This window comes from Pholcus phalangioides, unplaced genomic scaffold (assembly GCF_987345545.1).
Source record: "Pholcus phalangioides strain wild (caught in Gottingen) unplaced genomic scaffold, Ppha-v1.0 ptg000003l_1, whole genome shotgun sequence".
Taxonomy (NCBI): Eukaryota; Metazoa; Arthropoda; class Arachnida; order Araneae; family Pholcidae; genus Pholcus; species Pholcus phalangioides.
Genome location: NW_028301596.1, coordinates 14353780 through 14425868, shown reverse-complemented (window position 1 = coordinate 14425868; position 72089 = coordinate 14353780). Strand labels below are relative to the sequence as shown.

Below are 72089 nucleotides of genomic sequence, written 5' to 3'. Positions count from 1 at the left end.
TCTCACCCACCTTTTCCCTACGTTATAGTAATGAACCATAGATCTCACAAGTGAGTAAATGTTATCATTTCATGTTGATGTATGACGTCTCTTATTAACCAATCCAGCTATTCGTAATTTTCGAATTTACAACCAACTTCAATGCTTGGAAATGAACGTCTGTGTTTTTCGCTTTCTAGCATTTGCGATCTTAGTCACTGAAGGCATCCTTCAACACTATACTTCAGTCACCTGTCTTTTTTTAAGTATGATACAGATGGCAGTACCAGTACAATACGAGACATGCGTAACTGTACAAGACTGACAACATAAACACGTTGCGGCCACTCATACAAACACTTTCCTGTATGTAAACAACTCCTTAGAAATTTCCCAGAGAAATATTTACGAAGTGCATGTGAGAATCCGTAGTAGTGGTAGGCATTGAATGCATAGGAATAGTCTGGAAACTTTTCAGTCAAATATTTATTATTTCGCTCGAACATTACATACAAGATTCAAAAATAAAATTATTTTGAATGTTTACAAGTCTTGGGAAACTTTCGTATAAATAAATATGGGAAACTATAATTATATAAATTTATATAGAAGGCTTTCGAGATGAATTACGATCGGTTACATCCAGACTGAAAGCCAGACACTGGCGAGGAAGTAGCACATAATGCTCTCCGTATGTTTTTATAGTTTATAATATCGATTTTGCGGTAATTTATCGATTTCATCAATCTTCTCTACTTAAACAACTTTCTCTTCGAAGACGTCATTAGCGAAGAAATATTACTCCTGCATTTTCTCTGGATTTCGAAAGAGAATTTGATAATTGCGCGTTTGTATGTTTTATGAATCAGTGAAAAATATTTTGAAATTAAACAGGATGTACATGAAGTTTGGTTTGGTGTCATAATAGAGAGTGCAGAGTTTAAATATGTACATAGTAATTATTCAAACATTTAATTTCTCATTTAATTACTAAATTGTTAACATTTAATTTAAATTAATTTTTTAGAAAATTAAATTTCTCATTTCAAAACACTCTCATCATGGGATAAACTTATTTTGAAAAAAAAATCTTCGGACTAGTTGTACACCAGTAAGAAGAAACTTGCATATTACTCTGAACATAACAAATTTCTGAAATGGCTCGGAAAATGCTATACAGGGTGGATACTATCGACCGCCAAATAATTACACACGTTACTCCTTATAAAAAACTAGTATATGGAGATAGTTGTAGACTAGTATATGAGTTTTTTGATTTGACCAATAACTATGGAGCTATAATGCTTTAAAAACTGATTACGTCACTTTATAATCCTGCCTTCATAATCCTGCGTTTTTTAAGCTGACAATAACCTATTTACCCCTAAGAAAAACATTAAAACACCCTGTTTTTCCCCCTTCTGAGCACTTTCAATTTTTTACACGGTTGTTATACCCAAAATTAAAAATATTTTTGCTTTGATAAAATTGTGGAATCCACGTTGGGAATCTCTGGTATAACGTATAGTCCGGCCATTATAGTATTAACCCACTGTGTCACAGCACGTGAAAATACCCTCCTATTTTCATTGATCCGCAGGTGAAAAAAATTAGATAATACTGGCACAACTCACTCCAAAAAGGTGAGTTTATTTTTCCGTTTACTTTCATTTGGCAACGAATTACCAAATCCCAAAAGGGAATGCCAAAGTACATCTGAATACAGAATTCTTCGCGAACCTTATCAGGCATCCATATTGTATAACTCAGTTCTTTCTACTATATACTAAGAATTCCTTTAAACTCCTAGAAGTTGTTTTCTGTTATTCTCTTTTATTTTCTGAGCAACGATGTGAGAAATGCTGAGTTTCCAAGAATTTACAATGCTTCGGATTACCAGCATAAACTCTCTCTCGTTTAGTTTTACATCAGTGGAATTCACTCCTCAGCTGTTTGCTGGTGTGTTTTTTTGTTGTTGGCGGTGTTCTTCTTTTGGAAGTCTGAAGCTAAAAGTAATCATTTCCTCCTGATTTACTTCTCATAAAGGAATGATACTTGGCTGCCGTAAATCGATAGGCCATTCCGCTTCGTTCGAGCAACGATACAGCAGATGTCGCAGATTAGTTGCCGAGCAAAAGAGAGAAACGCTTTTACTCGTGATCCCAGAGGGATCATAAACAAGCACTTTCCAGAAGAATAGGATTCATCACCAATCTCTGCATCTGCACTAGAAATCCCTCCCTAACAAGCGAACTAAACTAATTATTTCGGTTCAGTTGATCAGAATTGTGTTTTTTTTATTGTTGTTTTTGTGCTATTCCTTCTTAGCACTCTGCTTGGTGTTACCGATCTGACGCTGATGTTTCTGAAACTTCACAAATATTCTGTTCAGGATTCTTTTTTCTGCTTTACTTTCTCTTTTTTTCCTTTGAATTATTTATTTTCTTTCCTATGGCAATGACTGAGAGTATTTTCATCGTAAGTTAACAAGCAGTTGGCAAAACCATTCAAATGATAGTAATGGACTTTAATTAAGTGAGACTGCTTTGTATTAATCCATGAGCTAACATTCCAGTGATTCATCTATTCTGATAAACAATTCCTTCTTCGGCCCATGTATTGCAAAATGCAGGGGGTGTCCTATAAATTCTTTAATAGTTTAAAGCTTAGGATGGATGTCGGGGAAATGATTCTCTGAAAACAGCAGCGGTGGAAACAATAAAACCTCTTTCTTCAGTTGTCTTTTGTGAAAGATAGATGCAATTCAAACCCATACGTTGCAAATACAGCTATCTAAGTCCGACACTGTATGAGACGAAAACCTGTCTTCGACAAATCAAAAAAAAAGTACCTTCATAGATTAATGCTTTTATGTGAGCCTTTATAAAACGAAAACCTGTCTAAACCGAAATATTATTTCAGTCTTTTGACGATCCATTTCATAGATTTGCCACTGTAAAATACATACAATCGAAAAAAAAGGTGTGATAAAACAGAGTAGCTGCGTTCGAACCCACAATCACCGTCAAAATCGCTATTGTTGGTTTATAGGCACTCTCTCGCTTCTCAACAACGTGCACGCATCCAAAATATTACATTCAAATCTGTTTTAAAACGAAGAAATAATGAAAAAAAAAATACATGTATATATAAAAATCACTAGAAAATATATATAGGCACATACGCCATCAATACGCCTTTTTAAGAATTTCATGTTTAAAAAAATCAGAACATCACAAGAGGATTGAACAAGCTACTACGCTGATCGTCAGAAAATGATGAGAGCATTATGAGGGTTAAAGTTTCATGAAAATTTGAGAGAAATGTGCAAAAAAGTTATTCTCACGAAGGATTTTATATTTTTTGGGGCAGAAAGAAAAATTAATCAAATTTTCATTCATGGCAGGTGCTGTACGAAAGTAAATCACTGGAAACATGTGAACGGCTGATTAAAGGCTTATTTTGAGTTTTCATGTTTCTGACCATTGGCTGATGAAACAATACTGGTCAAGTTGTTTTACCTCCTCCACGAATCGCCGGCTAAAGCTTTACGAGCATTTCAGATGCGGAAGAGATTGAACGTTCATAATTCTGTGAGTTTATCGGTGCAGCGTCCTCTATCGACCAAAGTTTGAACTATTTTGCTGTACCAAAACTTTTCCCACCACCCTTCGTGTGAAAAACTTTTCGCAAGAACCGAATTCAAACAAACCAACTCCTTCAATGTTTATGGATTTTCAAACTATTTACGAAATTATAGGACGACGCTGTATATCCTTGATTTATGGTGATATGCGAAGTAATTTATTCTACAAATGTTTAACTTTCAATGTGTGTTGGCTAGTGTTAAGAGTAATTTACATAGTGGATTGACCCTCTTAATGATTATATACAAACAGTCATAACAAACCGTGCTCATGAATCGGCAGAGGAATTACGTTTACGCTGTTCACCGTTTAGGCTGTTCTTTCCCAACTTTCCTCCGAATTTTAAATTCAAGTAGGCTATTTCAGTGAATATTGCACTTGAAAACGTGGGACTTTCTATGTTGGCCTCAGGAGAGACAGGGAAACATCTTTCTTACTGGGTTTCTGAGGACAGGGTGTCCATATAAAAAGTTATTTTTGTATTTTAATAACTAAACAACACCTTCAACATGAATGACGTATCTGAGTTCTATACGTTATTTGGATACTTTTTCAAACTGGAAGTATGCTTCTAGGTAGGATGTACGGTTCGCCAGTAAAATGTGGTAAGGGGAATTATGGAGGCACTCTGTACATATTCTATAACATTTTATACTGTTTTAAACTCTAAAATGACTCCGCAAAATATACGGAGATAATAACTATTGAAATCACCATTCCGTTGTCAATCGTGAGCAGTGTTCATTGGAAAATGTTAAAAGGTAATTACATTCAATGTGTATTTTCAACAAATTATATTTCTTCCAGCTTTATTTTGAATCTAAACGTGAAAAATAAAAAAAATATTTTCTAGAACATTCGATACAAATTCATAAACAAAACTAAAGGAAAACTCTAAACTCGAATATTTAAGCTTTAATTGCATTCCCCTGTAAATCCACTTAAAGCGAATTTTAAAATACGTTCTACCCGCCTCATCGATCAAGAAATAAGCTGATTATCATTTTTTTTTAAAAATTTCTCGTGATTAAAAGCATATCTATCTATGAATTTTCTAAAAAAATATTATAATTAATAAATAGGTGAATGGTATTCTATTATATACGCTGGAGCTCCAATTAATTTTTTTTTTCAAAAGAAATAGATTAAAAAAACCCCATCGGTTAGTTATGGAAGTTTTTGAAACCATAAGAGAAACTAAAATTTTATAATTGCGTTTCAGATTTATGGAAAACACGTCACGCAAGAGATGTAATTATAAATATTCATTTTTAAGAAATCCATTGAACTCATGAATTATTCATTGCCTGGCTTCAAACCACTTTTCCTGTACTAATTTTATTTTCGTTCCGATTTAAATTAGGTTTCAACAAAGCAACGAATGAATAATAACCTGGGAATATTAACAACGAAATGATTGGAGATCGCTATTTTCTGTATTTTTTTTTTTAAAAACGGAAAGAAAATAAGTCTTTTTTTGTATTAATTTTCGTCATTCTTATAGCATATAGAATATTTGTATTATTCCTCATATTTTGAAATATTATTATAATATGCGGCGAATCTACGCTAATCGTGTTGTGCATGACACTCTTCAGGTTAACACTTATGATTTTTTACTCTAATTGAATACCAATTTACTCTAATTGAGTACAAGGTATCCGTATAAAATATTAACATTTTCTTTTTAATAACTATACAGCACGCCTTGCAATATATGAATGACGTATCTTGCACGTTATTTGGATAACTTTCCTAATTTGGAAGTATGTTTTTTAGAATCAACGGTTTGCCAATAAAATGCGGCAAGGGGAATTATGGAACCTCACTATATATGTGCCTTAGTTCGGGAGGATCCTTACATCAAACGCCAATCATTAAAAAAAAAAGTAATATGGTCAACTTATATGGTACTTCACCGTCCACATGACTGGTGGATTGACGCATACTGACAGTTGGATGTAGCAGAATTCTTGATGGTTAACAGTTTGTTGAACGGAATAAGAATATTTGCTAAGCACAAATATTTTTTAATGCAACATCACTGAAGAAGTTCATCACTTCTGAAATATAAAACCCTGGGACATATGGACTTTGTCGGAATCGAAAGCCAACGAAACATGCCATGCTGCTGCAGTTGCTCAATAAACCCTTCGCGCTATTGTTTGTTGAACATGTCTGCAATGCGCTTTGCCCATGTTATTGTCGCAATTGGAATGTACATTAAACAAACACTGCGATTAAATGGAGCTTTATGTTTTCAATTTTGTGTTTCCTGTTCTCTTCACACCAGTTCTTCACCTGGTGTTCGAAATTTTAACTGATATCGTTATTAAATTTTTCTGTTCCCCATATGGGTCACATAACATACAGGTTGGGTCACAAAATAACCATCGATATATGAGGCCCTAGCGGCTGCAAAAATCCACTAATACTAATAATATATAATACTCGAGATATAGGTGTTTCTCAGATTATGTGCTCCAGACGGATATTAAAAACAAAAACCTGACTCCTACCAGTTACGTTGACAGCACAGAAATTACAAAAAATTAAAATTTCAGTACTCACTTATATGCATTGCAAAATGATGGGCACAGTAAAAAAAACACTAATCGGTTAGTAGATCGGTGTTAAATCGGCACATATGTCATCATAATGCTTGTTACCATTTTAAATTTTCAAAATTGTATTTCTGTAACCATAACCACGAGAGCTAGATTTTATTTCCTCGTCTCATTTTCGAGCGAAATACTCTAAAATATCTACATCTCGAATTCCTCTAGCATTAGTTGAATTTTGCGACCGCTAGGGGCTCGTATGTTTTGACCACCATGTGTATAAGAGAGCAAAACTATCCACGTCCTTATTTCCAAGATGCTCTTCGAATTGCTCGATTTAAAAGAAAAATAAACTAACAGAGTTATCTTGTATCTCTCTCTCCATTATTTGATGAAGTATAATTCATAAACCATGAATGCTGTCGCAAGCTCTGCTGACTGTTTGACTGAAACTGATGCTCTTCGACTGATTTGCGCTCGAATAAAGCCTTAGCAGTTATTGATTTCTTTCTGTAAACCCAGCTGTTCGTCGTTTAGGAAGGTATGACAAACGTCAACTCAAGCTTCGAAATCCTTGAAGGCTCTCTCTCTGAATATATTTCATTAATATTTCCCATTTTCGGTTCGAATCGCACGTTTGATTGTCTGAAATAACGTGTTAATCACCACCTGTCAGGTATGAATTTCCAATCTAGTTTCAGCAAACTGAAATGCTCATTGGACATTTGCTAAAACATTTCCCACCCTCATGTATAACGAATTCTCTACTAGAATCATATAAATATCACTAGTATCTTAAAACCTCAATAACGTTTGTTATAACAATATTATATCAGAGACCTCGTTTGTTGGACGAGTGCTCTCACTACTAAGTACAGAAGAGATTATATCAGAGACCATTGGAGGTTGTAACCGATTGCATAGACACTAAATATATTGCAGAACTATACTTAAAATATCATTTGGCTGTATTGTTTGAATGCATTGTTAGTTATTGTTTGACTCTGTATTGTTAACACTTCTAATGACATTTGTTTGATTATTATTGACTCTATCGATGACGCCTGTTGGACTATAGATGACTATTTATAACGATTGTTTGACTTATTAGACTATAGATGACGATCGTTGGACTATAGATGACGATTGTTTGAATATTGTTGTTGTTACAGTAAAATTCGTATAATAGCAAACAATACTACTGTATCGCTGTCTATTGTTCGACTTATATTATTAACTGTTGTTCATTCTATTGATGACTAATATTTGAGTGCATTTGAGTCTATTGATGGAGACTGTTGACTCTATTGATGAGAAGTATTTGGCTGAATTGTTGCACATTGTTAGGCTGAATTGTTTACTCTATTTATAATGATTGTTTGACTATATTGATGACTTCTTTTGATGAAGATTGTTCTGCTAATATCGTTGTTACAGTCAAAGCCGTACTGCCGGCTGAATCCATACACACACACAAAATGGTTGAGCTGCATACTGCAGAGGGAGAGCTCCAAGAGACAACTTACTGACCTCGTACACTACCTGCAAGCACATGTTGTCCGATAGAACATGGACAGTGTTCTGTTTCAAGAAAGAAAGTCAATGCCGTATACACACACACAACTGCCAATAATAATACTGTATTGCCAACTATTGTTTGACTATTGTGGACTATATTGATGGTGATTGTGTTTAGCAATATTGTTGGCTGTTATTGGTGACGATTGTTGCACTGCATTGTTGGCTCTATTGACGATTGTTGCACTGCATTGTTGGCTCTATTGACGATTGTTTCACTCTATTGTTGACAATTGTTTGACTCTCATGATAAAGATTATTTGGCCGTATTGTTGATGTAGATTATTTGTCTGTATTGATGAATATTGTTTGGTTATATTGTCGACTGGTGCTCGACTACATGTAAACTATTTTTAATGCAATTACACTATTTCTGTGTGACTGCATGCATATTATTTTTAAGGGAATGTATACTACTTGCCTACATAGCATAGTTTGACGATGTAGGCCCCATGACTTAGATTATGGTTTGATCGTTTGTACACTATCGTTTAGTTAGTGTTTTTACTGTATGAAGACTATTTTAGAAAATGTTTTGAATGTTTTGACGGTATTTAGACTGTATCGTAGCAAAGATTTCGACTACTACTAATCCATGCATGCAACTGGTCCAAATTTCTCTACGGAATTTCTAACGAATTGGTACATGTTGGAATGCGCGTGTGCGTGTCGTGAACCTAACGAGAAGTTTGTTACTGTACAATACTTATGTGTAGTGCTGTCTCATCTGCCATCAATATTTTTAACTATAAGTGAAGCGCAATGATTGAATACTGTACCGTTGTATTCCTGTTGTTCTCTGTTGCGAGATTTTTTAAAGGTGAGATCGGCTCGCATTCACGCCTTGAAGTCGGTAACCAATATATCTGGACATAGAATATTGTCTGCCCATATGTAGGAAGACGATTTTTTGTAGACCGTTGTTCAACTTTCTGTTAACTATTGAGTGCATCGTAATTTGAGCGAGTTTGTCTATCTACGACATATTTCAGACAACAATTATTGTTCCCCCGTACAACATCGACGGTACAAGCAAAATTAACTGATTAACCGGCATAGTATCGCGTTGGATCCCATCTCTCAATAACAGCCAATCGGCCGATCATATAGCAACGGCCCATTAATCATACCGCATTTCGTTACTATTTAGTACAGCCCCAGAGTTCTTTTGTTACGGCTTTATGTGATGGCGCGGAATCGGGAAAGATGATGGTGGATTGCACTCCGAAGGATCAGGATAGAAGAGCTATATCTAATCATCTGTGACATCTGTTGTTAGGTTTGTGCCGAGTTGGGCGGAATGACCTTCTCCGATCGATTTCTGGTCAGTGGAGTAGAAGTTCAAAAAATAAATAAATAAAATATATAGGGAAGAGTTACTCTCACGAGGAAATGATTCGTCTCCTCCTCCAGGGAGAAAAGATGTTCTTTGTTACTTTTTTTTTGGGGGTAGAAAGAATCGCAACTATAGGATATAGATAGGATAGATAAAGATATATACGCGCACATACACACTCACTCACTCACATAACAACATGATCCATGGTGCCGAGGCCCCTTCATCTTTCGATCCCTTTTGTGTAAGCTATAAAATCCAATTCCTTGTATAAAACAACAAAAGAGGGATGAATCGCATTCATCCTTATGATTTATTCGTTGGAAATTCTTTTTAGCAGTGCCTCGTTTTTTAATGTGGTTCTATTCTTTCTTTAGATGATCCATCGGATTAGTTGGCGAGGACGTGCTTTGTTTTCCGCTGGATGCACGAAGATCGATATCGAATCGGTCACTTTCATTCATAGTATAACATGAACAGTGTGATTCTTTGTCGAATGAGTTAACAATTGTATTTACTAAGATAATTATTTCATAAAAGATGTACGTACAACATGCGTGCACATTAAGCTTATCTTTTTCTAAACCCTTTATTTGGTCATTTGTTCCCATGTGCGCGACATCAGTTTCTTATATTTTTCAAGTACTTTTTGCCGGTTAGCAAATTTTTCTTTTTTTTAATTATATGTTCAGATGGCAAAATGTTATTTTTTCCAAGAGATTGAGTTTCTTGCATTTCGGAGTCTCGTTCATTGAAATTGTGGAATGTGGCAAAATTCCCTCTTTCTCTTTCAGTTTATGAGGAAACAACGGAGGCAAATTGTAATAAGTCCAAAAGCCACAGTATCACATATTGGCAAAATATCATTTACAAATTCAACATCGTGAAATTCTGAGTACATGTCGATTCAATGAAAATCGATGATACAGAAATTTGAGTTTCAAATTGAGTTTGATGGGCGTATCAAAATACAAGACCAAAATTTATTGTTGTGAACAACATTTTTCGTATTCCGTATAAAGTTTTATTTGACATCCATATTTTTATGGGAATTTTTTTTTCGGTCACTTCATTGGGCAGTTTTCCTGTTGTGGCCTTTTCATTTGCACTTGAGCATCAGCTTTATCCCCAACAAATATTATCCGGCAAGAGTTTCTAGGAAAACAAGCAACGGTATGAAAATCGGAAGTAGCTTCAAAATCAATGGCTAATCTAAAATAACTAATTGAAATGACAAGCAAGATCCAAGCGAAGAAACTTCACGATATGGCAAATAATGCTCAGCATCTTAAATTACTTCATGCGGGCAATTTGAATTTCCCGATTATTCCTTTATTTGTTCACATAATCACGAACAGGCGTATGACACGGTGAAACATATTTTTATAGCCTCAGTTAAAATTTACAGTTGCGACAAATATTCGATTAAATTCGATTAATCGATCGAAAAATTTAATTAATCATTTTACAAAATTTTAATCTATTCTAATTGTAACGTGTTTTCCAACCAAAAACCAACATTTGCCTGGCTGCTGACTAGAGATGTTTTCATTTTTATTTCTGAATAGGATCATGTTCCGGAACATGGCGCCTATTTTTTTTTTGTCGGAATTTCAAGAGCATGAAATGGCCACAAGCACACAAAAAGAAATCTTACCGGATCGATAAAGATTAGAAAAATATATATATCCTAAGAAATCTTGCCTCGTGTGGAAAATGGTTCTTTTTCCCGGAAGAGTGCATGGCGCCTAGAAAATGTAAGGGGAACAAAAAAGGATAAAAAAAAAGGTAGAGGAAAAAAATGTTAGATCCACTTCAAGAGCCGGGACCGGGATTTTAGATATTTCCTTTTTTTTATTTTTTAGATTCTTTTGTCGGAGTGATAAAATCGAATTTGTGGCCAAAGACGGATCTCATCCATCTTCTTGACAAGTTCACTTGATATTGAAGGTTTGAGAAATTCCTTTTTATCTTATTCATTCATTTTTAAAGGTACGTGTCATTATCCATATGCAGCTTCATGTGCGTCATTGGGCACTTTTGTGTTCATAGTGTAAAAAAATTTATGTTTTTGTAAATAAAAGTGTCGAAACACATGGTATTTTCAACATGTGATGTGGTCGAACTTGTTTATACAGTGGAGCCTCCCTTAACGGACACTCCCCGTTAGCAGATACCGCCGGTTAACGGACACTTTTCTGATTCCCCGGTCCGGGATAGGGGTTTAATGTATTTTGCTCCCCCGTTAGCGGACCCTCTCGATAACGGACAGTAAAATCAGGCCAACTCTAATTTTTTTCCAAACCCTAATTTGAGAATTTTTTGATCATATTTTTTTTTCTTGATATTCAACGGTGATTATGCATAATCCCAAGCTTATAGTGATAAATATGATATTCCGTCAATTAATTACTTGATTAACTATAACTATGATCCAGGATGCTGATTCCGAATGTCAATGTTGGTTTTGGGAGCACATGTTGATACGTGTGAAGAAAGCCAACATAACTGATAATAAGAGATGATATTTTTTTGGCCCGAAATATGCTGAGAAAATGAATTTTCTGGATGTTATGCCGAAACTAATATTTGGAAAGGAAACTGATTTGTGTACTCTATGAATCGAACCCGGATCCCTTTGCATACCGCGCAGTTGCGCTAACCAATACACCATTTCATAATACAGAAACGCCACCTAGGGGCGAATATTGCTCTCGTTAAGGGAGGCTGCTGTGTCCACTCAGCGCTTCACGCTACTAATGCGTGTTATAAGGAACTGCAGAGTGTGTCTGGTGTATTGGTTGGCGCACCAGCCCGGTATGCAAGGGGACCCGAGTTTGATTCCCGGAGTAGACAAATCACCTTTTCTTTCCAAATATCAGTTTCGGCATATCATCCAGAAAATTTAATTTCTCAGTATAACTGATAATATTGTTATGAGCATTTATTTCTTCTTCACACTTATTTTAATTTAATTTTCATTGCAAAATATGTGTAGTGCACGTATCATGTACGGGGAAAAAATTAATTGGTTAAATGAAGAGAATAATATAAATAAAAATATAAAATAATAAAAGATGAAAAAGAGGTTATAAATTTTTCTGGACTTTTTCAACTTCATTTGGGAATTGTGTGCAATCACCGGTAAAGTGATAAATGCAGTGAAAAACTTTCTTTATCACGACGATTGAGATGATAACACATGGCGTATCATTTTTACACACAGTTAACATATAGGAACGAACGATGCGACCGAAGCTAAACGTCGTATAAATTCAAAAGAAAGTAGTATAAACGAAGTTCAACTGTGCATTGTACCTCCCCAATAGCGGACTCTCCCCGTTAGCAGACAAAAGATTTTTGATTCCATGGGTGTCCGTTATTGAGAGGTTCTACTGTAACGGCATCCGCGGGAGATCCTGAATAGGTGTCGTTATTGCCAGGGTTGATGTGCTCAAGATATTATTACATCGAGCGTCATGTCCAATTAATGCAGGAACCAAGCGGAGTCATCTAGGTCCGATCTCATTTACCTCGTGCACTTTTGATATCATTCACAGGCTGTGTAACCCATCCCTCTCTTGCAATTTGCTGATGACGTGCAGTCTATTCTCTCCAATGGAAATTACTAGATGCCTGAAAATTACTGCATGCCAACAACTTTTCCAGTGGAGCTGTCAGTACAAATTTCCCATTATTTCAAAATCAAAAAGTTGATCAATTAATTTGGGAAGACGAACCGATTCTGAATGTTATCAACTAGGTGATGAAACGTTTTCAGCAATAAGATACATGCGTGTATTTAGATATTGCAATGAGTCATATGCTGGATTTTACTGAACATTAATTACCATGACATAGTTTGCAAACCTAATAGAATTTCATACATGTTATGCACGGCATACCGCAAATGTGATACACATACTTTGTCATATGCTGTGTGTGTACGTTCGCCCGAATCTGGAGTCGTCAATTCATGAGCATGGCGCCCTTACAAAATTAAGTGCAAAAATGTCCTCTAATGCCCACAGAGGTCCTTTACCAATGGCCATACCATGCACGAGTGGCCGGCGACAGAATCGACAGTGAGCAAACCTACATATGCATCACTTCCAAATAAGAATACCAACGGCCAAAAGAGATTGTTTTTTCCGTGGGTACAGATGCCGTTTTGCGGGAATATTGAACAGCCTGCCATCAGAACTTGTATTTGCTTCTTCTATTGAAGATTTCGACCTGGCTCCGTATATATGCGAAGTATTTTCCATTCTATTTTTTATTCCTTATTATTATCTAATATTATTTTAATCAAATTTATTTACTACTTTACCAGTGTGAGAGCATTTCTTGCCTTCTTGGGTTGTAAATAAAAATAAAATAAAACATAAAAACTACTCAACTGTACATTCACCTCGTACACATTCCTCTATGGAATTTCTAATGAATTGGTAGTACATACAGGAACGTGTTGTATGAGGTCCATATGTGTGTGGCCTTGCATATCCGGCCCTCGCCGACGAATCAGCTTGGACAGTTCAGTGCTATCACACGTCCAGTTATTAAAAAAATAATAATAATGAAGATGTACAGGGGAAACAAAAATAATATCATTGATATTCAGGGGTGGTCAACTTCTTCCTGTATGGTTATATTATGTCGGTTACTTATCGGTTACATTCCAGCGAATATGACCAGTATGATTATTGGTTGTTTTTTCTTCCAAAGTTTGTAAAAAATCTTTTATCAAACTTTCATAGCGTAATCCCGACCTTACAGCAGTTTTCCATTTTGCTCTAAACGAAGAATTTAACCCTTCACAGCATAACGCAGGTTCCGTTGAACGCTTGATGATAATAATGCTGTTCTATGGAACTCATCAAAATTTTGAGAAGCAAAAAAAAGGGCAAAATTAAAGAAGGCTTAGGCACCAACTCTTAATTTACATATTTATTGTGATAAATCATTGTGCCAGGCCTTATCGTGGAAGCACCTATGCAATTGAAGTCCCTGTGCCCGGCCGGGTGGGACTGATATGTTGAGATGGCCCTAGGTGTCCCGAAAGATACACGTCAATTCTGCAATTTAAACAATACCACTTGTGGATAAAGAAGTTTTTTTTTTTTTAATCGTTTTTATAAAACTTCTAATTCCTTATATAAACGGAAAAAGATATTAATAAACTGGCTTCAGGTTTGAAAATTCGAATTTTTCAAACGTGCAATTTTTTTCTTAATTGGGCATTTGCGTTTGAGTACGTGAAAAGTAAACATCGTTTAAAAAATTTTAAATAAATAAACAGTATATTTATCGGGGTTTTTCTCAAATTAAGATTAGGAGTGAGAAATGTTCACATATACTGTATTATAAATTTTTTCTACTCATTGTGCTGAAGAGAGATGAAAAGAATTTTACAGGGTTTGTGTGCTAGTGTTCTCCCTGCATAGGAATTTATATGAACTATTCTAAGATATGTTTTCTCAATTTTTTATAACGGGAAATTTTCGACATTTTTTAGTGATAAGCGAAGACTATCTGTGCGTTTTTTAACGTATGAGCCCCACCCAGGAGCTTCGGATTCATAGGAGGGGCTCATGATTATTTCAGATCTAGCAATATTATTTTCGAGAGAAAGTATGTAAACTGATGGGCCGTGAATTTCAACATTTCTTATATATTGAGAAAATAAATGCTCCCTCTGGGGAAGCATAAATAATCATGATGCGAATCGGTGAATCACCAGGGTGTTCAACTGAAATGCCGGTGAATATCTCCTGCGTATGAAATCAAGCATTCATTCTCAATGGTTTAAGTGACCAGCATGGGCCCCCGCAAAAGTAGTGTTGGCCGAGCTCCAGCACAAGAGAATGGAATAAATGTTATTACTGGAATAAAATATATAATAATATGATATTATCATTTCAGTTTTTTACACTATAAATTCACTATAGAGGAGTTTTACCAAAAATATCAATCTAAGGGGTCATTCAAATGTTACGTCAGCATCAATGGGGGTGGGGGGGGGGAGTTTCCGATTCACTGACTGTTGGTGACAAGGGGGTTTGGATGATGCTTACGTCATCAACCACCCTTTATGAAGATATGAGATATTCTTAATGACATCTTATTCGGTGCACCAAAAACGGGAAAAACCTTTCGATAGTTATTGGGCACCTGAACTGCCATTCCCCCTATTGATAAGTCCCCTACAGAGTCACTTTAGTGATCTCTAAATGTTTTACGGATCCTTCAAGTGCTCTGGAAATGTATCCGGCCGCTTAAGTGCTCTGGAACTGTGCCACGCATTATTCAAGTCATCCATAATGTGGATCCATGGTGAGCACTGTGATGCTGACATGGAAAGAAAAATGTTATTCCAACTGGGGAAAAAAAAAATTTGCCGTCCAACTTTATTCTTCCAGATAGGTAGGGTACATTATCTTTCTTATCATCTGTTGTTTTTCACTGTGCACAGAAACTCGATATCTGTGTGGAATCCCAAAATTGTATTCTTCCTTATGCAATATAGGAAATATTTTTCTGGACAGGAAAAACTATGTATTCACGGAGGCATTCATTCTCAGACTCTAATCGTCCTTTTTTCTAAAATGAAAAAAAAAGTGACTTTTCCAGATACTTTTGCTCATAAATAATAAACGAGTTAAAGTAAAATTTTATCAGCAATAAATATGCCTTTTAAATATTGAAAATAACTAGTCTTTCATTACAAGGAACATCATTGAACTGGAACTTTTGCTGCCGCTTATCAAATGAAAATACAACTGCTATAATTCTTGGATTGAAATCGACGACTGGTTTTTGATTAAAATGTGTATGTTGTACGCTATCATAATTATCTATTCATCACCTCAAAATTTTAACATTTATCTTCGTGTAGTAAAATTAGGAATGTCCGCTAACGATACTCAACAATCTGTTAGCGATTGAGACAGAGAAAATAATTTTGTAGTATAGTAATTTTTATTTGTTGGCGTTACTCATATTGTTCTACTGTATGAAACTAATAACTTTTAAAATTTCCAGTGAAATTGAAAAATTTAATATTATTATTTATAAAATATTTCAATATTATGATGTTGTTTTGTTTATGCAACACATTAATTGGAAAACAATTTTCAAAATTAAAACGCTGTATTTTTATTTGGTAGTTGGCAGCACAAATGTTACACTTCAATGATGTTTCTTGAATGTAACAGAATAATGTATTGACTAGTTCAACTTTTTTTCGGGCATTACAGGCCAAATTCGGGCATTAAGCCCCACGGCCCGCTAGCAGGCCCGTAACTAGCCTGAGGCAACCCAGTAAAAGTTCGGTTCCAGAGCCAAATGCTCCCCCCCCCCCCACAAAAATGCACCAGAAATTCCCAAACTTTGATATGAGGATGTATGCGCAAGCATCCTCGGGGGCTATGTTCCTAACCTTATGTTTACAACAGATGGCACCAATATTCTAACGATGAACAAAAATGCTTTTCGAACCGAAACAGAACCACAGACTTTTCTCCATTTTTTGAATTCAAATATCACAGTGAATATTATATTTAGGATGATTTTTTTTCCGGCTTATAAGAGACAGTGCTACAACTTTCTAGTTGGGTTTTTTGGAAAGTGTATAAAAATTTATATTTTAATAATTATTCAATCCTTCATAACATGAATGGCATATTACGAGTATTACACATTATTTGGATAATTTTCTGATTCGAATTAGGCGTCTAGCATCAACGGTTCGCCTGTAAAATTTGGCCTAGGGACATTCTTCACTACCCTGTGCATTGAATAAAAAATTGTTAAACAAGATAGAACTTAAATGTGTTCTATTGTGTTTATGTCGGTGGTACTTTCTCAGAAAATCCAAACGGTGCTTTGGATTTGTCAGCCGATATTTGGGAAATAATCGAGGTCAGTCATAGTAACATTTCTTGAACACCAAGTCTGGATCGGCTCATGCTAATATATTAAAGGTCGATCTCTATTAAGTTAAATCGCTGCCTTCGGACCCTTGACGATATCATCAGGAAATGTTCAGCTGATGCAATGCTTTTGTACTGATTAAGATCCTGTAATCGTCGTTCGTATGTAGTTCATTTAATCGACAGATTGCGCGGTCATTTGGCTGATAGAGTAGGAATTCATATGTTTGTATCAGCGCTTTACTAGGGAGGGATTCCGTTGAACAAAAAAAAAAAAAAAAAAAAAAAAATTAACGAGAGAACATACACAACACTCTGTTTTTCCCCTTTGGGAACTGTTAATCTGATTAATCCGATAATTTGACATCGGGGGAAAAGAAGGATAATCATACTTGAGTACTCGGGTAAAGAGGAACTAGGATCAACAAAGATTGATTATCCGGATTTCAAGTCAATTTATTCATTAGCGCAGTCAGAGATTTAGCTTGGGATATAAAAGTTTCGGATTACACGATTAACAATCCGTCATTATATAAGCCACAGACCCATATGTATGGGTCCATTGGATAGATTATCATGATTATATAGGTATTCTAATACACACTTTTGCAAAAACAAAAGAAACCCCATGGAGAAATTGACTGTTAGACAGATAATGAAATGATTTAAAGTTGAAAGCCGTAGGACCCATCAATGGCTAGCAATTGCACATTGAATGCTCAAATCAGTAATTGGGGAAACCCCCTCCCCGGCAGTGATGCATGCTTGTATACTTGTAAGGAGTAATAAACATTCCTGATCTCATCTTGCGATACATTCTGCCAGGTATTCATCAACTGTTGCTCCAGATCTGCGACATTTTGGCGTGCCAGAATCATCCGGCTGCCTACAATGTCCTATATATGTTTGATTGGTGAAAGGTCCGGTGAACACGCTTGCCAAGCAAGAGTATCAACAGTACGGAGACAGTCTAGAGATATGCGAACCGTATTTGGCCTGGTATTACCTTCATGGAAATTTGCCCCAGGATGGCATGCCATGAAGAGTAACTGCAGGATGCCATCATCATATCGTTGAACTATTAAAGTTGTACGCAGGATGACTAGAGGCGACTTGCTGTCGTAATAGATAGCAACACGCACCATCACAACAGGGTTAATGGCTGTATGTCTCTGTAAAAAAAAAAGGCTGATTTGGACAGCTGACCCCGGCTCCTCCTCATACGGGTCCGATGGTCATCTGCTCCAAGAGTGAAGCGAGATTCATCGCTGAACACTGTGGGATGCCAGTCTGCTGGCAGCCATGATAATCGGCAACGACACCACCCTAGACGACTCTGGTGGTGATGTGGGATTAAAGGCAGACGTCTTAAAGGCCGCTGTGAGCGTTAAGCCCGCCTCAGCCAAGCGCAGTGAGATGGTGGAAGGTACCACGAGTGGTATGGAAGAGGCTGTAGCACGTTGGATAGCCGACAATGATATCGTTGGGGAAGTTCAGGCCTATGGCTATCGCACAATCATCCGATTTTGCCTTGAATTCGTGCACTTTGGCCTTCCAGAACCTTCATTTCGCCGATGAGTTCCCTTGCAGCAACCATTGCTACTAGCACCTTCGCACAGCCATGTATGTACGGTGCAGGTGGCGATCTGTTGCTCGGTATGACTAGTAAGCTTCGCGCATCCTGACTATACGACCACGTTAAAAGTCTTAGAATTGGCTATAAGGTCTTCGACAACGTCGTAACGGCATTATTGGTTGTGTCTGCAGGGAACTGCAACGCCGACGACGAAAAAAGATAAACCGTCCGCGATTGTCACCTGCTTTATACAGTGCTAGTTTCGCAGAAGAAAGGCGCGCTAGGACTCAATTTAACATTCATTGGCGTTGAAAATTTACTCACTTGCATATTGGTGTAAAGAAATTCGCATGCGAAATTTCGAGATCATCGGATTATTTTTAGGGGTGCTTCGTGTGTGTGTGTGTGTGTGTGTGTGTGTGTGTGTGTGTGTGTGTGTGTGTGTGTGTGTGTGTGTGTGTGTGTGTGTGTGTGTGTGCGTGCGCGCGTGCGTGCGTGCGTGCGTGCGTGCGTGTTTTGTGCGAAAGAGTGCACTTCAATCAGAATATTCGAAATCATTATCGTTATGCAAGAAACGCTATCTCAATTTTTCCAACAGCTTAAATACACACATACAGGGTGTCCCATAAATTGTAAATAGTTTGAAAATTCATAAAAAATTGAAGGGATTGATATACAGTGAAATCTCGCTACAACGATACTCAAAATAACTTTAAAACCCATCTAAAACGATATTTTGGAAAATAAAAATACAAAGGCCACAAAAGGCAAATCGCCAAACGTGGTGGCTGAAAATGTATACCCAGAAAAAAATACGGATGTCAAATTTAAGCAAAATACCCAATGTAAAAGCATATATAAAGACAAAATCAATAATATATACTTCAGTGCCCATAAAAAAGGTTATGGTACGATATCCTTTACCGCAATAAATCGGTAATATCTATCTATCGCTATAGAGATATAGCGATAGTATTTTTAGGGATTTCGAAACCGCTGAAAGGTTGTTTTCACATTAAACTTAAAATCACGTTCTACTTTTTGGTGCAGAAAAAAAAAATTTAGTTCAAATTTTGTCGTTCGAGAGTGCTGCACGAAAAGCAAATCATTGGAATATTCAAAGCAGAGTCTTATAAAATGAGGGGTGTACTGCCCGGAATTTTCTTGTTACTGACACTTATATAAGGATTTAACTGTGATGTTAATATTGGTGGATAAAGCATCCCTGATAGAGTTGGTTTTTTCCCTCTGATCCAAGAATCGCCAGGTGAAGTTTTACGAATGTGTCGAATTCTGAAGAGATTGAAGAACGTTCAGGTCAAGAACTTAATTTTTTTTCTGTACCAAAGCAAAAAAATCTCCCATCCCAAACTTTTCCGCAAATCGCATTCATACATATACCATTTCCTTCAATCTTTATGAATTTTCAAACTATTTACTAATTTACGAGCCATCCTGTGCATATTCTTACGAACCAGAATACGGTGTGAAGAATAAGACTAAGTGTAAGTGTAAATAATTTTTCAAGAATTATCTGCAATTGCTTATTTGTTGAAAGTAAATTAATCATAGAAAGCATGAGAAAATTCAGAATTTATATATAATTATTATAGTAATATTCACTGATAAAACCGCGATAGACACAGAATATGCAAAGCCATAAACTACTTCTTGTCTTTTTTCCAGTTTTAAAACTTCTGCATATTTATTTTTCCAATAAATTTTTAAGAATAAATAAAATACTAGTTACGAATAAAATAAGATTATCTAAATGTGATATTTAAGTAAAATTAAAGTAAACATTACACATTAAAAACATGTTGAAACCTAATTATCAATAAGTTCAGATTAAGTAGCTTATTAATCACTAGACCTCAGGAATTAATCATAGACATATACACTCTCAAAATGCAAATTAGGAATTCTCTTAAGAACAACATAATCGTAGAAAAGATTACAGCCCATGGCAGTTCAAGGCACCGTATTTCATAGAAATAGGATTTTCCTTTAATGAAATAATAAATATATTTCTAAAGTCTGTCAATGCATTCAACGTATAAATGAATATGCCTTCGAGAGAAAAGTCTTTTAAAACGGCTCATTATGATTTACAAATCCATTCATTAGTGAATACAACGGGACTTGAATATTTGATTAGTGGACTTTGACGCACACAATGTCGAAATTTCTTTACTCTCTCGTTACTTTAGAAGTTCTCTTCAAAGACTCGAGGCGATGGAAATGTCAAAGAAGATCAGACGCGTATTTCGAAATTACTTGAATAATTATGTGCCAAACATTTCAGATGTTATTATCATAGTTGCTAAGATTTTGTTTCATAACAAGTTTTTGGCTAATAATGAAGGTTTAAGGTTTCAAACGAGAGCTTCTTGTTGCCTGCGCATGTGTTTAACACAGGCTGTCGAAAATTGTTTGTACATAATAAATAAAATAACCTCTGCGAACCGTTGACTTACAGTGAAAAGAATACTTTCAATTACAAAAAGGTTTTCAGATACACAAAGACGTACTATTACACAAAATGGTTTAAATTTTCTAAAGAGTCGAATATGCTTAAAAAAATAGGAAAATTAAGTTTCTGTGTCGACACTGTGTGCTGAAACTTCCAGTTAGTGAAATTCAAACGCGGCTGTAAGAAGTCATTTACAATAAAAAAAAAATCATATTTTTATGTGCAATATGTTAACGGACATTTGACTTTCAGCATTTTTTGCCAATCATTGAGATTACTCTTCACCAATACCCATCTATATGACTGATTCACGCATCAAAATTGAATTTCACTCCTCCGGAGTATCGTCGAGATGTGACAATACTCATTAAAATTTCACAGGTACTCGATTTTTATATAATTGTGATTTGTTTTTCTCCACATTTTATATTTAAAAAATGTATGTCCTTCTTTTTTTTGGAAAACGACGCCTATTTGAATAAATAAGAGAGATATATTTTTTGACTTTATAAAACAAGCGCGCTAAATAGAAAGGCATACTAAACGAAATCTTTAACCCTCTGCGGTGCAGAGGTTTTTCCGGCACATCGTTGGTACAGCTCGTATGTTGTAATGCCTTCCCCGCAATGAAGATAAATAATAATAACGTTATCATCACGTATTCCCAAAGGATCAGCATGATCCGTCCAAGGAATTTTTAGTGTTAGTAAACATCCATGCTGGAACGGGCATTCGAACCCAGACCCGCACAGTGAGAGGCTAGCTTCCTAATCACTCGACTGCCAGGCGGCATGTTGACCTCTGGATCACCCCTGGATGTTCGTCACTTTGTGGGTGGTTTTTTTTTTTTTGTATAGCTGATGAATTTCGCGGAGAAGCCGAGTTCACAAGGGCCTATCTATTATCATAAAGGGCAAATGCAACGATGAAATGCCGTAATTTTCTGATGCGATAGGTCGTATATCGATTCTACCTCGACATAGGACCACGAACGGCTCTCCTGTAAAATTTCCCTTACTTGATAAGGTATCCTGTACCTTTGGCCATACAGATGTACTGGGTGTTTCAAACTTTTTTTCCTTAGGACTATCTCTGCAGCCGTTGACTTTAGGAGTATGCTTCCAATTTGAAATAACATACGGTTTCTTAAAATGTCCTAATTTATTTAAGGGGTCTCGTCACATAAAAATAAAAACATAACTTTTTATTTAATCACCCTGCATTGAAACCCCAATTAGGAAACTGTCTTATCTCTCTTGAGGCAAACAAAAGCAAATCCATGTTTCTAAGTGCAATACTCACTGAGATATTCAAATTAAGAAAAACGGGGGATAAAATGAGGGGAAAAATACTATAATTAATAGATAAGTTAATCATGCTGTTCGGACGGATTATGCTGCAGACGGACATCAACTCTCTAATTGGGCTTTTCAGGACAGGGTGAATAATTATTTTTTATGTGTACGAATTAAGACATTTTAATAAAGTGAATGTTTGAAAACATTTGTAATTGGAAGTACATTTCTTACGTCAACTGCTGCAGAGATAATCCTGGGGACAAACAATTTGAAACAGCACGTGGGGCGCATAATTTTTTTTGTATGCAGTTTCTGAGTTTTAATCTAAATCGAGAGTACGGGTAGTCCAAAATAACAGGGTTGTAAATACATGGAATAGCTTACCAATTTTTTTTTTCTTTTTTACGTGTGAGTGCATGAAATGAAGTATGATTTGCAGTTGAGCCAGGATTGTATAAAAAATCAAACATCCTTTTCAAATCAAACAAAATTTTTCTAAAATGATTTTTTTCTTTTAATTAAACAGCTTCTAGGACGATGTGTGAGACAATTTAAAACACTTGAGTAATTGGAAGTGCCATTTTTAAGACAAATGTTATAGAACTTATATTTTAGACAATTTTCGTACCACCCGGTGCATAGCTACGGAAAAATAGTTATGGAGAATAGTGCTTTCTTGAATTTTTTCGGAAGACAAGTTTATGTGAAAATTCATACGGCCATCAAAATATACACTTGGAAGTATGCTCGTATCTGATTTGATGAATGTCGTTGGCTAGTAGCAATAAGATACATTTATCTTCATGTTAAGCCGAAATTCACAGCATTCGAAGAAAAGCTGCTAGAGCCGAGGCAACGCTCTATGGCAAGCCTGGCCCAATACGTTCTAAAGCGGGTCATGGGCGAGTAGTGTTTCATCTCTACCATTGGTTTTGATCGTGAAATATTGGAGGCTAGAAGGTGTTGGAAGGTTTATCCAATAGAAACACCAGGACAGGAACCTCCAGTTCCCAGCCAAACGAGAGAGAGGGAGAGATAGAGAGAGAGCCGTCGTCCTTCCCGATTTCCCAATCATTCTGGCCACACATTGGTCAAAGAACGCCAACAGTCACAACACGCGTGGGGTAAGAGTATCCATGGAGAGTGTTCAAACATTCTCCAAGGTACATAGGGCCAGTGTATATCCAGCCTATGTCGCTGGTGCTTCGTTGCAGCAGGGGATGCAAACATTGGAAGCAGATATTTGCGAATGACTATTAGACCAGACTGGACACCCCCAATAGACTCAACTCGTTAATGGCAGTAAATTGCAGTATAGTTATATGGCCGGAGTTGGTGTGTGGTGAAGTAGGCTGGATATGAGTGTGACCAGATAATGATGTGTCGGAGTATATGCTTCTTTATCGATATTTCACTTAAGTGAAATGTTTCGGTACATCTAGTGGGAAAAAAAAAACCACACTTTTTGGTGATAAATTGTAAACCTCAAAGCTGGAAGAATAATTTATTGCATATTTTGTTGATGGTGTTTAACTGCTTCATTCTCTTAGCACAAGCATAGCGGCTAAGAGTATATCCCCCTCGGCTACATAGCGTACTTTATACACTCATTACCAATGCGACCTATTATATTTCGCCGACGCAAGAGATATTCTCTCAGATCTCGTATCTCTTCACGGTTCCTGTATATCCTGCGATATTCTGGGGGCAAGCTGAAGCAATCGGCGACATAGAGAAACCTGAGTTTCTTATTTTTCGAGATGAACGAATTCAGTTCGTACAGATCCAGCTGATAGAAGTGAAGGATTGCACTTTCTATCTGAGAGTTATCGTTATTGCACAGTAAGTTCCGAATGGACTTTTCCAACAGCGAATGACCGATCCCTTGTATGATGATTTTTTTCAATGTCTGCATCCACTTCGGCGTAATCGTATGACTAATGTCAGTTTGCAGCATCAAGGCTTTGGGATAGGCGTATTGAAGGAACTCCAGCACTTCAGATGGTATCTGCAAAATTCTGCTCCAAGATACAGAACATTCGGTGAGACTCAAAGAATTGAGATTTGGTGACTTTGCAACAATCCTTTCGAATTCTGGATCTGTTAATTTCCCCCAGCTTGTGAAAGATTCTAGAAGTGGGAAACCCCTGACCCTCGATAAGGAGTTGTTGATCACGCCACGGCAGTTCACCAAATGCAGTTCTCGAATCAATGGACAACCATCTTGTAACTTACATATGGGTAACACCATAGTCGAGTTTTGTAGACAAACGAATATTTCAAGCTTCTGTAGAAGATGCAGATGATCAGCAATGCTCGATAAGTCGTAATTTTCCTCGCCCAATGTCAAATTCAGTTCTCTTAAACTTTGGCATCCACCTACGGTTACTTTCAATGCTCGATTGTTGTCCAATTGGCAAACATGCGGTTCCTTGTATGTCAGGATTTTCGTATGTGACAACAGGCCCATTTTACTGTACTTCATCAAGTCTTTGATGCAGAGCTTTTGGTCATTTATGTTCCTCCACAACGATGGGGTGAATGCTATATCCCTCCATTTTCTATTTACTAACGCTAAGTTATCCAATAAATGTCTATGGTCATTAGAACTTACATAATGTGAAAATATTAAAACAATTACTTCTGGTGGAAGAGTGTCGAAAGACATTGGAATTTTTCCCCACTAATATTTCCTGACCAGCTGACTGAATGAAAACTTTCTCATCGATGCTATTTACGTTGGAATGCCTGCATAACTACTCATGTAAACAAACATCAAGCCTTTATAACGGATGCGATAAAAATACGAACTGATTATAGAAAATGAAAAAAAAATTACAGGAAATTGCTCTTTTGAATGTCTTCATCAACTTACAGTTGTTCTCATATGTTGAATGTTTACGAATGCGAAAGATGCCTGCATTTTTTATCCATACCACAGGAGTCTTCCACGCATTACCCGCGGGCAACATGTGGCCCTGGAAGGTTTTTGTAGTGGCACATGGACAAAAATGGACACATAGTTGTAGAATTTATAGAAACGCAGAAAAAAAAACAGAAGAAAGACATATATTCCAGAATTGATGAAGGAAGTATTTCGAAAATTAGAGTTAGAACGCGTTTCAAAACTAATGAGAGAAATAGTTTAAAATTAATGGGAAAGATTATTTTAAAACTAATGAAAGAAATGGTGTCAGAATTTTAGAAATAAAAATAATATTTTTGTATTTCATGAGAATTTGTGGTTAATGAAAAGTATGTCCATAAATATTGAAATAAATATTTCCAGAATTATTGAATGAAATATTTTTTTTAAATTATTGAAAGATATTTGCAGAATATATGAGACATATTTCCAGATTTACTAAAAGAAATATGATTTATAAAAATCATTTGAAGTTTATTGAATTTCATTCAATAAATTAAGAATTATTGAAATAAATAGAAATTATGAAAATGAAATTTAGTTTTAAAAATAATTCCAGACTTTACTCATTTAACAACAATAATTTCAGAATTAATGGGCTTCAAGTTAAATATAAAAAAGTAATATCAGAATAGATAAATTTATCCAATAATATAGAGGCCCTTCCCCCGTTTGAATCAGTCTTGAGCCCCATTGGGACCCCTCGTTGAAATATTACTTTAAGAATCTAGATACTGCAGTATGACTTTTTGGCCTTCAATACCTAAAAAGATGAAAACCCCTGAAGAATTTTTTCGGCCTCATCAGGGGTTTGTAAAATTCAGTTATGCGATAATTTCTTCATGTGTTGTGACATGCCTTGACTTCCTATTGCATAAGATGATTTTAAGTGTAAAGGTTTTCGTTTATTTATTTGAGTGAGTTTATTCACATGTAGAAGCTAAAAAATTGGATGTAGTTGCTTTCAATTTACCTGGTTTTTACTATTTCATGAAGTGGATGTGTTTACGGTAAATGTGATAAATTCGGTCGTTATGCATGATAACCGACAGTTTTGATAAGTTTGATAAATTTTCCCGAAATTACCATCTTTACTGACGATTATGCATAATACCCAAGCGTCTTTAATAAATTAGACAAATCGTACTAAATGCATCACATTTGTAGGTTATTATGCATAATCGTCATTTAGTACTAGTAACCATGATAAATCAGTCCCAGTCGTCGTGATAAGATTTATTAGCTAGATGGTTGTACTTGTGGGTCAGAGTCTGAACTCTGATTAACAAATGTAATGAATATAATGAATATATGAATAAAATGAACTTTGATTTGATAGTAACTTTTAACTACTCTTCTCTTTTTCGGCTGTAATTTAACGCTTTACTCGCTTTGACCGTAACTGGCAACTTTACTTGCGTTTGACAATTTTTATCGGCTGCAATTGACAACTTTACTTTCCTTGGACAACAATATCACGTATTTTTATGAAAGAAATATGGTCAGCTCAAGTATTTATCGTGTTGTGTGAATTGATAGTTTTCAACCGGAACAACTTTCACGGGCCAACGCTCGACTGACCACATTCGGTCCGAGGGAAGAAGATTGTGCACCCTTCTGGATTAGCATAATCGTGCACAATCACCGGCGCTATCGAAAAATTATGACGTTGCAAAAAGAAAAAATAATAGCAATTTTTTACCTTTTTTGATCTCTTATTACTTGACTTATTGTGGTAAGAGGTACTGATAGACTTTGATTTATACTAGTAATTTTTAATTCATTCTAATCAGAGCAACTGTTAGTTAGCTTTTCTTCACAACAGAACTACTGCACATCGATTTTACATACACATGAAATTTAATCTTGGTGTTTTAGTCCTTTATCCCCTTTATCAGTAGTTCATGAAACAACTACAAGGTAATCTCGAACACAGGGTCCACTTTGAGGGACTTGCGGAGAGCCGGGGGTAGGGAAAAGCACACACTAGAATGCCTCAACTTTCGAAAAAAAAAAAGCTGGTTTTTCAACAAGGCTAATTTGTTTATATTTGGAGCCCTAAATCTGGTCTTACTCGAACGGCCATTAATGTTTCAAAAACTTTAGTCAGCAAATGAACTTCCCCAGCGTAACTTTCGTTACTTGAAGTGTTCTGTTTTGGTACATAAAGATCTCATAGTGACTTTTATGCATATGGCAATGCTTTTAACAAGCAATTTTTTTAATGCACAATGCTCCGCGACATACTCCCTCTTGTGAAGTCACACGTGATGGTGACAAAATAACATGCCTTTTTCTCTCAGCGAATACAACTCGACTTATCGAGCTTTCATCTGATGAAAGCTGTCAGAAAATTTCGGAAGAGATACAACATACACAGGACGCTATTTTCAATGTCGCCATTTCTGGGCTGACTTTAAGTTTATATTGATCGTTTCGTGTATAATAATACAATATGTATGAACTATTCCCTTTTAAAGGATTCTATTTTCATTTTCGCTTCAAGGCCACAGTGAAATCACGTTACTGTACATATGTATTAAGGGGGATTTCTGTTATCCGTCTATTCGTTTATCCCTCACAGCCCTGGTCCGGACTGTGACGGTTAATCGAAGTTTTACTGTACGTGGCTTTCCCTACACGTATCAACAACATTACTATTCGAATTCACCATCATGGGACGATAGTTACGTTCAGTTAATTTAGTAAATAATTATATTAATATCATCATACTTAATTTTGGGATTAAACATAATTTTAGTTGAATATGATAATTTCTCGATTTATGACTAAAAAATTAATAAATTAGTTTGGAATAAAAATGTTGCCTGATTTTTCTGTCTACTATTGAGACTGCCCCCTAACGGGAAGGGAAATACATTGAACGTATGTATTTCCAAAACCTATTCACGGGACCGAGGATCAGGAAAGTGTCCGTTAGGTTCCACTGTATGCATAATACACGATAAAAGTCATATTCCCAGCATTGCCCCGGTCTTCTTCGACCACTTGCTTATATCTCTTTCTTGAGACAGACCGACGGGTTATGGTCTGATCTGGCTTGGAGGAGTTGTAAGTGATAAATTTTTCAGCATTTATTAGATTTACCAACAACACTTCGGTATATCATGCATAATCTCTTGGAAAAGTGATGAGTTTACCAAACTTGCCGAGACGATCGGCGATTATGCGTAATAACGGATTACCACATTTTTCGTAACAAATATATAACAGTTCAGATATCTTCTGCATAAACTTCAATATGTCATTTTAATAATGCAACAGTAATTATATATTATTACCATTCATTTAACAACATGATTTAAATTCGAATTCCTATTGTTTGACCCGTTATATAACAGGTTGAAAAAAAAATCTATCCCAATTTACATTCAGAATTCATCACTATAATTTCATCACAATAATTTCATCACTATAATCATCATCATAATCATCATCACCAAGAGATAAATACACGTTCTGTACTCAAGCAATAAATAATAAACGGGAACGCCCAACTTTGAAACAACCCCTCTTGGTGACTCCCAAAACGTATCGCAATAATCCGCTTCAGTAAAGCCAATCATGCAAGTTACGAAATTAGTGAAATTATTTGTCCCATTCTATTGATGAAGTTTGTGCCATATACAAATGCTGCAATAGTCTAACGGCGGTGTTTGACGAGAGAGGAAAGTCATTATCATATTTCCAATTGAAGAGATTCATTTCGACGAATTTCACAGAGCTTCACTTCGAGTGATATTGGTTATTATAGTTATTTATACGGTATTCTATAGATCCATTCATACAGTCGGGTTCATTATTCTGTCCGTTATTGGATGAAACTTTTGGAATAAACGTTTCAATATAACGTTAGCATAAGGATACATTCATTTGAATTGAAAGACGCATTTTAAAGAATGTGCTGATTAGTTACAAAATTATTTTAATGAATACTATATTGTTTATTTATTTCAGTGTGTCTATACTTGAAAATAAACTAATCAATGCACTTGATTTAGTTTTGCTTTCCCTGCTAAAAAACAGGAGCTTTTTTCCCGCCAAATCCTCAAATTTACCGCAAAAACAACATTTACCTCACTTGCACAAAAATTTACCGTAGTGTGACGTTTTTGTGTGAACCGTATTTTCATCATTCAATAAACAGGGTGGGTCAAACTTCAATTCAAATAATGTTTTTCTAGTTCTCTTGGGGCGGTATTCACCGACATGGTTTAAACGGTAGTCACAATTTTTGAATAAGAGATCATCATAGATTGGTTAAAAACCTGAATTTAACCAATCCGTGTGGATCTCTTATCAAAAAATTGTGACCATAGTTTAAACCATGTCGGTAAAACCGGCTTTTAGTGTAATTATATGATGAAGTTCTACCGAGAACGACGTTTGAGGTCATTTTGACCGCTACAGAGATAATTAACTGATATGATTGCAAAACATGCTGAAATGATCAGTCTTCTTATACGAACATTAATATTGAGAGAATGTTCAAATTGTTCTATATCTTTGTTTGCTTTTCCAGCACCCATTTTGTACCATTCAAAGGCACACGTTCGAAGAAACTGGTCACCGTACATTATTCAATTCATTTATAGTTTCTATGGATCTGTGAACTCTCACTACCATTGCTGGTACAATGTCGCACGACGAAAATAATCTTCATTTTTCACGATTTTACTCATGATCCAGCCCGGGGACAGCGACGATTCTTGTCATTCTTCGTTTTTTCAAATTATAAATTCACTATAGAGGGATGCCGGAGGCCTCACCAGCAGATCCCAGCCCAGGGTTCCTACTGGATGATATGTCATTATTTTACCACACATCATCTTTCGACTGAGCAAAAAAATAATTCTACAGTTGGTAAAAGCAGGGAAAAAAATCAGATTGAGTCCCATTCAACACAAAATTGACATCGTGGACAAAGGAAATTTCTGCCAGAAATTATGAAATTTTATCACTTTACTAGTAAAGTGGTGATTGGGGTGTTTTACTAAGCATTGGGGTGTTTTTATGTTTTCAATAAAATGTATTCATTCAGTGCAGAATGTGATAGGCATCGAAAAGCTGTCTTACGTACAAATTTCGCATTGCTCAGTATTCAGCAGCTATTCACGGTTATTTTTTCATTCCGCACATGGAATTTCTTCGCAATTTCCCCGAGCGTATTATACTTCAAACCTTGTCAGTGGACTGCCAAGTGGAAATGAAGCCACGAATTACACGATCTCAATAAATCAATGTCAAACCTCTTTTTAAAGTAGCAAAACACGCAATCAGTTTTTGTCATAGCAAGAATCCTTTTGTAAAAAATTGAAAAAAAATGGTGCATGAACAAGCGTTTATTGCAAAAATAAGTCAAAGAGACGGAATAGATACTGTTTTAAGATGTTCCGGTGAAGAAAAATAATTTTATGTTGATTTTTTTTCCCATTGCGTCCAATATGATCGCTATCCGTCGTTCAAGGTAGTTCAAAATACCTATCGAAATGTGAAAAAGACAATCAAAATAAAGTGAATGAAATGATCATTTTTATAGAGAAAGCGCTGCTATATATATAATAGTCCCTGCTAAGCTAAGAATTTGCAGTGATCTTGGTTGTGAATTAGACACCAAATATATGCCAACCGGTGTCAATAACAATACTGTGTTATTTGTCCTAGTTTGAATAGATGAACTTGTTTCAGAGATTATATTCACGCTTCTACCAGCGATTGCGTTTCGAACTTTTGCCACATTAGTAACTTGAAAAATAAGAAATATTAAAGTCGTCTCAATCTCATGGGAGTCATAACTTGAAGTCTTATTTTTTTCTCTTCCGTGAAGGCACTATTATTGTTTGTCTTTCAAACAAAGGCGATATTGAACAAATATCACGATGAAATTTTGATACACTGTAGCACTTAAATATCTTCGGGTGGACCCTTCTCGAAGAAAAAGCAATCTCTTCTCGCAGAATGAGTTCCCTTCGGTATATAACCCGGAATGTGTAAACTGCTTTTCTACACAACTTTTCAGCTCGAGGGTCCTATTTAGTATCGCACTTCCTAAAAAGGAACAGAAAGAGCCATAAGAGAAACAAAATAATAATAATAAAAAAAAGTATATATAAGATGAGTGTAGAGAGGAACTCTGGATCGATACTTAATTATATCTTTCACCCACAATGTTTGCTTTCACCGCTTTTGTTCGAAATAAGTTCCTAGAATTGTGGGGAAGGCTAAGAAGAACTTTTCTTCATAGTTCTTCAAGGTAATGCTGCTCTTGGAAGACTATTGCCGTAAACATGCGTCTCATTCTGTGTCACAAAAGTACTGATAAGGAAATCCTCTTTCTTTGGGTTTTTTAAAGAAAATGCCGTATGTTTTTTTTTAGCCCCGAAGACACAAAGTATGTTCTAAAGAAATGCCGTGATGAAAGAGAAAAGCTGAATGCGTCTGACAGAATAAAAATAGGTGGCAAAAAATACTTATATAAGTATCCTCAGATGAGAACTATCAGGTATGTATATTGAATGGAGTACATAAATGAATTTTTTTTCCTCAAAGCCAGATGAAAAGTTTAGCAACTAGAGTTGCTGAATTGATGAAGATCATATTTTGTTAATATTTTCATGTTGATATGTTATATGGTTATGTATGTGTATTTTTCATATAGTAAGTCTTTTCGTTTCATCCCTTTGAAGTTTTAGCTCAATGGCCATGGTCTCGAACCTGCTGTGTGACGTCACCGTCCTGATACTTTTTTTTTACCAGAAGACATAAACACACAAAGCATACTGTATTCTTGTGGCTTATTTTAAATTTTAGTTGCGTATGTTTTAATTGAGAGATTTCTCATTCATGGTGTTGTATTAGTGTCACTAGTATGCGCGTGTGATATTTTTATAATCTTTTTACAGTCTGTAAGCTAAAACAGTGGTTCCCAACCGCGGGTGCGGGAGAGAATTTTTTGGGGGGTACGAGATTGGTGAAAAAATCGCATGTTGAATGAATATTCAGAAAAATTAAAATGATGATAAAAATTGATTTTTTCTATTCCAAAAAAAATATATGAATCATTCCAATATTTTGACACCTCATCTTCTGACTTCTGGAAATGTGTGATACGAATTTTGCGTTGTAAAAGTTTCTTTTTCGATTAGCGAAGTTATTATTTGTTTCCCATTTCTCGGTTCAGAAAAAAATTTTAGCATGTTGTGCTTAGATTTGATACTCTCGTGAGCACGCATGACTCAGGAAAAAAGTAAAAAAATTCATCAAGTGTCGAAGATATATTATAATTTTAGCGGCTGGAATCAATAAGTGAAGAACTATTCAATGAATAGTTTCCAAAAATTCCACAAATGTTAAAAAAAATAGTAACTTTTTTTTTTTAGTTTCTTTTTTAAATTAATTTCCGAAAAAAATGAAGAAGCTAAAATTAAATACTAGCCGAAAAGACAGTAAACAATAAATAAAAAAATGCATAGAAATTAATGCAATCAATTACAGAAAAAAAAACAATGAATTTTCTAACCGATAAAAAACAAATTATCCTAGGGGGTGCGGGAACATAAGTTTCATTGCCCTTGGGGGTGCAGAAAGGAAAAAAAGGTCTGGAACCATTGAGCTAAGAAATGGATCAAATTCAAGAAATAGTTGGTGAGCTACAATGATTTTTTCATATTAGATTTTGGAAAGGATAATAACTAAAACATTTTACATTCGGATTTTTTCTTTGTACTTGCCTCCCATGTCTTCATGTTGCAGTTGTATCGGTGAGTGTTTGAAGACTATTGCCGTAAAAATCCTCCTCATTCTCTGCCACAAAACTACTCATAAGCTCGGAAAATTACTCTTCTCATTTTTTTATATTTTAAAGAAAATAAATGGCATAGGTTCCTTTAACCTCAGAGATACAAGGTATGTTCTAAAGAAATGTCCTTATGAAAAAGAAAAGCTTAATGCGTCTGACAGAATAAAAATAGCTGACAAAAAATACTTATACAGTCATCTTCTGATGAGAACCACGGAATATATGTATTGAATGGAGTACATAAATGAAATAAGTTTTTTGTTTTTTAAATTTCCAAAGCCATATGAAATATTTAGCAATTAAAGTTTTTGAATTGATTGATATATAAAGGGCATGTCTTTTTCATATTTTTCAGGGCAATATACAAATACAAATACAACGCCACAACAGGCAAATTGCCCAACGAGGTAGCTGACTTAAGAACATCATGGATCCCGAGCCATTTTTTGGAGGCCCTACCTACTGCTACTACACCCCCCCCCCCCAACGGAATCGGTACATGCGGGAATATGCGTGTACGTGTAGTGAAACCTGACGTGAAGTTTTTTGTTGTTTCTCTGTAATGCTTGTTATGTGTAGTGCTGCCATCTACCACTAGTTTTTCTAACTATGAGTGAAGTGTTATGATTGAATGATTTATCGTTGTAGGACTGTTGCTCTCTGTGGCGAGACTTTTTAACGGGGAGATCGGCTCGCATTTGCGCCTTGAAGTTGGGAACCACAGAAAACCAACTTCAGCCGACCACCACTGTGGGGTTCGAACCCGGATCCTCGCATCGCGAGTCCGTCACTATAACCACTCGACCACCGCAGTGGCGTGTACCACATAGTAAGGACTGTTTTATCACATTGAATTCTTGGCCCAGTGTGCGTGGTCTTAGAACGGCTACTACAATTAAACATCACATGTATCTCGTCCATATTCCTCTACCGAGCTCCTAACTGGTGGATGTTGAAATTTTCGTGCACATGTTGGTAACCTAACGTGAAGTTCGTTTCTGCACAATGCTTGTAATTGTGTAGTCATCTGCCATCTATATTTCGAAATATGAGTTTACTATCAGTGGCGAGACTACTTTTAAACGCGCAGTGCGAGTCGATCGCATAAGCAGGTCTGCAACGGTACATATATCCATCCATTGCCCTTCATTTGTGTGATACCTTTTTTTAAGTTTTTAGTGGCTTGTTCTACTATTTAAAGTGAGAGAAGTGTCGTCATAGTGTTCTTTTGGAGACAGTGGTAAGCGCGTGTGGTATTTTTATAACATTTTATAATAAAATTAAATTACTATATAATTTTATTTCATTCGTCGTTTTTTCTTCCTTTCTGAATTTTCCATCACTCTCTCTCTCTCTCTCTCTCTCTCTCACGCACACACACAAAACACAAAACCATATATATATAAATATAAATAAATATATATATATTTATTTATTTTTCTTCAAATATAATATTGTCCTGTTTCTCTAACACTTCTCATTATACTTTCCAAATAATGTATCTCATTTTTATTTTCCGACTTTGATATCGAATGGATATATATTTAATGAAACAGCCGAAGAATTATTTTAGAGAAGTAATGCTATCTATCGGCAATGTTTTGTTATTTTTTCATTAATTAAGTGATCAGTTGAAGTGTCTGTTTTCTGAATTTGGTTTCATTTGGACTTGACTCTGGTGTCATTAGAATGATACCCATAATTTCTGAGTTGGATAAATGCATTTCTTTTTTCTTAATAATTATCTCTCCCTCTCCCTCTTTCACGTTAGTTATAAGCATATCTATAACAGAACCAAAATTCTAACCCGGACCTCCTCAATCGAACGCTATCACATTAGTAATCTAACGTGGTTAGAAAAAAAATATTTAGAAAAGAAAAATTACTTCACATCAATGTATATTCATGTTTGAAGCAGAGAATATTCTGTATTTTTTTAGATACAAAAAGTGATGAATAAAATAATATGAAAAATAACTCATCGGTAAAAATGCCGATTCGTTCTCCTAAATATTTGAAAAAAAAAATCCTTCGTTTGATAGTTTAATTTATGGACACCTATCCCGATAAAAATGCAATTAATCAAATTAATCTGAAATTACATCAGCAATGAGTATCCATACTACTAGATCAACACTATAGTGAATATGCATCTGTCATTTCGTACTGACATTCCCATTATCTGTATATCAGAAAAATGATCCATATACCATCATTTAGATGCTGGATAAACCAAACGCAGTGACAGGAGGGAGAGAGAGAAAGTGCTTATATATATATAAATATGCAAACTAGAGACTTTAGAACGGATAAACAAATGAAAGCGGCGTACATCGTATATAATTCTAGAACCAGGGTCTGAGGGAGTTAACGTAGCATGAAGTCTAAATTGAGACCCGATCTTCTTGTTCTTTGTTCTCGGGCAGTTTGATCTTCCCCCTCAAGTTCCTTTGGCCTGATTCCAGAATCGATCTAAATCAGTTTCTTGGATCGCCTTAAAGGCCGTGTGGTGTATGTGCGCGTGTGGTGTTGTGTGCTCCTATTGTCTCTACGTTCCTTTCTCCCATTCCTCTTATTCAAGTCGTCTTCAAAAGTTTTGATGCGGTGAAATTAACTACCTTGTTTACTCGACACAAAAGCTCCCGAAATTTCCTCGAAGACGCTCTTGTAAGAGTCGGCTGATAAGGCTTTATCGTTTGGAAACGATATACTGGCACAATATATATATGTGCCGATCGATTAAGTTGCATTAGGGTAAGAAATTTCTGAGAACTGGTATCTTTCATTGCTTCCCATATTAGGTTTTTAAACACTCCTCCAATAGATACACACACAAAAGGTAAATACGTTTAACAATGAACATGTTGAGCGTAAAATGAAATGATAAAAAACTTACCAAAGTTTAAGGAGGGTTGGTGCACGCAAATTTTCCAAAAAACACATTTTCCTATTTTTAAATACTATGAAATGTTCTGCGTCTAACTGTGTTTAAGTTTTTTTTCAATATGCTCAATGTATTTTTACATTAACTGCTGGCAGGCATTACACATGCTAATGTTTTTCACTAAAATGCGTTTTTCTCAAAACTATGTTTAATGTTAGATAGTCTAAGATTGTTAGATATTGTTAGACAGGAAAATTTTTTCAAACATCGCTTATTCAAATGTCATGAAACTTTGTGTGCCTCTCAACACTAAGTAGTGTTACATACTTTAATACGAGCTTTTAGGATTTCAATTGTTGGTTGTTTTTTTTTTTATAGAAATTTAACTCCACTCCAACAACATGCAACTTTTCAAAAATCATCGAAATGTACCCATATTTTGTGCCATAAAAGTTTTTAAAATAATTTCAATATATAATCCTCATGCTAAAGTGTGTAACACTACAGTGGTGAGAGGCATACAAAGTTTCATGACATTTGAATGAGCGGTGTTCGAAAAAATGTTCTTTATCTAACAATAAACATATTTTAGAGAAAAACGCATTTTAGTGAAAAGCATTAGCATGTGTAATGCCTGTTAATGTAAAAATACATTAAAATATTTTTAATACAGGTAGAACAAAAACTTAAACACAGTTATACGCAGAAAATTTTATAGTATTTAAAAATTGAAAAATTGGAAAATGTGTTTTTTGGAAAATTTGCGTGCACCAACCCCCTTAACTATACACAAAAACATTTTTAAGGGAAATTCGGGAAAAACGTTATCCAGAAAGGACACTTGCGCACTGAGAATAATGCGTTAAAATTTTCTTCCATGGGGGGTTTTATATTTATTTATTTATTCTTTTATTTTTTTTATTTTAGTTCTTACCACCATACATGTTCCACGATTTAAGAAAGTCCTCTACTCGATGAAATATCTATTGAATTAATGCATGTCAAAAGCCCGCCTACAGGATTTTCCATAAGTACGTAAATAGTTTGAAAATCCATTCACATATGTAGGAATTTTGCCGGCCGCAACACATTTATAGATGCGCACTTAAGAGACCTGTGACAGATTTCCAGATCACTTGAGTGACCAACGATAGAGTTTCACATCCCTCAAGTGCCCCGTGTCATAATAACAGATCACTTGAATGACCCGAAGCACAGTTCCAGACCACTAAAGCGGCCAGTGGTGCATTTGCAGATCACTTTTGGCATTTTTGGAGACCTGTGGCACATTTCCAGATAAGTTGAGTGAACCACGATAGCGTTTCACATCACTCAAGTGAGTTGTGTTATATTTGTAGGTCACTTGAATGACCCGCGGGAAACTTTCAGATGGTGTGCCGCAAAGTTTCCTGCGTGCGGCAAATTTTCAGATCACTTAAATGACCGTTGGTGCTGTTTCAGATCACTTAGTTTACCGCAAAACATTTCAAATTCCTTCAAGTGACCCCATTTACAGATCAATTATTGACCCGCGGCAAATTCAGCGATCACTTTAGTGGCCTATGGCACAGTTCCAGAGAACTTGAGCAGGTCACCTTCCCTTGAATATTACGTATTTCTTAACCAACATCTTCTTGCATTCACAATAAAATATTCCCAGAATCCGTATCGAAAACTATTTAATCAAATCCTACCGATTATGAACTAACCATCAATTAAACATTATTAGATACCTATTAAATTATCATCTGCGTGTGAAATTTACTCTGACCGTTCAATCCCATTCAAGAATTCCAATAAATTAAATCATTCAGACCAATTAAATTTCCGAGTCATTCATAAAAGTACTCGAGATAAGTCGATATCTGGACGAGAGAATATGCAAATGGATCATCATTCACGTGCAAACTTAAATATCGATACTACCAAAAAGTGGTGGTGGAATAAAACAAGCAGTGTAACAATATTTATTTAGTTGTAAGAACGGCTCATTACGATGTTCAATATCATCAATTATATGATTTTTCTTTTTGTGTTCTATTACTTTCCTCTTCGTTTAGGAATAGAAATGCTCTACTCATTAAGCCGTCGTTGGAAAGAGAGAGAGAACCGTAATGAATTCATTACTGAGAGAAAGTCACAGGAAAAGAAATAACACTGATGCGAGAAGTGTAGAGAAAAATGCAGTAAAAGTCCAGAAAATACGGCGTCGTTCTCCCAAAGTTATTATTTTTAAATTTTATTTCAGTCTTTCTAAAAGCTTTAAGCGAGCGTAATTTATTTATTAAACTATTCTAGAAGCTTCTAGAATTGCAATGTCACTGCGAGCTATCCAAACCAATAATGGTAATTATGTTCCACTGAAATTCATTAAAGCTGTCATTGCTTTTAAATAATTCCTCCGAACGGGTAATCTTTTTTTTTTTCCATCGCTTCTCTTCATTGTATTGCATTTCTAAGGTTACACTTGGTTCAAGAGAAAGTAAATTGATGAATGATATTTCTGTTTCTAATTTAATTTAGTTGCCTAACTTTATTTGACATTTTTTTGGAAAATATATTCTGATTTTACCAGATCCTAAGAGTTTTTTTTTTCCCTTATTCTTTCGAATAAAAGACGGAAATTCTTTTTGAATTTATAATAGTCAATAAAAATTTTTGAATTTAGTAATATAATTATGGTTAGTAATTAATTTCAATCAGATGAGACTACGACTCGGTTATACTTTGTTTCTTAATTGAGATATTTGAAATAATTAACGTATTAAAATTTTGAGACTTTTGTTATTTATTACAGTATGTTCGATGTAGGTTGCTTTTAGTAGTCTTCAGTAGATAGTAGCGGGAATCCTCAAGAAGTTATAATTGCTCCAAGTGTTAAATTCTTTAAGTAGTTCATAAGCAATGTTATTAAAGAAGCAATATATAGCGTGGTAACTATCGACCGCCCAATAAATATATACGGGATTCATTTTGAAAAACTAATATGGAAAGTAGCTTTCCGTTTTGGGATCATACGAATACTAAGGGAGTTATAGCGTTTTGAATTTTTGTTAATTGTCAGTTTTTTACTTTCAGTTACGTGCCAAACACCCAAAAGGAAAGTATGCTTTTACCGTTAGCGTGGATTACCACTTCATGAAAATTAACTGAAATATTCAATCCAATTGGATGCCATGTTCGGCCTTCTTCTTCCACGATTGGTGATTTTTCTCTCCATGTAGTGTGATATTATGACCTTGTTATAACCTGTAGTTTACGTGTGATTATGTTTCAGCTTCGTCCACTATATTGACAAATTTACCGACGAATTTGTGCCCGGACAGTGAGAGATTGGTGGTTAGACTCCCGACGGAGGAATATGCATTTCCTTCCCGAACTACATCTCGATCTCTGCTTGGTTATCCAGGCTTTCGTACTCCGAATGAACAGCAGAGAGTGGCATTGCTTCTCTCTATATGTCGCCATCTGAGGGCTAACGTCGTAAGAGCTATTAGCTGAGCTAGGCTGTCCATGCGCAGTCCCGTTCAGCATTTATACATATGCTCTAAGGAATGCAAATGTCTGTCCTCTGTAGTTCAATGGTTAGACACTCGCCCGGACAGTGAGAGATTGGTGGTTGGATTCCCCACAGAAGAATGCGAATTTCCTTCCCGAACTACATCTCGATCTCTGCTTGGTTATCCAGGCTTTCGTACTTCGTATGAACAGCGGAGAGTGACATCGTTCTCTCTACATAAAGGTCTTGTTTCAGAGAAATTCAAAGATCTTATTTGGCTTCCCATGTTTAAGCTCAACGATATTGCTTTGATGTAAATTAAAATTAGGCTATGGTGTAGCTCAAAAGCATTTTGTTTTAATAGAATCTAAATTTTTGATGTAATCCAAGTATCATATTTCAGTGTAAATTAAAGAACTTGTTTTGAAGTAATGAAAATGTTTGTGAAAAAATTTTCCAGAAATAGAAAGATCCAAAAAACTTCGATGTAGTTTCGAGATCTTGTTATGATATATTTCAAGCACAGTATCATGTTCTGATGCAATTCAAAATTTTTTTTTTGTGCAGCTCAATCATGTTTTTTAAGAGTTCAAAGATAGTTTTTTAGAATTAAAAGATAGTTTTAAGAGTTCAAAGATATTTTTGGTGCAGTTCAAAAAAATTCTTTCCATATAACTTTAATATCGTTTTAATTAATTATCACGGTAATTTAAGTATGTTTAAGTGCATTTAATAGACCTTGTTTTGTTGCGATATAGACATCTTCTTTTGGGGGTGTAATTTAAATATCATGCTTAATACCATATAATTTAACGATATTGTTCTGATCTTAGCTCAAAGACCTTCTTTTGTTACAATTTTAGCATATTGTTTTGATGAAGTTCAAAAATCTTCCGGTACGATTCACATATCCTATGCAGTTCACAACAGGGATCTTGTTTTAATGAAATTCAAAGATCTTGGAATGAGGCATTCGTTGAATCATTCATTCATTCATATTTATTGTGTTCAGAGATCTTGTTTGGTGTAATTTAAAGATCTTGTTTGGTGTAATTTAAAGATCTTGTTTGGTGTAATTTAAAGATCTTGTTTGGTGTAATTTAAAGATCTTGTTTGGTGTAATTTAAAGATCTTCTTTTGGTCTAATTCAAATACTAATTAATTCCGGATACACCCACCCTTCGGGAATGCTTCGATATCTTTCTCTCTCTCTAAGATGGAAAGCGGGGTATGTCCGATTTCTTCAGAGATACAATTCAAATACCCGATGTGTTACATTTCAAACATGTCGTTTTTATGTAATTTAAAGACCGGGTTTTGTTGTTATTCAAGGTGAACTTGTTATGATGTGATTCAAAGAAATTATTATAGTATGACTGCAAGAATCCGATACGGGCTTTATAGATACGAAGTCATTCCCACAGTGTAGAGAACTGGAATGGTTTCTGAAGTTACACATTCGGGCACTACTCTTTGAAATGTAACTCAAAGAATTCTTCAGAAAACGTTGTGTATCACAAATGAAAGACCTACAACAAGAAAATAGCATTTACCCATTCCCAGTGAACTTCTATAACAGATGGCAGCTCTTACTGAGCATATATCACATCCCGTAACAGCCAAACACCCAAACCATTTTGTTTCCCAGCGCATCTGAAGTGGTGGAACGGTCATCACCAATAAATGTTACCACCAAAAACCAAGTCTCACTCGTGCATCAATAAGCCCATAATAGCAGTTTTTAACAACATTGATGGTTTTTAATTTCTAAAGCATCAATTTGTAGCAAGTTGTTATGATTAAAAGAGGAACCGCTGAGAATTCGGTGAAATATTCTAACGGTTTAAATAAGTTTCATTCAATCTAACTATCAAAAGAAAATGTACAATGTTATCAAAAATGTACGTCATTTTATTCCTTTTAAGGTAAAAATTCCCCTTTAGGGAAAAATAATATATTTTTTTTTTCATTCCTCCTGAAAAAAAGAAAAAAAACCATTTGATCGTTCTTCTTTTAAACATTGCATAGAGCGGTGCATGGAAAGTAATGATGATGTGTCTCATTTTTTAGATATTCCATCCTCGCTTCAAACGATTCACCGTCCAAAATGACTTCAAAAGACACCGAGATATAGACGATAATGAAGAGCTTGGCATCCGATCATAGAAAAAAAATATATATTCTTGAATATTTACCAAATTACTCCATTTAATCACCGATTTGGATCTTGTTGTGTCAAACCATTACTAAGAATCTCGTGAACTCTTTACTAACAGAAATGAATGGGAAAAAAGTATAGAAAACTCGATTGAATTTATGTTACTTAAATAATTTCTTTTGGAACTCAATATCAAAGCGTCAGTGGTATATATATATATATATATATACTTTTTATTTTATCAGGTTATTCAGCACTAATGTTCTACTGAAAAGTACTCAACAATTTAGATAAGATAGGAGGAAATATATATATTTTTTTCTTCGATTTTATTTAGCCTTATCGTCAGAAAACGCAAGCTACCATCTTTTCCCAAAAGTACCAAAATAAAACCAAACTTTCTTTCAAGAATTGGTCTCTGTTCATTGATTTTCGATACACCGCACAAGTTTTCTTTAAGCACGTTAAGAATAGGAAAAAAGGAAAAAGAATTGGAAAGAAGATTCGAATGGCTTAACCTAGTTTATTTATCACCCGTGAGGTTAACTAGACTCTGAAAGAAAATATTTTGGTATTAAATATTTTCTCAACACTTACATCATTGCTGATAAGTCCGGGATTTATATACGATGTCAGAAACTCAAAAAAAAAGTTCGTATTAGTTAATTCAATAATTGTTAAAAGAATATACTTTCTATATATGAGGAAAAATGTATTCCACTCAGAGGAATGCAATACAGGGGTTTATAATTAAAGTTCCCGTACTGTGAGTAGTTTTTCTGAAAAAAAACTGCTTATCCGAATGCAGCAAATTTTTTAGGATATCTTAATGAGATCATGGGGAGAGATTTACAAAGTAAAAAAAAAAGTTTACATTTTCTACCACCAAGTAAAAAAGTTTCACGTTTTTATTGAATTTTCCATTTTCCCATGAACCATACATCGTATACACCAAGTTTCAATGGAATACGTCCTCTAGGACGGGTGCTATATGTCAGAGTAGTGTCAATATAGTACTAACGGGTGCTACAGTGGTCTGAGCAGTGTCAGTATAATGAAACTCATTAAGATAGCCTAAAAATTTGGCTGGCTGTATTCGGATAAGCATTTTTTTGAGAAAAATTATTCAGAGTACGGGGACTTGGTCAAAATCACCGCGTGCGTGCGTGTGTGCGTGTGTGTGTGTCGGTTTAGAAGTAGTATTATGTATTTCATTTGATATATATATATATCAAATGAAATATGTAATATTGCTTCTAAACCGAAAACGCAAATCGTGAGTATTCTTCTGAGCAATTTCTAATGAATTTGTAAACGTCGGAATGAGTGTTCCGAGTGTATGTGCAACACAAGCTATAGCTGGTATTTGTTGATATGTGTGACCTTCACGCATTTATGCTGTTCGAGTTTAACGTTTTTGGTGTTCTAGTGGTGCTATCATCTTTTTTTTTCATATTTGAACACTTCAATGTGTGCGGAAGCGGCCAACCTGACAGAAAAAAAGCTACTTTGACATTTACACCCAAATGGTTTATCTCAGGTTAATGGAATTTTCTCATCTTGCAAACCTCGTCAATAGGCCCCCAAGTGAAATTGAAGCCACAAATTACTAGAGCTGAAAAAATCCTGGGCAATCCTTTTTTCAAAATAACAAAACACGGGATTAGTCTTTGTCATAGCAAGTCCTTTTGTCTAAAATTCCAAAAAAAGGCTCATGAACAAGGGCTTATTGCATAAATAAGTCAGAGATTAAATATTCATTGTTTTGTGTGTGTTAAGAAATTTCGATAAAGAAAAATAATTTCTGTCGATTTTTTTCCTTGTTGAGGTCAAAATGACCGCTTCTGTCGCTCTAGGTAGCTCGAAAATCCCGCCGTTCTAGTATTATTCTGTAAATGACAAACGTCATTTAATTTTCATGTTATGTAATTATTGTGTTGAAGGTCTGTCCGGCCGAATGAGATGAGCTTTACGCCGAGATTAGTCCTTGAGACAGTAGAGCGGCTGAAATAAAGCCTGGTAGGCTAAATCAGGTCTGCCGTGCTTGCAGAGAGTATATAGATATTCTCCATAGATGGTCCCCCATTTTACACGGGGGAGGGGGGCAGTTTGCATTCATGTTCTCTTTACAAAGAGTGGAAAGATTTCTGACTTCCCCTCATGGAAGATGCGAGAATTATAATTCGACATAGAACAAATATTGTAGATAAGGATTTACTTTTCTGAATTAGTTTTCTTCGTCCCCTAGAAAAAATGGCATGATCCCTTTATCTCTGCGATCCCTGCTTTTATAGCAATGATAACAGGATTTTTGAGGTAAAATAAAAAGGCCTAAAGTTCTGACTCGGTTCGATATTACAAGTTTAGACCTGGTTCACCCTTTTCACTGTGACATCATAATGCGTATACCGATATTGCTTGAAGGATGAGGGGAAGGGATTATAATTTTTTTCCCTCATTTATTATCACCGTTTAATGTCCACTGTCAGAATAAAAGTACCCACATGGCTCCTCTTACATATGCTCAAACTGAAATCAGATTGTGAATTCTTTGAAGTAACTGAAATAAGATGTTTTTACCTCCTCCCAGCGCATTCGAGCATCAGCAATTTTTGCTGACCCAGAATGTAGCTCAGACAAGGAAAAAGTTCACAACCTTAACGCTGTCTTTGCTTAAGTGTTTCGTATCTGTATTTTAATCGATTCGCCATCTTCTGTTGGCTCATCCTGGCTGAAAGGAGGTGAAAAAAGTTGCTTCTCGGAAAGCTGTTGCGAACAATTATATGCCAACTTTGCTATTACATTACACGCTACTCAATGTGATCGCATCGGAACTTGGGGTTTCTGATTGCAATACCCGAATGATAACTCCGGAAAAAGACCAGTTCACAATTACGGTGACCATACTTCCCATTTGTTTGAACAGGATGTACAGTAAACGTGTATCGGTAAAACGGGACGACTCTATTTTTCTTTCCCACATTATCGATTACAAAATGTTCAATCGTCCCTTTCTTTCTTTTATTCAAAAACAGAAATTCTCTTCTTTTTCCCTTTTAAGCTAAAATCCTTTAATTTGTTTTCTTCATTCAGCCATTGTGAGGGGTTAGAATGGAACGGTCTAATGAATATCCCGGATTACGATACTTTTGTCAATGTACAATACCTTTCATAGATCCATTTAGGGCCGCTCTTACCAGTGCGAAAATAGTAACGAGCCCAGGTGCGTGTCAACAATTTTAGGGCACCAAAAATATTTAGAACCCGCTTTGCACCGATTCTATATAGTTTGGGGAGGATCGGTATCTATCATTGCAGAATATAGAGCAATGCTGAGAAATATCCGTACGAAACATTCTACTCATTAAATACAAAAGTTGATGAAAATTCCGTTCACACAAAAGAATTTTAATCTAATGAGGAAAAAAAAGTTCCCAAAAGTAACGGAATTTTTGGAATTGAATTGAAAATAATTGAAAGAAATAATTAACACCAATGAAAATCTAGATATGAAGAAATAATAATAATTTCAGAATAGATGAAAACTCTGAATTAGTGGTACTCAGAAAAATTTTCAGAAATGATGGGAATTCATATAATTAGTGCGTCAGAAATAATTTAAGAAATGGTGAAAGCCTTCAATAATTTTCCGTAACTGCCGGGTCACAGTAAGTGCGGGGCCCGGTGTCATCGCAACTGTCGCACACTCGTAATGGTGGCTCTGGATCCCTTGAGTAAGTCTCTCGGGAAAACCAATTTGAATGTGGTCAGCTGAAAGAAACTGATCAAGATCTCAAGGAAAATGGTTTTTTTCCCCCATACATCTGCGTTCAGTATAATAAAGCTATTGCAAAAACAGTTACACACGTCCATGAATCAGAGAGGACCGATAACGACATTAAATACGGAAATGTTTGTCAACAAGGAAGGGGGAGGCTCTTTTTAGTCTCCTGCATAGTCTTGCAGACCGATAACGATAGCTAAAGGGGGCAGGGGGAAAGAATTAAGTGTGGTTAATGTTTAGCTTCACAATACGCAGGAAAAACTTTGCACAAAAAACAACATTTAAGCGTGATAACTATAAATGAACGTTTCCCCATGCTATGATATTGATCCGTTCCTGTCTTTGCAAAAGTGATAACAATACCTAAATGGTGGCCGCATCATCCATGATTCTAACAAGCGGCGTCGCCTATATGTTCAAAATCGTTCTGATTATAGAAATAATCTTAACAAAATTGATATTTTCAAACCTTTTAGAAGAGAAGCTATTTACTCTTAGAGAGACAGAGATTCTTTTTCTCGCCAATATTATTGACATCCATGAATAGAAAAATATATATATTATTCCAGTTTTTTTATCTCTAAAAAATAACATATTTTTCCATTCCGTTGTTTTCTCTAACGTTGGCTCCACCTGATAATGCAATCAAATGATTTCAATGTCGATACGATAATGAAATTTGTTGTTGATTGTTTGGTATTTTTGAAATGTTCAACATTTTTTTGTGTCGAAATTGGATTTTCTTTTGTGTCATATACACAGCGGTATTGAGACAAATCTATATAGTCTCTTTTCTAGAAACTTTTCCAATTAACAGTTTTTCTTTACAAAGAATGGCAATCCCAATGCGAATGCAATATTTTTTTTAAATGATAATTCAAATTGAAAGATGTCTCCAGCTTAGCAGAAAAATGCTTCATAATCTCATTCCCGAGAAATGTGCGATCCCCTTCTCATTCATTTACTTAAGATCTTATTATTTTCGAATACAAAAATCTACGCTTTAGGCAACAACTGATGCCATCCATAACTTAGAAACAATTTATTTACAAAAAGTAAAATAAGAAAGTTACTAGAACTTCGAACAAATATAGATCTTACATAAAACTCGTTATTTTCAGCATCGTTCGTTTTGAAAGACATTCGGAGAGAATTTTTTAAAAATTATCTTGTACCTATTTCGGATAATTTCCAACTATCTCAGACATTACTATACTATCTCAGACATTCTTTTTGTTTTGGAATAGTCTGATTTTAATTTAGAGAAAATGTTTTTCGTGTTATTTCTTAACTACGAGTATAAATACGAGCAAAGAGGTAGTGTTTAGAAATTATATCAAGTATCTGTCATAAAAAAGAGAATAAAGTGAGTACCTAGACGTATGACTGTATTTAGTTGAGGTACGGATAGAATTTATAACGTCTGCGACACGTTTTATATCATAGCTATTTTATATTTACGCTTTTTTCACGTATACAATCCATTATGGTTTTTGTATTAGTTGGATTTGTTTCAGTTTATAGATTATTTTATAATTGCAAATGATTATAATACACGGCTGTATTCTCACTGGCTAACCGACGCCGACATTTGCCGGATGAGTCACATGGTCTGGTAAATGGGGAAAAAAATTGAGCAGCAAAGCAACGTAAATGTGCAAAAATATTTTCAAAATCGGGTGAGCCGGCTAAGTTGCATGTGTAACAACAAATATTTTCCATTACACTTTACACCAATTATATGCTCGAACGATTTTAAAACAAACGAAAATACGGTGCATGCAGATCCAGCACTAAAAGTGAAAATTACGTAGTGGAGAGGTAATTTTTTTTTTCGTTGTTGCAACATGGTTTGTAGGAATGATTATACCCCAGACCACTAAAACGACCATCAGTGATAATATTCTCCGCGTCTTTAATTCATCATGTAAAATATATTTCTGTCATGTTTGCATGCAATTTTTCTGCAAATAAATCTTCTTTTTCTGTAGATAGAAGATCAATGAAATGTTTGAAGATTTATATTACTACGAAGAACATTTTCTGCCCCCTCCAGCTCCGAAGAATACGGTGGTGACGTTGAAATTTCACTATCATGCAGGGTGTTGCTAGGTCTTTCTTAAAATGAAGTGAAATCTAGAAATAAAGATAGCAAAGCCCGGTCGAGCCCATGATAAACAAGAGTAATTTCATCAAAACATATCTGAATTCCCTGGAAAATGACTAAAAACTCCAGGGGAAAAGCGTTTTTCAACAAGTTTGACAATGCAATAATATGTCCATCTCACCAGCCTGGTGACAATCCAACGATGAAGTTTAAAATGTAAAATGTAGAATGTGTTGGACGAAGCGGAACCAGAAATACTCAAGTTATGAAGGCACGAGGACATTCGTTTGAAAGTTACCTTTAAATTTTTGGGTTAGATTTAACAGCATCTCTTTACCGCCTCACCATCTTGAATATTCTTACCGGAAAATTCGGGAATGAGTACTAATTCGTCATTTTTTTGAAAGAAAATCCTTTACTCATTTGTTTCAAAAGTTGCTCTACTTTCATCTCTTGCACAAGTGATGGGCAAACAAAGAGTGGGTAAAAAAAAAAAAAAAAAAAAAAAACAGAAACTATTGGAGGGTCTGACATATTCCGACATTGATTTATAATTGGAACTTTCATACTTAGGAATGAAGTGGCGGGATGTGCTGCATACCTTGAAAACTGCCACGGTGGCATTTCAAATGAGAGACAATGTTTTATCCATTACAACTGCGGAAAAATAAATAAGTATATTTCAATAGCTCCATATGCATTGAATTTTTTTTGCAAATGCAAACGATTTTAAATCAATTTGTATGTGAATCCGCACTACCACTACCAATACCATTCCTTTTTTTTTGCATATTTTCCATATGCAAAAACTTTACCCTCCTCCAAATGAAATTCTATATTGTTATTCAGAAATATAAGGCGGGTGTGCGGGCAAAACCTTTGAGTGAACTGCATCTGGCTCGTGGGCCGTAGTTTGCAAATCACAATTTGTATTTAATTTTTGACTATATAAATTTCTCTAGAGAGATGAGAGACCTCTCTTTAAATTTCATTTTCAAAATCAAACATCCACTAGGTGCATACGCTGACCCTCGTTCGCATTACTGTATTCGTAAATGTTCCAAGACAGAATCAATATATACATTTTACATTGGAACATTTTCATTGGTATCAATTTACTTCTCGGAAACAAGTGCCCTACTCTTAGTTGGGTTTTGTCCATCTATAAAATTCGGGTATTCCGGAAACAGAGTTTATGTGAATATTATTATTATGAATATTCCGTAGTTTTTCCATATATTTCTATTTTTTTCCGTCTAAATTCACAATAAATGAATAAAGACATGGATGATACATATTCATTTCTACGATGGAATCGTACCTTTGATTTTTTTTTTCTATTTATCTGTTATCCTCAAACTCATTCTTAGCACGAACTTCGATCGGAGGTCGTGAAATTCTCACTCGTGAAAAGAGAGTAAAAAAGAAATTGAGGAGAGGATGTTCTGAAAATCGTATTTCTTTTTTATCGATTTTCAATAAAGCAACTCATTTACTCTCGAACGTGAGAGAGAAGACGAACTACAGGATAAAATAATATAATAATAATAACAATAATATAAAAAAAAAACACACATCTCACACACACACATACAAACTGAAACATATTTTTCCGATCATTTCAACATTGCGTAAGTATTGGTGGTAGTAGTGGCAGGAACTAACGTAGAAACTGAATTTTATTTGTCTCCGGATGAAAGTTCTATGTGCGTTCTCGTGTAATGTTCTATCTTCTATTATTATTTTTATTCTGTTGCCTATCGCCGCAGGGCTAAGATTCAAAGTTTTCTAATTTTTTTTCTTTTTCTACACGTATCTTGTATCATTTTTGTTTTTCAATGGGATTTTACTTTTTATCCTAGAAGAATAACTCGTTCTGACACTTTTCCAAAGTTCATCTTGTTTTTCTGTGGATAGTTTCAACCCAACCAACAGAAATTCCAGAGATGGGGATTTATATATTTTTGATAACACTATGTAGCAAAAAAGAAAAATTATTTGTTACATGGTAGAGGAGTTGTGATTTTTGTGTTTCCTTAGCCCTAATAATCATGGAAATAATGGTTATTTGCTCTAAAATTTTTATTTTTTGGTGAGGAGATCAATATTTGTGAATTAGAGTCATTTTTTTACTAGTCTCATTGGGTGACTGGAATATTGAAAATGGCACAGCAAAAACTTTTACAAATACAAATACAGCGCCACAGCAGGCAAAATGCCCAACGAGGTGGGTGAGAAAAAGTAGCCATAACAAATATGGATGTCATATATTTCAAAATTACAATTACCGAATTAAAAAGGAAATTACATAAACTATAAACAATATGTATACATGATAAAATATTATACAATGCCCATAAAGAATACTTAGGGTTGTCTTATTCTAAGTATGGGTAGCTTATCGATTTACTCCACCATGTTTATCGTATTTCCTTTTGAACGTGTCGATTGCGTTAGAATTTACCACATCCGGAGGTAAGCTATTCAATTTATTAACAACCATATTAGAGAACCATTCCCTGCTACACCATAACCTAGAATTGTCCCTTACCAATCGATACTGGTGCTCCCTTGTAAAAGCAGTCGATTGGTGGTGTACTAAAAGTTCATGGTCCATCGCAGCCATCTGGAAAATTTTGAACACTTTGATCATAATACTTATAGAATCATATTGATCATATATTTTCGCACAATAATTAAAAAAAAAACTATAAATAACTTTTAGAATATGTTGCTTTAACACCTTATAATAAACTTCTCATAACCATAAAAGTTGAGATGAAATTTTCAATTAAAAAAATATTGCGATATTTCTTCAATTTGTATTTCCTTATACACACTTATACTTCACGATTTAGCATCCAAAAGTAATTGTCATATTTTGGATGTGTACACCCTTACAAACATGCTCCAAGTTGAGACTTCTTTGGTGCAGGTGTTGTTATGGGATTGCCGATACTTCCTTTGAACTTTTCAAGATGAGCGCGAAGAATGTGGTATATGCTGTTTGGGGTCATTCAAGTATTAAGTCAGCAGTGGGGGAGGGGGACAAAGGTTTTACGATTTGCTGACTTTTGATGACAAAGAGGATGGGATTTTGGATGATGCTTACGTCATCAACCACCCTTTATAAAAATATTAAATATTCTTAAGGGGTCATTCAAGTATTACGTCAGCATCGGGGGGGGGGGGTTGGATTTGCTGACTTTTGATGACAAGGGAGGAGAGGGGGGGGTTTGAAGGTTGCTTGTGTCATCAACCACCCCTTTTTAAAGATATGAAATATTCTAATCTGCTGACGAAATTTTGCTGACAGGGAGGAGGGGGGTCAGTGTTTTGCTGACTTTTGCTGACAGGGGGGTCAAAAATGGCTGAAAATCTGCTTATCTAATACTTGAATAGTCCTTAATGACATCTTACTCGGTGCACCTTCCCCTAGTTTGTAAGCACATGAAGTAACGTCCTCTCTATCGATAAGTCCCCTACTAAGTCACTTTAGTGATCCCTAAATGTTTCGCGGATCCAAGTGATCTGGAAATGTGCCACGCATCACTCAAGGGATCAGTAATTATGCCATGGATCACTTAGTTAATCTGGGAATGTGCCGCAGGTGACTTGAGTGATGTGGAAAGACCGCTTAATTGCTTTAAAACTATGTCACATGTCACTCAAGGGATCTCTAAATGTGCCATGAATGCTAAAGTGCCCTGGAACTGTTACGATTCAATTAAGTGATCTGTGAATGTGCCACGGGCCTACTTGAATGATTTGAAAATGTGCCGCTTAGTTCATTTTTACAAAATTAGGTTTGAGGGGGCAGACCGCATCACGTAACCCTGAGGGTTATATTTTGTTAGTGGGCCAAATGTTTACCATGTATGGCGTAGAGGGTGGATCGCAACGAATTTCTTCAGAAAGAAATTTTGAGTTTTTAGTCTTCAAATAGCATTGGAATTTACAGAAATTTATTATAATAAACATCAATTATGATAACCGCTCTGAATCCATGAAATGAGCGTCGTTTATCAGCTTTTTGATTTGAGACGCACCAAAAATTCGAGCTTCAAGTTTTTCTGTACTTACTCTAGGCATGTTTGCCCTATGTATGCAAAGCAAGGGCTCTCCTGACCAAGAGCTTTCATGAACCCTAGCTTCATATACAGCGGAGGCAAGATGATCCTGTCTTATCCGGCAAAGGGTTCGCGAATTAAATTTTTTACCCCAACAACCATAATTTCTTTCGTACACCACGCTTTTTCTTAGTTGTCCCCTGACGGCAAATATGACGTTGACATTTGGTCACTCTCTCTAAATGACGTTAGTCAAACAAATCACGCCATTTCAGTCACTTAATGACCACGAACAGTAAAGGTCAGGAAATAACGTGATTCTTGATGAACTTAATGAAACATCAGGTCATTTCATGACCTTCACAACCAATAATGGTTATGAAATGACGTGATATTATATGTCGTAAATGATTTTGCGTGATTGGAATCACGAATGTTTTTGAACAGGAAAATTCTTTTCTGGAGTAAAATATCGAAAATTATCTAAAATGTTTCTTTATGAACCTTGGGAGAGTGTTTCAAAATCGGTTACCCTAGGTGTATTCGTTACTGATTGTCACAAGACAAATGAAACTACTTTTATTGCAATTATGTTTGAATGGAAATGTAAAACTTTTCAATGAGTAATTGTTTTTTCATATGAAATTTACCAACACGGTATATAAATTATAATTGAATCCATATCTTGTTTTTTACCGAAGATCAGAGGATCTGTGAAATCAGTCTACGATTGAGAAAGATGCAGTGGATTCTTTCAAATGTGCATCAAAGCCGGTATTGAAAAACTGTTTTATACAGCTTTGATATGCATTGGACTAAAAACATGAATTCTAAAATCTTTTTTTTTTAAATTTTTTGCAAATTATAAATAACGCAAATGATTATTTGTGTTATAATTTTTCAAGGATAATAAAAAAAATAAAAGAAAAAGAGAACATAACTGCCATGAACTAAATTCAACAACAGATCACTTAATGGAAATAATGTAACTAATCAATACTTCGGAAGTATTTGCAAAATAACAGGCGATGAGTGCTGTCGTGAGAGCTTTATTGGTAAAGACGGTGACGCCAGTGGCATAGGAAGGCGGTTGCAGCGGAGGGGGGGGGATGTGGCCCGCACCGGGTACCAGCTCTGAGGAGGTGACAACAATTGTCGGTTTTTGTATTAATGCGCCTTTTTGTTACATTAAATAACACGTAAAATAATTTACATGAGTCTTTACAATCGCTAACTGCAGCAAATTTCGGACGAACGATGTGATGCTGTAATAATTTAGTATTGTGTGGTGCGTGGGGTGGGGGAGGAGAGTGTTCTGTGTCGTTTCTTTTGAACTGTGCTGCTGCACAAGTAAACAAATCGCCGGTCCTGTTGACTCATCGTCTCATCTTTGCCACAAATATCATTCGACCCAAGTCGTTCTGTGCAACAACATTATATTTTATATAACCCGAACATCTAATAAAATTCAAAAAATCGTCAACGAATGAGACGAATACGAGAAATACTAAAAAAATTCCTAATGCATTTCGACACGCCATGGGTGCCGTCTTCAGAGGATAATAATATCACGCTGACCGAGTTCCCCACTTGATTGATTTCCAAATCTTCAATCTCGGTTGCTTATCGGAAAGAAAAACTATACGTCTGTCCAAGTGAAACGTCGTAGCAAGAATAAAGCGAAGCGCCTGCGTGTAAGTGTGATATTCTTATCCTCTGAAGACGACACCCATAGTGTGTCGGAATGCATAAGGGATTTTTAGTATTTCCTGGTATTTGCCTTTTATTTGTTGCCTTATTAAAAATTACTTCCTCATTAAATTTCATTTTTTATGTTGGTGGGCATGGAGTGTGACAAGTTAAATCTCCGCACTGGTTGCCACCAGACCTTACTAAGCCACTGGGGGACGCCAAATGTGGAAACTAGGGATACCACGACCTGTTGGAATCCCAGCTTCGCCACAACGACACATTTATTTCTTTTATCGCACAACACCATCTATCTTCTAAAAGTCGAACTATTGGCAAATGTTAATTTTTCAGAAGCGTTTTTATGTCTCAAAAATGGGCAGTGACCATGTTTTATCACGTCATGTTTGAGACATTTTATGACTTCCAAAAAACGTCTTTATTGACGTCAGGCGACAACTTGGGTCTAATCAAGTGGTAGGGTTTGGCTCTACTATTCCACCACAGGCCGGAAGGCTATTCCCCCCCCCCCCACTGCTTACCAAGGAGGAAGTTAACCGTTTTTAAGTTCAGACAAATTACCCATTGACGTTCTTGAAACCTAATCTTCTTCATGACCAAAGCTATGGTGAAATGTCAGGTGCGAAATGCCAGGAGCAAAATTCCATGGGCGAAATTTTCAGGGACGAAACGTAATACGGGCGAAATATCGGGGGCAAAGTTTCCGTAAATCCTTGCAATCCGGACAGTGCGCTATCAATACAGCAAAAGGCACTTTGTTTTTGTATACGAGGCAAGGAGAATTTTCCGGCTCCATAGGATCACCGTGCCTTTATTTAGGCGACCGGTGTCACAAAGATTTCAATGCATATCATTATTATAAAAATTTGCGAATGTGATTGGAAATACAGTTGAATCGCATTATAAAGAATTATTCACTTCGTTGGAACGAAATTTCGTTATAAAGGAATTCCAGGTTTTTCCTTTGTTCCTGCGTAAACTTATATCGGGGCATTAGAAAAGTTTTCGTTAAAACGAGATTTTCACTATAACGGTATTCGTTAAAACGGGATTCGACTGTATTACGAAGATCTACATAGAACACCTCATTTTTTGATGTAATATTTAAATTATAAATTTAAAGAAACGAGCGCACGCTTCACTTACTTTAATATTAATAAGTGAATTTTTTTTAGGATCCAATCAATGTGTTAAATTTTTTTTTCTTCTCAGGCGGTATTGAGAGGAATGTTTTTGTCTGTATTTAATATTAGAAAGTATTCTTGATTTAGCATTTGAATGATGGATGAGTTGAAGTTCTTGCATTTACCTCTTTAAATCTACACGCAAAAAAATAGGTTTTCTTCGAAATTCTAGCACAAAAACTGATGTGATTGATCGGTATTCGATGTATTAAGTTGAACATATCTCTCTAAAAAAACATGAATGTTTCATTTTCTTCTTCAAAAATAACTTGAAAATTCCGAGAAACAATCTTGAATGTTTTTAATAACAAGCTATGATTTTCATGTTTGAATTCCTAGCATATGTAAATTGTTTCTTTAAACCTTTCGCTATATGACTCGTAAAAAGAATGTTTCGTATTTCTTCCTTTTGAATTAAATTGTAAATCTTATAATCCCTTTTAGCTTTTAGCAAACTGAGTCTTTTTACAGAAACACTAAGTAAGCTAGAAAACATTATGCAGAGACATTTCATTCATTCTCATTTCGTAAGAAGAAATGGAATTGTAATCTAAAATTTTTTGTTTTTTGTTGTTTTCATGGGAAGGTATAACCTCATAACCAAAAATGCTGTTTTGTAGGACCCTAGGCAGGAACTAGAGGGACGCAAACTGCTTCGGGTGGGGAATTTTTAGCGGGATCAAAGAAAACTTGCTCACAATTTTCAAATATTCCAGTGCAAGGGGCGTTTACAGGAAGGTCCCAGAAATAACACAAAACGGTCAGTAGTAGAAAATTTCATCATATCATGTAAATTAATGTTACAGTGAGTAATATCACAGACACGGTCGAAGTAACCTGTTGGTTCAGACATAATATCAATAATATATGCTCAGAGATAGTTCTGGCCCCGAGATGCACCAAACATGGCCCTCGCTCTGTTCGTTGTGGGATATAAGCAGGCTACCTTGCGGCTGGGCCATGCAGATAACACAACTACAAAGGAGGCCGGACTCAACGGCGTCCGCCTTAGACCAATACGTTTCGCCACTCCAAGTAACGTCTAATTTAAAAAAGAAAAATAAATAATAAAAATAATCAGGAAATCAAATCATTAGCTAAACGACATTACTTCGTTACACTTTCGCTCGAAGATGGTGGATGAGTCATCCTGAGATTTCAAGGAGACCTACCCAGCGAGCAGGTTAATTTTATTTTTCTAAATTCATCTTCACCTAAGCCAGTTGTCTAAACCTTTAAATGGACAGCGGGTAGAGACATTATATTCCTGAACGTCGCAAACTGGTTGTCAATGTCTGTATATATTAGCCATCAGATAGGTTAGGCCTGTCCTGTTACAGTGCTTGCAACAAGGTGTGCGTTGTGCCCGCAATTTTTTCCCGTAACATATAGTTATCATTCCAGGTTCTACCACATTGCACCCGCGTGAAACACTGAAGTAATTAAAGACAAATCAAATTAAAATAATAAATGCATACTTTAATATGCCTACTGCACCTGATAGACAAGGCGACGGCTCTCTAATTGTATGATATATTATGACTCTACCCATTAGGATATCTACGATATTAAAACACATTCACAAAATGCGTGAGAGAGAGAACTAGGGAGGACATGGATGTTCCAGACTTACCATGTCTTTGATCTTTTGTTTTTCTTCCATCGTACACTCTAATCTTTAAATCCCTCTCACTCACACATCAAAAAAAAAAATCCCTAAAATGTTCTTCCATCCTCCACCAAACCAACTTTGTCTCTCCCGAATTTTTTCTTCTCCTATATTAATATCCCCCTTCCCGAAAAATAACCGCGGTCCTTTCATTGGCTTATTTCATTTCTTTTCAATTACAGCTAACCAACTGAGAATTTTATTTTGCACAGCTAGTTCTCATCAAGACTGAAATTCATTCGACGAACATAACACGTTCAAACACTAAGGCCACCTTCGACTCTAACCGGAATAGCCGCCTGCAGAGCCGTAACTAGGATTTTTGCCGACAGGGGCAAACATGATTTTGTCGGCCTGATAACTTGGAAATTCGATAATTTTATAACGGTGTTCTTCGTGCCCACCTAAAACTGTCGCCCCTAAACTTCGCCGCTCAGAGCAGTTATCTCCCTGCTCCCTCTAGCGGGTGTTTACATTTTGCTGCTTCCTCTGACCCTGAGCTTCAACACGCAATTGCCTTTAACCAACCGTACCCAATATTGCGCGTTACTGAAGAAAATTCATATAACATGTCCCCACAGAAAAGGTAAAAGGGGCACCGAAACTAGAGATAGAACCGACCCACACAACCAAGGGGCCGTATTAAAAGGGCATAAACAATTCAAATTGTACAAAACATGAAATTGCATGCAGGTGCATCCATCAAAGACTATCCGTGATTTACGGCTAATTTTTATATACGTTATTGTATAATGTTATATTATAATGATACGGCGATATCTCCAAAATTAAACTTATCACCCGGAAGATACGCCTCAAGAAACGTACCGATTCATGGAAAGAATGAAAGTTTTCTTAAAGGTGGGTACGTCGATATTACGTCCTCCTTAAATTCTCTTAAATTATTTGACTGAACCACCTAACATTTTTCCTTTTAAACTCCCTAATAATGCCCACAAATAAAAAAGTTATCATTGTTAATAATAATTTGAAGCGAATCGGCAAAAGAAAATTAAAATTAATTTCAATATTATACTATTAATCAGGATAAATCAGAAAGCTGAACCCGATTAAGTTTTCAATTAATCTGAATAAACCAGGAAGCTGAACCCGATTATCGTCCATTGTATGGTTTCGTTCTTCATTTTTATGATCGTAAGGAAAGATAAATATTCGTTGCTTCTGCAGCGTAGTTGTATAAGCTCATACGCGCCGGATATCGAGAAGATCGTGGCTCGATTCTTTGCAGAAGCAGTTGAATTTTCTTTTTGAAATTCCTCTAGGTATAAGCCAGTTGTCTCATCCTCCTTTTACTTGCCTCCGACAGACCAGACGCGCCCCAGGCTCCGTCCCTCCCGGTATATAAGCCATTTATCCCTGTAGGTTGGGTCGTGCTGGGGAGTTTTACTTGCCTCCGGCACCAATATGGGTATTCGCCTTTAAAATACATCAATTCTTGTTAAATTCGATGAACGCGATGCCAATGCGACTGGTCTAACACTCCAGTCAACGATACCACACATCACTTTTTGAGGACGTTTATTATTACACATCACTTGTTAATGAAGATCATCGATTGAATTTTAAGTATGATGTATAAACCGCGTATTTGTAGCTAGTTATTGCTCATCGAATGCGTTTTTTCGCGGAGTTATTCAAGCTGTCGAAAGCTCATGAAGGAATCCCTAATACGGTATGCTGACTTGTCAGTCACGTGGCGGACTAATGCCCTTGATATAATTAAGGCGAAACGTCAACACCTTTTGCCACAAATAACTAATTTTGTTTCGTTTTTTTTTGTTTCATTCTCCGGTGGTTTCGCCGTGATAGGCAAGCGGAAGCGGAAAGAGGTAGTGGTAGTAGATAGGGAGGAAAGCGGACACAATTCCATTAATTCCCAGGTACCATCAGGAACCTATTGTCTACCTCAGCGATGTTTCTGGAGTTGATTTATCTCTGCGGGAGAAACGAACAAAGGAATATAAGACAACGATCTTTCAGCGGAACTATCTTCCCCATCTGCGGTAATGTCACTGCTGCCATTCATCATGTTTGCGGGGGGAAGTATTTAATACCAAAACTGGAAAAACACAAGCAAACACACACACACACACCATATACTCTGGTTCTTCCTTTTCAACCTTACCTTTCTTGAGAAGAAGCAAATCTCTCTCATAAATCATCATGCATTAAACTGCATGCAAACATTTTCATGCGGAGCAATTTAGCATTTAGATTGAAATCTTAAACTATTAGTTTGACAGGTGGTTCTCTTTGGACGATTTTGAAAATGTTTAATTATTGTTCAACTTTTTGTTACAAACGTTTCCGCTGACACGCAAACTTGATCTTTTGAGTGAATTTGAAACTGTGTATCTTATAAACACCATTTATTTCACTGAAATATTGGCAATGTCGCAGAACATCATGGAGTTCAGGCCAGAAATATAAATACCAATATTTATTAAGCACGATGTAATGCAAGTTAGCATTGCATTTTTTTTGTACCAAAAGTAATTCAACATGTCTTGACTTCTTCCAATTTGTATGAACTAAGGTGCCTATAAAGAAAGCCATACTCACATCGTTCATCTTTGGGCAACGAACAAGTTTCTCCCGCAAACTGATTTCTTGAAAATCATTGAATAAAATGAGGCATAGGGAACAGCGATTTCCTATAGCGATAACACTGAAGTCAAACTTTTGCTCAAAAAGATGGCAATTTTTTTGAGATTACATATAAAATAAATTTTATTAATGCTATGCTTTTCAATTTTGCGCAGCCATCTGTTAACAAAGTATGTAATTAGTTTTTGAACTCTACGTCGTGTTCAAAACTTACCTTTCTCACTAACAAAAATTAAAATGGTAGCTTTTAAGCCTTAAATAAATTGTTATTTTTAATTTTAAAACAATATAAATATTATTTAAGGTATTAAATAATTTTGGTAAGACAAATTTTACTGAGGTAAAAGCATTATTTAATTGTATGTCTGAAACCTTAAAAGTTTTTTCACTATGTAATTTCTTGGCCGGTGCTACCGTATCTTAATTAATATGGGAAGATTTCAGAATGAAACTCTGAGGGAGTACAGGGGTGTAGCGTTATTCAAGAATCAATAACATGACAGCTGGTGTAAAAAAACTTGCCAAAAAATTGTTCAATAGATTGTCACAGTCGGAAAATGTTTACTTAGTATACTACTTGTTCTTTCCCTCTTTCAGGTACAGTCAAACCTCGTTAATAAGTCACTTTTGGGAGAGCAAAAATATGACTTAGTAAGCGGAGTGACTCGTTAAACGGAGTAAGCCATAGATGTGTCAATTTCAGCCTGAGGACAATTGAGGCTTCCAAAAAGTGACCCGTTAAGCGGAGTGACGTGTTAACCGGGTAACGCACTAACGAGGTTTGACTTTACATAGTAGAAAGATACATCATATGTATTAAAAAATCACTATCAGGGTATAGAAAAAAGAGAGAGGAAAATATAGGCTTACAACACACATCTTCGAGATGGAAAGGAAAGAGGAAAGAAAACAGAGAGCACTTGTTTCAATTTATTCCACTGGCGTTTGGACGCAATATTACTTCCTTGATCATAAATTGGTTAAATCAGTCTCATACGACACGAGAGATAAAAGTACACATTTGAAATCTGCGAAACTATGAAAAAAAGCAATGGTGAATTTCAGCCAATTATCTCCGCACACTTAGCGAACTGCTGGCAAAAGCCTAAAATTCGGACATTGGCAGCGTCAATACTTAACGAAATTGGCCAATTTCGGGCTTTGGCAGTAGCATACAAATTCGATAAAATAAACCGTTGTAAATAACGTCAGATATACACTGAGTGGTCACTTTATTATGTCCATCTCGTCAATATAGAGTTGGGCCACCTTTTCGCCTTTAATACGGCGTTGATTCGTTTTAGGCACGAACTCTACAAGATGTTGATAGGTCATTTGTGAAATCTGAGACCATGCTTGATGAATAGTACTTCTCTATAGAGTGAGATAGGATGGTAGAGGATCTATAGTTGTCACTTGGCCTATACAATCGTCCCAAAAATGCTCAATGGGATTGAGGTCTACGAACTGCGAGGACCACCTTAGCGAAGTAAACTGTCATTCATGTTCCTCAAACCAATCTACTGTACATAACCAGAACTACTGCTGGACGCATTATCTTGTTGAAAATTGCCATTGGGATAAATCATCAACATAACAAGATGTACTTGGTCAGCAACAATGTTTAGATATGCTATCTTATTCAAATGTTCATGACACACGAATTAAAGAGCCCAAAAATAATGTCAAATAAACATTCCCTTCATATCATCAGATTGGGTCTCCACCAGCCGTAGTTTGAAGGACCGTAGAAATACACTTGGCGTCCATTCTTTCGTGCTGCTTCCGCCAAATTCTCACTCGCCCATCTGCATGGTGTAGCTGAAAACGTGATTCATTGGACCTCATATCTTGTTCCCAATTATCCACTGTCCAATCCTACCTCTCCTAAGAGAATTCGAGACGTTTTTTCTTGTTCGCTGCAGACAGAAACGGTGTTCCAACTGGCCTTCGGCTTCCATATCCCATGCGATGTATTTTACGGTGAACAGCGCGTTCACAGATCATTTGATACAATCCTGGAGACTGGACCCACTGTGATTTGCTACACTGTTACCGTTCTGTTATCTTTCACAAGTCTGGGGACTTTCCATTCGGCACAGGCTATTTGGAAATTTCGGCATTCGCCAGTCGGCGACGATTAAGAGTTAAAAGTTCAGATCCAGTTTTTTGCCTGAAAAGAAGAGAGTTCAGCTTTTAAGACTTTAACTACTGCTTTTTTAAAAGAGTAGATGCTTTTGTACATTTCACACATGGATCGGTTTCACCTATAGTACTTCACCACACACTAACTCCGACCATGACGCTATATCGCGATGCACTGCTGTTCACGAGTCGGACTGGTAATGAATTCGCCATCTATCAGCGGTCGCCTCTATCTCGTTAGAGATAGAATATCTTGTCATCTATATCCTTTCCCCTGTTACAACTTGGGTCGACGAGAATTTTACCATCACGTCCCTCAAATCCATGTTTCGCTGGTACTCGCCCCATGGCTAAGAGCTCCTAAAATCACCCCACGTCACAAATCACCTTTTTCGCCCATATCTTCACGAACCATTCACCCATACTACTCTAGAACTAAGATTTCCTTTTCCATGCTAGCCTAGTCCTCAAGCGACAACAGTGTGATGTTTCAGCTCATTTGCTTAAAACTCTCCGGTAGTCATGATGAAGTGGCCACTCAGTGTATAATTGAAAACTTGAATCTACAAGTTATATACAAATAAGAAATTTCATATTTTTTTCTTATCTAACGATTCCAACGTTTCGTTTGAACAAGAAATAGAAAAATTCAATTACAAAATATGTATATACCTGAACATTATTTTTTGCCATGAGCTATGCTCAAGACAGAAAGATCAATTATGAAAATGAATCACCTAAGATTTTTAATTACATTCCTACAAGCTTGTTTTCATAAATCTGAAATCAATTATAGTTTTTTTCCCCTCTCTCTCTCATCATGTCTCGTTGCATGAGTACAAAGCATTTTTTTACATTAACTTGGGAATACATGAATTTATATGACAGAGAGAAAAATATCAGATGAGAATAAAGAATACTTCAACTGAATACAAAAAACAGAAAATGTATACAATTTTTTTTTATATTAAATATAAATAAAATAAGCTCTAGATAATACTTTTAAACAGGTTTTGTTCACGGGGGAAATAAATAACAAAAAATAATTATCTTTAATTAGCGTGTTTTTGAATATTTAAAAAAAAATTAAAATTTCCTAATTTCTACTCAATAATAGAAAATTGTATCTTTTCGTCGATGGGGGAAACATGTGTTCCCGAAATATTAATGACCATATTTGCATTATTATGAGATCGTTAATTACTCTTTCACCCTTTTTTTACGATGTAAAAATTTTAGGTTGAGGTCTTTTCTAATATTTAATAGAAGGAAATGGCTTTTATGTAAAATATGTAATGACGATGTCATGGATAAATTTTGCGTTTTTGAGTGAAAAGGGAATGTGATTAACCACTTTACGATCATAGACGTAATATTGCGTCTAAACGCCAGTGGAATAAATGCAAACAAGTTCTCTCTGTTTTCATTTCTCTCTTCATATCACCGTTGGCTGTAATACTATGATACAAAGTTGTTCCTATTTACCTCAGTTTAATTCTATACTACTATTATGCTTAACATATCCTCCTCCCTAAGACAACCATAAGTATTCTTTACGAGCATTGTATAATATTTTATCATGTACACTGCTCAAAACAATTAGGGGAGCAAGCAAAAAAGTGAAGAAAACCGTGCGAGACAGCCACGTATTGGCATACAATGGATAGTAAGCGTGTATCAATGCGCAATACAGAAAAAAGACGTAAAAAAATTTGGAATTAAGCTTTAATTCTTTGAAAATATGGAAAAAACCATGAAAAGATGATTTTAGGGCAACAATTTGGTTACATGTAAACGATAAAAAAAAAGTACTGTTTAGACATGATGCATGAGTTTTAATAGGGCGTGTGGTCTCCTCGAACAGCTAAGACTGCTGCACACCTGTTTGCCATGGATGCGATGAGGTTATCGATCAGACTTTGGGGAATACTGTTCCACTCCTCAAGAAGTGCAATCTGCAAGTCTCGGACAGTAACAGGCGGCCTTGGTCGCGCAGCAATGCGTCGTCCGAGCATGTCCCAAACATGCTCGATTGGATTCAGGTCAGGAGAGCACGCTGGCCATTCCATACGCTGTATTGTTTCAGCTTCAAGCATGTTCTCCACCAGACGAGCTCTATGCGGTCGGGCATTATCATCCTGGAAAACAAAGGAATCTCCAATGGCTCCAGCGTAAGGGATGACATGAGGTCGCAGTATCTCGTCTGCACACCTTCGGGCCGTCAAAGTGCCATTCCGAATTATATGCAGGTCCGTACGTCCGCCTATGCTGATTCCACCCCATACCATCCAACCAGCTCGTTTGTATTGTGACCTTTCACGAACGAATGCGGGGTTATTTCGAGTGCCCCTGTCCCTCCATACCAGAACACGTCGGGTGTCACACTCCAGACTGAATCGGGACTCGTCTGTAAACAGCACTTGGCTCCAATCATGTTGCTCCCAATCTCGATGTTCAGCAGCCCATCTTCTTCGGGCCGCACGGTGGCGTGGGGTCAACGGAATGCAGACCATTGGCCTACGTGCATAGATCCCTCCCTCATGAAGCCGATTACGTACTGTTTGGCTGGACACCCTTCGTCCTGTTGCCAAGAGCAACCGTCTTTGTAGCTGCGTAGCATTTTCTGTTCTGTTTCGACGGGCTGTTAACCGTATATACCGGTCATCAGTTGCTGTAGTGGCGCGTGGCCGACCTTGCCCTGGTCGACGTCTGACATTTCCTGTTTCTTGGAATCGATTCCACAGCCTTGCAACAACACTTCTGGCGACTCCAACAGCGTCCGCGACACTACGTTGTGTTTGCCCGTATTCCAGTCTGCCTATAACACGCCATGGCATGGATTCCGGTAAATCTCGTTGTTGAGACATTCTCAAGTCACCTTGTCTCAAAAAAAAAATACTGCGCAATCGAATTTCACAGTTACGGCAGTAAAACAGACGTTTTTGCAACATCCCGATTTCTGCCCTTATCTCCTTTTTCTGGTTTTTGACGTCATGAACTTTGATTTGCATATGAAGTTTTCTTCTTCCGTTTCCTGCTAGGCTTTAAATTATGGATGATTCATTTTATGTTACTTATCGGTATACATCTTTGTGTAATTTTGTTAAAACCATGTGCTCCCCTAATTGTTTTGAGCAGTGTATATATACTGTTTCTAGTTTTTGTAATTGCCATTTTATTGGGGTTGCTGTAATTTTGAAGTATATGACGTCCATATTTGTTATGGGCAACTTTTTCTCAGCCACCTCGTTGGACATTTTATCTGCTGTGGTATTTATTTGTATTTGTATTAGTGATTTTTTCCCACATATGATGCATTCTTCTGCTATATATATGTAAGTGCGAAAGAGAATAAGTGGGGTGAGGCTGAGAAAAGACAAATCTACTTCGTACGTACTCACTGATCTTTTCAACTCCTGCAAATACCACAACAGACAAAATGCCCAACGAGGTGGCTGAAAAAGATGCTTAAAAATATGGTTGTCGAATTTATATCTAATATATACACTGTTTCCTTTAATATTTTTGATTTCGCTTCTTAAAATTTTTTTGCTTTTGCCTTCTTTTCCTTTTTCTAACGTGCGGTTAGGTTAGAACAAGGTTACCACATTTATTGCCGATTTCGTAAAAATAGATATCATCCGAATTTCTTGTCAATAGGTTGTAAGGAAAGAAGTCAATATCGTCCGAGATGTGTTTTGTTGAAAATGAAATTAATACTAATCATATTTTAGTGATAACGACGATGTGATTGACGTGATTTGTTCCTGATGTATCAAATATATTGGATTATTTGATAATAAGCGTTAATAAAATTTCGGAATTGTTAAACAATTGCAATCAGTACTGTTCAGATTTTCTTTTTTTGATTACTCTGAAAAATAACTAACTTCAAATAATAACTTTAATTTTTACTTGTCTTCAATAATCCACCAGAAAAGTTTCTCTAAGGTTAAAAATTCACATCATGGCGGCAATATGAATGATAGTGAGTGGTGGGTTATCGAGTGAGTGAGTGACCAAATGTGTGACTCACCGTGAGTGACTTTAACTCTCTCACTCAATCTGACTCACGCTTTCATTTGTTCATCCACTGTCACTTTGTCGTATATATATATATATATATATATATATATATATATATATATATATATATATATATATATATATATATATATATATATATAGATAGATATATTATACTCATTTAATATAAAATTCAGGATATACCCATCTTTCAAGAGCTCTTCGATATCTCCTTGAGATGAGAAGCGGGGTTTGTCCGGTCCTTCAATGTTCAATGTCACTTGTCGGTATTCCTAGCAGTGAATTGTCATGGTGGTGATTGCTGTCGGTGAATTGTCGGCGATGAATATTCCTGACATATATTACTCAAGCCCATTGCCAAACAGCGCACTATACCCGGAGGTAACTGAGGGAAAAATCACTTTCTTTCATTTTTTCAGAACGTTTCGTAATATTTAAATTAGGGTGTGAAATAGCGATGTGTATGTACCAAAGTCGGCCTAGTAAAACATTTAAGCACCACTGCACCAGAGCATGTCGAACTTTAAATACAAATAAAAATGTCACAGACAAAATGCCCAACAAGGTGGCTGAAAAAAGATGCCCATAAAGAATATGGATGTCGAATGGATATCTAAACTATATCACAAATACAGCAGCTAAATCAGAGCAATAAAGAACCAATAATTATGATAAAATACAAACATACTACCCATAAATAATTATGGTTGTCTCAACTAAGTATGGATAGTACCTTGATTTATCCCAATATGTTTATTTTATTTCCTTTCAAACGTATCAAATGTGTCTCTATACGTATGGCGTCTAAAACCTTATGGCATACTCCAATCCAGGACGAACTAGTCCCCGGAAAAGTGGAAGGATCTCTTTAGGAGAATGCGAAGCGACCTTTCTTGAGAATGAAACAGAGCATTCTATTGGATTTTTTGACTACCGCTGAACAATGCTCAGAAAACATAAGACGCTCGTCAATAAGAATACTCAGATCGGTGATCCGAGTTTGAACCGGAATAGGGACACCCTTCAACTCGTAAGTGAAACATGGGTTGTTCGAACTAAAATGAGTGGTCATGCACTGGGCAACCCTGAAAAACATACTCCATTCATTTGCTCACACTGCAATCCTATCTATTAGTAATATTCATCAAATAATTCGTGAATTCTTTTACCGTCGTTTAATAGAAGTCCTCCACCATTGCATTTTGATAATTAATGTTAAATTAGTTCGGGAAACTACAGATTTTTAAGAGTGCGATGCAAATAATTTTGTTTCGAACTTGCGTTTTTCCAAAAATTAACTCAAAAATTCGTAAGCAATTACGAAAACAAAATCGTTGCAACTACTTACAAAAGCTAATAATTTGTCTGTTATAACAAAATTGAAGCTCGGGCTCCTCGTTATGGCATGTTGAGAGAATTATTCATCCCACTCGCAACGAAGGGAATTGTACAAAGCTTCTACAACACAGTTTCTCGTGCATAACTAATGGATTTTCTCAGGAATTCGTGACATTCCACACTGAGTTGCTGATAAGAGTTTACGTTCAACCAGCAAGTGCCTCTCCCGCATTTAGTCGGAAATATATATCCCATGGATTTCATTACTTGGAACAACTTAAATCTTTAAGAAATGCATGTAATTAGTTTTCTTTCTTACATACAAAATATTTTCTTGACATACCGGCTAGTATTTTGGCGATTCATCAGCTGATTTAAGTCGCACTTCTCTAACAATCACTATTCCAAGCCTAATACTCATAATGTAATTTTGGCAGGAATAGCCTTAAAAAGAAAGATCAGTAGTTCGGATGTATTTAAAGAATATTTGTGTGTGTATTTATATTATACATTAATACAGGTTATAAACTATAATGTATTTATATTATACATAATAGAATGCAGGTTAACTTAGCTAGTTTAAACTTGGATAATTCGAAGTTTGATTCAGATATATCGTTTGCAAAATGCCTTTTGTATATCGTTTGCAAAATGTTTCACGGAATTTTGGTCGTCCCTTTCTTTGGAAAGGGGAAATTTTAGGTTTTCCAATTTATTTATTAGGTTTAAAATTAGGCTTACTAATTTTTTACCACATGTAACAGCAGCCAATATTGAAAAAAAAAATCACAATCAACGTAACCTAAACTTTTTTTGTCGTGACTTTTTTCAATCAACAAGGAAGAACCAATGTTTTCCAGTCACAGTTTTGTTTAACAGTTCCACACTTACTAGCTTTTGTCCTTCTGTGGTAGCTGGAGTTTTACCGGTTCTTGGCTGACTTCATTAACACCTGCTAAGAGAAGATGCAAAAGCCACTATTCAGGAAATATGAAAGTTTGTTTCCGTTAGTGAGAGGCAATCTTTACACAGATGGGATGTTTTAAATATGGAGTGTTGCAATCCCAATCACTTGCCTGGTAACTTGTGTTGGAGATTCATGCCTCTATAATGTTATTGTTCATTTATTTTGAAATATCCATGCAGCTGAGCAACATTGTTGTCGCGATTGAAAAAACCATTCCTTATATGATCCGTTCAGTGTAACAGTAGTTTAAGTCATTTTCGTGCAACCCTGACTAACACGATATGTGGGTAGCTTTACCTTCAATCTGTTTTGTTCACAAGGGGTTTGACTCTAGTCCAACTGGTTAACACCATATTGCAGCAAAAGTTTATTGGTAGAAAATGAAATGGCGAAAAAATATTGAGCGAAAATGGTCAGCGTTTCTCAACCTATGGTTCGCGGTGATGGCATCGGTGGTCTGTATATTAGTAAATATTCGTATGGGTTCAAATAAAATTATGCATTCATAAACAATTCATAACCATCGAGGGGAATGCAGGAAATTGCTATCCTATGTATGGGATGTCAAAAACTTTTGCCAAAACATGCAGTATATTACTTTAAATGCAGTTTAATAATTATTGCTAATTTTTTTTTTTTTTTTTTGTGAAATACATTTGTGTGTACTGCAATTTATAGAGAAATACGGTAAACTGGGATCTTCAATTATTATCCGTAAAAAAAAGACAGGACATAACTAGTTCTCATTAAAAAAAGCAGAAGTAGGCACAATCATCAATCGTAATTATGTCCAAAAAGCAAAAAAAAAACTGAGGGCAAATATGTGAGATGAATATTTATAATTTTTGCCATAATTACCATAGTGTAATTCACATTAAGAACACGCTGTGTACTCACGGCTTTGGTAAACATTACGAATTCAAAGAAGTATCGTTGAAAAAACGGGATAAATGTATAAGAACAATTCGGAATATATATATAACGAGATTACAGGGAAGTTCACCCTAATACGGGACACCAGTGGTCCGTCAAACTGTTTCCCACATTTTACTCTTTTTCAGAAAGGTTGAGAAACAATGCTTCAACTGATTCTGAAGTTACTTTGAATGATTCTGTAATTATTTATTTGGCTAATTTGGAAAATATCTCCTTCTCAATATGCATATCTTGAAATCCTTTATCTTTCATTGATATCAAGTTTTCTTTTACTAATTCTGAAATATTTCGTTTGGAAAATTCTAAAATTAGTTCTTTCAGTAGTTTTGGAACTAATCTTCTACTAATTAGAAATTTTCATCAATTACGAAATGATTTCAATTGTGGAATTATTTCTTTCATTAATTCTGAATTATATTTTTCATTTAAGGTGTTTTCAAACATTTATCAAAATCCCGTAATTAGGTATGCCGAAATTTCCAGTTTCCAACCGAATTTACGACCAAAGTTTGCCAATTAATGATACATTCGATTTCTATAAAATTTACGTTTATTCGTTATTAGAAAAACCCTATCATTTTAGCCGAGGGAAAAAGAGCTTGGACGATAACTCACTCGAAAGAAGTGGACTGTAAACACTTTTTAATAATTTTACGATAATTTTAATTCACAAATATAACAAATGAACTCGCACGAAATCCCGATCGAGGGAATCGTTGTACAATTGACCAGCTCGAGGTCTCAACTCATACTCACTCACACACACACTGTCACACACTCATAAAAACGCTTTTTTTTTTCTCTCTCTCTCCCTGGGGACGGGAGGGGAGCTCTCGTCACCCTTTTGACCTCTGCTCTCTCCTTACTTTTCTTCTTCTTCTTTTTTACTATTATTATTATTACGCAGCAACATACCGCCGGGCGTTGCAATGTTCTTTGAACATTCAACCAATTGCAATTATAATGTAATAATATATAAAACTGATCATATCAAAACCTGAACAAATACAAATTTTAACTAAATACACAGAATAAAGAAAATTGACACACTCAATTACATTATAAATCAACACTTTCCGATACATAATAAAGCATAATATACGATATTTACATTAATTTTCCATAGGTAAAATACACAATTTTGAAATTGGTCGCTTATATGTGCCTGAAGCCGTTTTCACAGCAACCACTCTAATCTTGTTATCCTGTTTGCCAGGATATGTTTCCGTAATTCGACCTATAGACCATTTACATGGAGGTAAATTATCCTCTTTAACAATGACCATGTCACCTATTTTTACGTTTTCCTTTTCGAAGAACCACTTATTCCGTTGCTGTAATGTACTCAAATATTCTCGATGCCACCTTTTCCAAATGACTTGTACGAATTTCGTTGTTTGTTGCCATCGGTTAAGCCGATTTTCTGGCACCGAAGTCAACTCTGGTTCTGGAAGTGAAGTGATCGGTCTTCCAATAAGAAAATGACCAGGTGTTAGGGCCTCCAAGTCATTTGGGTCTTCTGACATGGCAGATATTGGTCTAGAATTTAGGACTCCTTCTATTTGAGTCAAAACAGTAAGAAATTCTTCGTAAGTGAGCCTTGTCTGGCCGATGGTTCGTTTTAAGTGGTATTTGCAAGATTTCACTCCTGCTTCCCAGAGACCACCGAAGTTTGGTGTTCGGGGAGGAATGAATTTCCAATCTATGCTATCCGAGGATAAATAGCCAACAAGGTCCTCATCTGGTTGAGCTACAAGGTTGTATAAGTTTTTGAGCTCAACATTTGCTCCCACAAAATTTTTTGCATTATCTGAATACAACTTAACACACTTTCCTCTTCGAGAAGTGAACCTTTTAAGAGTTGCAATAAATGCAGCAGTGGTAAGATCAGTAACAATATCCAGATGGATCGCTTTCGTCACTAAACATACAAAAATACACACATATATTTTATTCAAGGTACCCTTTCTTTGATTTTTGTACCTTATAGAAAAGGGTCCACAAAAATCAACACCAGAAATGTTGAATGCAAAATCTCTCGTTACACGATCCTTAGGTAAAACACCCATGATTTGTTGAGCCGTTATAGGTTTAGCTTTAAAGCACACAATACAATCATGAACAATTTTTCTACATACACTTTTACCATTTATAACCCAAAACTTTTGTCTGAGTTGATTCAATAATGCTTGTGGCCCTAAATGCAGATACTTATTATGATAATGTACAACAATCAACTTGGTTAATCGGTGTTTTGTGGGCAATAGAATAGGAAACTTCTGATTATAGCCCAGTGTACTATTATTTAATCGGCCACCAACTCTCAAGATTCCTTTTTCGTCCACAAAAGGATTCAAACTTTTTATCGGACTGTCGAAAGGGACCTTACCTTTTTCTTTCAGACCTTTGAGTTCTGGTTTGAACTCCTCACCTTGAATCAATTTCACGAGATGCAGCTCAGCATTATTGATTTCTTCAGCATCTAAAGGACTATATTTTTTCTTGTTTTTACAATTATTAAGAAACCTAAAAATGAAACTCAAAATACGAACAATCTTAATATACACATTACTAAGATTCAAAAAATCACTGATAAATGACCGAACTGAAACACTAAAAGTTTGTATATCACAAATATTGTCACTCATACTGCAAATTTTGAATTCACGTTGAAAGTCATCTTGTATGACCGCTGACGGGATCGTTCTGTTTGGGTATTCACTGTCCGTAAGAAACTTTGGACCGTTCCACCATAAAACACTTTGTTCCAGTCTCTCTGGAGCTAGACCTCTGGAAATGAGATCTGCGGGATTTTCTTCGGATGAAACATGTCTCCATTGCTGCACAGTTGTTAGTTCCTGTATTGTAGCTACACGATTTGCCAAGAACGTTTTCAGAAGATGTGGTTCTTTCTGGATCCAAGACAGCACAATCATAGAATCACTCCACAAATACACTGCTGAAACGTCGAGCTTCAGTGAAGCTTTTATACTCTTCATCAACTTAGCTAGTAACACTGCCGCGCACAGTTCCAACCGCGGAATAGTTGTACGTTTAATTGGAGCTACTCTTGATTTGCTCGAAACCATTTTTACTCTCACGCGTCCGGTAGATGAAGTAGACTTGCAATAGATAACAGCCCCGTATGCAGATTCAGAGGCATCTGCAAACCCATGAATCTCGATCGTAGTTGGCTCAGATATCAAAATACATCTATCTATTTTTAGGTTATTTATAGACAGAAGAGATTCGATGAACTCGTGCCACTCTTGTGCCTCCTGTGCTGGAAGTGGATCATTCCAGTCAATTTTCAGAAGCCACAGTTTCTGCATGAAAATTTTTGCTTTTGATACCACAGGTCCTATCAATCCCAGTGGATCAAAAAGTCTTGCGATGGTAGATAGAACATTCCGTTTGGTGACTACTGTATTGCTGTCAGCTTTCACACTGAAAGAAAAGCAATCTTCACTTGGCTTCCAGGAAATTCCCAGAGCCTTTATTTCACTTGGGTCGGAAAAGGTATAATCACCATCTGAAAATAATTTTGGAATGAGCGCTGGATTATTTCCGCACCACTTATGCAGCTTCATGCCTGCAGTATTGAGGATGCCTATCAGTTGCTGTTGAAGCTCTTTCGCTTCCAGCAAGGTTGGTGCCCCGGATAGGACGTCATCCATATAAAAATCACTGGTTAGGACAGGAGCCGCTAGAGGAAAATTGTTTCCTTCATCCTGTGCGAGTTGTTTCAAGGTCCTCATGGCGAGAAAGGGTGCGCTCACTGTCCCGTAAGTTACAGTTGACAACTCATAAATTTTTATGGGCTCGTTCTTGCCTTCCTT

At 35.9% G+C, this 72089-nt stretch overlaps 2 protein-coding genes and 1 long non-coding RNA gene across 3 annotated transcripts in view; all 3 read right to left on the bottom strand.

Moving 5' to 3' along the window:
• Window positions 1-23964: 23964 nt before the first annotated feature.
• Window positions 23965-25047, bottom strand: LOC149088146 (F-box/LRR-repeat protein 6-like). The gene has a single exon (XM_089251568.1). The coding sequence runs from the start codon at window positions 25045-25047 to the stop codon at window positions 23965-23967; it is 1083 nt and encodes a 360-aa protein (XP_089107694.1).
• Window positions 25048-30581: 5534 nt separating this feature from the next.
• On the bottom strand, window positions 30582-58862 carry LOC149088145 (uncharacterized). The gene is made up of 3 exons (XR_016195364.1): window positions 58773-58862; window positions 50108-50182; window positions 30582-31374 (listed from the first exon to the last, which is right to left on the bottom strand). It is a non-coding gene; the product is annotated as an uncharacterized LOC149088145 (long non-coding RNA).
• An 8375-nt stretch (window positions 58863-67237) lies between these two features.
• LOC149088144 (uncharacterized) overlaps window positions 67238-72089 on the bottom strand; it is a 7273-nt gene continuing 2421 nt past the window's right edge. The window contains exons 1-4 of the mRNA XM_089251560.1: window positions 70948-72089; window positions 70640-70776; window positions 69416-70171; window positions 67238-67299 (exon numbers count right to left, since the gene is read on the bottom strand). The exon at window positions 70948-72089 is cut by the window's right edge and continues 2421 nt beyond it. Coding sequence (XP_089107686.1) covers window positions 67238-67299; window positions 69416-70171; window positions 70640-70776; window positions 70948-72089 — 2097 coding nt within the window. The remainder of the gene's footprint in view (window positions 67300-69415; window positions 70172-70639; window positions 70777-70947) is intronic.

Coding starts and splice junctions, on each gene's coding strand:
- LOC149088146 (XM_089251568.1), bottom strand. CDS start 25,047: ATGTCTTTCGACACTCTTCCACCAGAAGTAATTGTTTTAATATTTTCA.